Source organism: Vitis riparia, chromosome 13 (assembly GCF_004353265.1).
Source record: "Vitis riparia cultivar Riparia Gloire de Montpellier isolate 1030 chromosome 13, EGFV_Vit.rip_1.0, whole genome shotgun sequence".
NCBI lineage: Eukaryota > Viridiplantae > Streptophyta > Magnoliopsida > Vitales > Vitaceae > Vitis > Vitis riparia.
The window spans coordinates 6,514,291-6,585,214 of NC_048443.1; the positions used below are offsets into that span (position 1 = coordinate 6,514,291).

At 35.9% G+C, this 70,924-nt stretch overlaps 3 protein-coding genes and 1 pseudogene across 3 annotated transcripts; 2 read left to right on the forward strand and 2 right to left on the reverse strand.

The window, feature by feature from the left end:
• The first annotated feature begins 6,021 nt into the window (after positions 1-6,021).
• On the forward strand, positions 6,022-18,568 carry LOC117928632 (3'-5' exonuclease eri1-like). Its single transcript, XM_034848573.1, has 5 exons — positions 6,022-6,070; positions 6,182-6,266; positions 14,371-14,966; positions 17,171-17,346; positions 17,492-18,568. The coding sequence occupies exons 2-5, from the start codon at positions 6,245-6,247 to the stop codon at positions 17,943-17,945; spliced, it is 1,248 nt and encodes a 415-aa protein (XP_034704464.1). The 5' UTR covers positions 6,022-6,070; positions 6,182-6,244; the 3' UTR covers positions 17,946-18,568.
• Positions 18,569-39,141: 20,573 nt separating this feature from the next.
• Positions 39,142-40,545, reverse strand: LOC117928222. The gene has a single exon (XM_034848140.1). It carries the CDS (start codon positions 40,543-40,545, stop codon positions 39,142-39,144), a length of 1,404 nt encoding a protein of 467 aa, XP_034704031.1.
• A 7,461-nt stretch (positions 40,546-48,006) lies between these two features.
• Positions 48,007-51,611, forward strand: LOC117928223 (annotated as a pseudogene).
• Positions 51,612-52,257: 646 nt separating this feature from the next.
• Positions 52,258-53,655, reverse strand: LOC117928224 (cytosolic sulfotransferase 15-like). Its single transcript, XM_034848141.1, has 2 exons — positions 53,311-53,655; positions 52,258-52,443 (listed from the first exon to the last, which is right to left on the reverse strand). Exons 1-2 carry the CDS (start codon positions 53,653-53,655, stop codon positions 52,258-52,260), a joined length of 531 nt encoding a protein of 176 aa, XP_034704032.1.
• Between the last annotated feature and the right edge of the window lie 17,269 nt (positions 53,656-70,924).

Consider the following 70,924-nt stretch of genomic DNA (forward strand, 5'->3'; position numbering starts at 1 on the left):
TCGAGTAAGAGAAAACAAGTGAGATTTCCCTCTGAAAGCCTTGTATCGAGAAAGCTCAAAGCTCTCAAAGTTTTTTTTTCAAAGATTGTAAGTTTTAGTTATTTCAAAGTTCTTGTAATTTGATTATGTGAATGAAATTTTCAATTTCAAATTCAATTGTGCATTAGTTTTTATTGTGCATCATATTCATCTTCTATTTTGAAAGTCTGAGTACTTCATAGAAACTCTGTTAAAGTTATTTGAGTTTTAAGCGAGACCATTGTGACTCCTCCAGATTTAACTGGGAGATTTCTTCAAAGTTCTTATTGATTTTCAGATTGAAGTGTTCTTCATTCTATTCATTTTCTGTTCATCCTCGATCATGCATTTATTAGTATCAAAGCCATGTTCTAAGTTTATTTTCAAATTGAATTTGCCATTTATTTTATGAATATTTGTTTGCCCCTACAGCTGTTTGAAGAGTTTGTTCAAAATATCTAACAGGAATTAATCTTTATTGGATACAGTTAATATCAGCACCAAAATCAACTAATGCGATAAATTCTTTTGAAAAATCAGGTTTGATAAAAAGTTTTATTTTGATGTGCCATTTTTGAGTTATCATTTTTGTTATAGTGTTTACAAACAATTGAGAAGATTCTCTTTCTTCCAATTGCGTATTTTCAATGTTTTCGGGTTCTTCAATAATTTGATTTTTTCCTTTTTCTAAGACTTTTAGTCTTGTTTCTAAGTCTTCATTTTGAACTATTATTGAGTTGGTTTGAAGTTTTATTTGACTAATTTCATTTTGAAGGTCTTGTATTCCTACAGACCTAGGTTTACTGGCGAACTTATCTAATACAGTTTTTAAGCTGTATTGGTTATTGTTTTCTGGATTCATGTTATTATTTTGTTTTTGAATTTCTAAATATTTTTTAAAGTATTCCCTTTGAAGTTCTTTATCAGGAACTTTTTCTATGATTTCTATGAGAAAGTTTTACTCCCTAGATATCATATTAATCTGTTTGATTTGACAAAGATAGTTTTCTACACAATCACAAGATGACTAGGAATTGAGAAATTGAGTGATTATAAATGGTATAAAGAAGTATACTTTGCCAAAGTACACTCAAGAACAAATTGTAACCAACCCTATTGGAAAGAACGTTTTCTAAATGAGACCCAAAGTTTTTAGTCAAAGAGTATAGGTAAGGATCAAAGAGATGTACAATGGTATTATCCCTTATGATTCTTTAACATATGGACAACTAGCAAACTTTGTTAGCCGATAAGCATTAAATCTTTGCTCTTTGATCAAAGTAAATACTAACATAAAAAAGGACTTTAAATCTGCCAAGAAAGAGTTAGGATCTTTTTGTGCCCAATATGGGTATGACATTCCTCTTCCTCCATCAGTTAGACAAGAAAAGTTCTATAAGTCTAAAAGGAAAAGAACAAATAAGAAATATTCAAATTTAAAAGAAAAACCCTTTTATAGGAAACCCAAATGAAAGAAACATTCAAATAAAAAATATTAAAACTTTCTCTCTAAAAAGAATGATGAAAAAAACATTAAATGTTTCAAATGTGGCAAAAAGGGGCATATAGCTCCCAATAAATCAAAGAAATCATTGTTGATCTAGACATAGGAAAATGTCTCAAAAGACAAATGATAAACCTTATCAAAACTGAGTCTGATTCGTCTAGTCAGTTCCCGATGGAAACATCTAGTGATAACCAATTTCTTCCGATTGAAGAAAGTTCTTCAAATGAGTCAACCAGTTTTTCTTCCCAATCATCTTGTGATTGTGTAGAAAACTGTCTTTGCCAAATCAAATAGATTAATATGATATCTAATGAGTCAAACTCTCTCATAAAAATCATAGAAAACGTTTATGATAAAGAACTTCAAAGGGAATACTTTAAAAAGTATTTAGAAATTCAAAAACAAAGTAATAACAGGAATCCAGAAAACAATAACCAATACAACCTAAAAACTATATTAGATAAGTTCGCCAGTAAACCTAGGTCTGTAGGAATACAGGACATTCAAAATGAAATTAGTCAAATAAAACTTCAAATCAACATAATGATAGTTCAAAATGAAGACTTAGAAACAAGACTAAAATCTTAGAAAAAGGAAAAAAATCAAATTATTGAAGAACCCGAAAATATTGAAAAAACGCAATTGGAAGAAGGAGAATCTTCTCAATTGTTTGTAAACACTATAACAAAAATGATAACTCAAAAATGGCACATCAAAATAAATTTTTTTATCAAACCTGATTTTTCAAAAAAAATTATCGCATTAGTTGATTCTGGTGCTGATATTAACTATATCTAAGAAGGATTAATTCCTATTAGATATTTTGAACAAACTCTTCAGACAACTGTAGGGGCAAACAAACAACTATTACAGATAAATTACAAAATTTCAAATGTTCATGTTTGTAACAAAAATATTTGTTATAAAATTTCATTTTTATTGGTAAAAGACATGAACAAAAAAATAATTTTAGGAACACCTTTCCTTAGCCTCCTCTATCATTTTAGAGTTAATGCAAAATGAATCAAAACTATTTTTTAAGGACAAGAAATTTACTTTAACTTTCTTAGTCCTCCAAAGATAAAAGAATTGAATTGTCTTGATAATCAAGTTAATCTAATTCAAAAGAAAAAACAACAAATCAAATTTCTAGGAAAAGAAATACATTATAGAAGAATAGAAGAAAATATTTTACAAAAAAAAATTCAAACAAGAATTGAAAAAATAAAAGGCCAAATCGAAACAGATTTATGTTATTCTATACCCAATGTTTTTTGGAATAAAAAGAAACATAAAGTCTCCTTATCTTATGTTGAAGGATTTGATGAAAGACAAATTCCTACTAAAGCAAAACCCATTTAAATGAATGCTCAATTACTTGAGTATTGTAAGGAAGAAATAAAAGATGTAATGGATAAAAATCTAATTAGAAAAAGCCAATCCCCTAGGAGTTGTGTTGCTTTCTATGTTTAAAGACCTTCGGAAATTGAAAGAGGTGCCCCTAGACGTGTAATTAATTACAAGCCTTTGAATAAGGCTCTCAAATGGATAAGGTATCCTATACCTAACAAGAGAGACCTTATTAGACGTTTCCATAATGCTTCAATTTTCTCAAAATTTGATATAAAGTCTGGATTTTGGCAAATACAGCTTCATGAAAAAGATAAATATAAAACTACATTCACTGTTCCATTTGGGCATTATGAATGAAATGTGATGCCTTTTGGTTTGAAAAATGCTCATTCAGAATTCCAAAATATAATGAACGACATTTTCAATCCCTATGCTAATTTCTCTTTAGTATACATTAATGATATTCTTATATTTTCAAATTCTTTGGAACATCACTTCAAACACTTAGAAACTTTTCAAAAGATTGTTAGGGATAACGATTTAGTTGTCTCCGCCCCTAAGATTAAATTGTTCCAAACCAGGATTAGATTTCTAGGCTTTGAAATCTACCAAGGTACTATTAAACCCATTCAAAGGTCTATAGAATCTGGAAGTAAATTCCCTGATGAAATTAAGGACAAGACCCAACTTCAAAGATTCTTAGAAAGTCTAAACCATGTTTTAGACTTTTTCCCTAACCTTAAAACCACAATCAAACCTTTTTTTCCAGGCTTAGGAAAACCCCAAAGCCTTGGACGCAGGAACATACAAACATAGTCAAACAAGTCAAAGGACAGGTCAAGAGTCTTTCTTACTTAGGAATCCTCAACCCCGATGCCTTTCCTATTATAGAGATAGATGCCTCTAACATAGGATATGATGGCATACTCAAAAGAGATTTTCAAAATAAAATCTCCATTATCCATTTTCATTATAGAGTGGACAACAAGAAAATTATTCAACAATCAAAAAAGAGATTTTGGAAATAGTTTCATGCATTCAAAAATTTCATGAAGATGTTTTTAACAAAAAAATCCTTCTTCATGTTGATTGCAAAAGCACAAAATAAATTCTTTAAAAAGATGTTCAAAATATTGTTTCAAAACACATATTTGCAAGATGGCAAGCCATCTTGTCAGTTTTTTATTTTGAAATTGAATTTATCAAAGGAGATTCAAACTCTCGTCCTGATTTTCTTTCGTGAGAGTTTTTACAAGGAAAATGAGCTCTCAAAAATATAAATCCTCAAAGACCACAAAAGCCTCTTATGCAATGCCCTAGGCCCATCAAGAAAAACCCAAATCTCAAAGCCAAAACAGATTTCAAGTTCTTGGAAATCTGCCTTCAAACCAGCCCAAACAAACCTTCGCTCAAAAGATTTCTTCAAGTCAAAATCAACAGTATGTGGATAAGGCCCATACTTTGAAGGTATAGGTTCTTGAACCTTTTCAAATTTCAAACTCTGGGAAACCAGATCTTTCAAAAATCTTTTCCAAAGGAAAGTATTTCCTTTAAAACAATTTAGATAAAACTCGTAGATTCTATGAGTTTATTCTGGTGGATACTGAGTTTGTAGAAATCTCCCACATTCAAAATGAAGCTTCTACAGAAATTTGTTATTCAAAATGCAAAATTTTCAAAGTACTTATTCACAAATTGTGGGGTCAGTCTACTGATACTCACAAAACATTTTCAGAAAATTTTAAACCAAAATCTTATGATTATCATGATTATATAGATGCTTGGTTTTATACATTTTTCTATCACCCTTTTGATCATTCATGGTTTACTAATACTCACAAAACATTTTCAGAAAATTTTAAACCAAAGTCTTATGATTGTCATGATTATATAGACGCTTGGTTTTATACCTTTTTCTATCGCCTTTTTGATCATTCATGGTTTTTTCATTGGGGTAATGAAATTAAAAATCAAAATGATTTTCCAAATTGGTTTCTGACAATATTTCCTATTAAAATTTTAGGAAATAAAAAAAATATTAATTCTATTTAAATAGGATTTTTTTGCACAACATTTTATACATTTTTAGGAAACCAAAATAAGAATCCTACGAGGTGTTTGTTTATAGAAAAAGAAAAATATCAAATAATAAAATAAAATAAAATAATAATACTAATAATAATCATAATAAAACATTAAAAGAAAGGAAAACATTTAGATGAAGAACTGTAGTTGTTAATTGATTTGGATGATATGGTAAGTAAAAGTACATTTTTTGAAATAATTAGATGACTCATTAAAAAGTATATGTATTTAAATTATTTTTAAATAGATAAAGATAATAATAATTTAAAAAATTTAAGGTTATTTTTTTCATATATTTTCGTATTAGTAAATCAAATCTCATTTTTCTTAAATAAGAGGGTAATAAAAATTTAAAACAAAAGATAAATTAGAAAAAAATAATTAAAAAACAAAAATATGGATAAATATTAAAATAATTATATAAATATAAAAAATAAAAAATAAAAAATTATATATATAAGATATTTAAAAATATAGAAAATAAGTTTTTATTTTAGCATACATGACAACTATTTTTTAGTAACTAATTTTGGAAATTATTGTTAATAATTTTTCTTTGAAAATTATTTTGGAAACGTGGCCAAATGTGTCTTTATCTTTTCCTAATCAAAACTTTTCCCTAATGAAAAAGAATTTCGGTCATATATTAGTAAATAAAAAACAACAGAAAATAATTTAAAATACGCATATCCTAGAAATAAAACCCGGAAATTGGGTCCCACATTAAAAATCTAGGATTCCTAGATCATTGTCACGCCATGATGGGTGGATTATTGGTTTCACAAATCAAAGAAATCAGACCCATGGAGTCCACACAACCGACGGCGGAGAATCATTCAACCCTCACCCTTCTCCAAAATATCTTAGGTGACAACAACTCTGTGGCCCATATTCATTGCCTACTGACACGTGTAATCTTCCATCCAATCACCTTCGCTGTTAGAAACCCGCCCGGTGACGTTAAAATCTTCGCAAAAACACTTTCCATTTAATTAATATTATTATAATAATTATTATTTAATAGATATTATTATTATTTTTATTATATGATAGGTTTTATGTAAATTTGGGAATTTTGTTTTTCCCCGGCACTTCTTCTCAAGCCAGGTTTGTTCACTTTCTCGCTCTACACTTTCTCTCTCTATAAATAAGTTTCATTTTTTTTTCTTGTGGGTTTAATTTTTTGGTTTTCTGTTTGGTTGATGCGATCGTTTACAGGTTGGGAAAATTCATTGGGGGATCTCATGTACTCGCTTGTGGATCACAACTACATTCACCATCATGATTGCCCTAGAGCATAAAGGTAGGTTACTTTTATTAATTTGAAGCTTTGATCTTTTGATCTTCGGTTCGATTCCTTATTTGAGATTTGAATTTTTAATGAATTGTTGTTTGAGAATGAAATGATTTGATATTTGTGCCATGGATTTGAAGGGATTTGATCATAATGTGTGGTTTTTTGCTTTTAATTTTTGCCTTTGCTGGGTTCGTATGGTGTTCTCGGAGTTAATTAGGGTTTCCTGTGTGCCCTAGAGTGCAGTGGAATGTGAAAGGAATAAAAAATTTTCATATCGGTTTTGTATATTGTGAGTTATTGTTATGTAATTTGAATTGTTTTTTGTATGGGTTCTGTTATTTTGATTTATTGTTTTGTAATTTGCTCTCCTTAGGCTTCAATGTACCAGTTGGTGGATATTCTAGTAATGGGGGCATGAGTGGAGTGATGTTTATGTGGAGTGGGGTGTAAAGATATTTTATATAAAGGGAATGGTTTGATTTTGAAATGGATATGAAATGTTAATGCTAGAGTTGGAATGTAGAGTTTGGGTCTGTTGGTGTAAATACATCTTTTGTGCCCAAGTGTAGTTTTGGTTGGATTTTTTAGTTTGATGTTTTGGATATAAGTTGTGTTGGTGTCAAAGAAGATTGTCATGATTTTATTTCTGTGCAATACTGATTAGGGCTGTAAGGCAAGTTGAACTATCTGCATTCAGTTTGTGATTGCCTAGATTTGAAGGCATCATTGAGATTGTTTGTTGGATAATTGAACCACTACTAATACTATTCTTAAGGTTTGTTATCTTTTTTGAGCCAGGCTTGAGCAGTCTACTGCTCTCTGAGAAATCAAAACAAATTGAGTTGCTTGGTGTTGCTTTGAGATTGGGTTGATTTGAGGCTTACTAAAGATAGTTCTGTTCTTGAGATTAGCCAACAAAGTTCATTCTTTTGTGGTTTGTTAATTTTTTTAAGCCAAGCTTGAGCAGCCTACTGCTTGGCTCGTCTCTAGCCCTAATTATACTTGAATGTTTGAAGTCCAATTTGGAAATTTGGATATGGTTGATGCATATATGCTTCAGATTTGCTTCATTGAGGTTCTTTTGGGAGGCGATGGATATCAAGAGAGGTGACATATTACTAATGAGGGTAATTCCGTGGTTGATACGTTCAAGGCAATGATTCAAAGGTCAGTTCCATATTCCCTGCATCAAAGACTTGATATCGGCATGTCCTTCCAAAATAGCATTCTTTGCCCAGGAGGTGATTTGGAGGAAGATTCTTACTATCAACAAGCTGATGTATGAAAATAGACTCGTTTAACTGGTCCAGCATGTGCAGGAAGAGTTAGGCAGCAAGTAATCTCTTGATCCACTCAGTGGCTCAAGAGTTGTAGTTGATGTTCTTCCCACTTTCTGGGTTAGTATGATTCTCCCAAGTTTGTGAGGGATGTGCATCTTTCTGGCTCATAAGTTTATCAAGAAGAATACAAGGGAGGTGTGAGAATTACCTCCTTTGCTGTTTGACCTGGTGCTCTTGGAAGAATGAGCCATAATAAGGTAATTTTGATGGGGTTCATTACTCAGAAAGGAATATAGAGGATGTTATTGTGATGTCCTTGTAGGCATGGATGAGGATCATGCCATTGAAGGGAGGTTCTTTGTTAGACTTTAAATGTAGAATGGGTTGTACAAGGGTCTGACAGCTGTTTGATATGGCCTTTTACTTCTGTTTCCTTTTTTCTGAGGTATCTCTTGCATATTCCCTATGATCTTGGGTGGCCCCATTTGATGTTTTCTAATGAATACCTTACCGAAGAGAAAAAAAAAAAAAGAAGAGAAAAAGAAAAAAGAAAAAAGAGAAAAACAAAGGGAAAAAGGGATTGATTTCGATCTTTTTTTTTTTTTTTTATATGGAAAAGGACTAGAGATACTTATACCAGTGATAAGACATGTTGTATAAACTTGTAAAAGATTAACAAAGTTCAATAAGCGGGGATGACATCAAGATGTGGTGTAAGTTGCCATCAAGACTGACATGGTTATGTGAGTCTATTGAACTGGAACATATCCAAAGATACTTTTCTTCATTCGCCAAAATGGTCTTTGGCTTTTAGGATCAGATCAAAATGTTCTAGGTTTAAATATTTAGTTTTGTCAAGAGGTTCATATCTTTGTAAATAACAAACAAAAATTGTAGTGCGTTGCAAAACCTTATTATTCTTTAAGCTCATGTACAATATAACCTTGCCTTATCCAAGTATTTTAGGTAGTATATGTAATCTTGTTTCGCTGTTCTACTGCTCTATATAAAAAAGGGGAAAAAAAAAACTCTTGTTTTTCTGTTCTGCCATTTTGTCATTTTGCTCGATCCAAGCAGTATTTTACATCTAATGTAGATAATTAATTTCTGGCTTATTTTTGTTAGTCCACCTTTTTTTTGGCATTTCTTTTATTTTCATACCACCTTCAACTTGAGTCATATTTTGCTTGCTGCCCATGATTGGACATCTCAATCGACATCACATTTGATCACCTATTGGTGCTACCTGTTAATTTTTCATAGTGCAATTATTTCTCCATGCTTTACTGTGGAGTTTGAATGGCCTGAGCCAAGTTGGTGTGATATTCATAGGTGGATGAGGGACGCCTGTAGTTTGGGTTGGTCTGAATTTGGCCTAAGTATTTAAATCCTAAATTGAGTGTGGATCAGCTTTATCTTGGCATGTTGTTCAACTTATCCTAGAGCAGATATTTGTTCTAGTCTTAATATATTTTTTTTTTCCTTTTTGTGGTCATGTGATTAAATCAACTTAATTGGTAAAAATATCAGTTGTCATGTGGTCTTGGTAAGTAAACCTTTTAGCAATACTTTCCCTCAATTAGTTGAGATTAATTCCTGTTGAGTTTAAGTAAATCTTGACTCAGCATGCGCTGATTTGCATCCCCACTTCCTATTCATCCATATTTTTTTTTTGATAAATGAGGGCAAAATATATTAAAAAAGGCCAGAAGGCCGCACCGCATACAGGTAGTATACAAAGCAGCCACAAGGCCAAAAGCGCAAAAACAGGAGCACCTCACCAGCCCTTAGGGAGTCGCTAACCACTCCAAGAAACCTAAAAGCGAAGAGGACTCCTCTTCCCTATACACCTTAGCCCAACTCCACAAACTACATACAAAAGAATTCTTGAGAGTCTGAATAGCCAAAGATCCCCCTCTAAAAGCTAACCTATTTCTTTCCTTCCAAACCGTCTAAAAAATACACAACGGAATGGAATTCCATATCTTTTTCCTTTTTTTACCCACAAAATGGCCCCTCCAATAGAATAACGTCTCTTTGACCGTCTCTGGAAACACCCATTGAACCCCAAATAAGGCAAATACGATCTCCCACAGGGCCTTGAACGCCCCTTTTTTTAGCTGCGCTTGTTAAAAGCCATATCATTTCTTAATCATCCAACTTTTCTTTATTATACCCCTCATTTCTAGCATTGACCACAACCGTCTGTTGACACCTCTGTCAGTGCTAATACAAATTTTTCTATAAAGCTCCTCCATGAAATTCATAACATCATCCAATTCCTGAATCCTTTCAGTTTCTTATGAACTCTCATTAAGCCTTGCAAGATGTACCATCTATTCCCATTTAATGATTCTTTGGAAGGAATGGAAGAGGTTGGATTTTCTTGGAGGGAGATATATTGCGGTTTGTTTTGAACCAAGGTGTTTTTTCCTCCCTTCTTTCTTGGATTTTTTTGTCGTACAAGTTTCTAGGTATTGTTTATGAGTTGAAATTTCTCCATATCTCCATAGCGGTATTGTTTTTTTCCCCCTATGCTTGTTTATGAGTTGAAATATCTCCTTTTTTTTTTTGGAGTATCTTGGGTTTTTCGTTTTTCGGTAAAGGAAACCCTTTTAGGTTGGAGGGGCTCTTTTGTGGGTAAGAAAAGGAAGGTGGCGTGGTAAGTGGGACCGTTATGCTTGTTTTGGGTCATTTGGAAGGCTAGGAATACAATTGCTTTTGAGGATTGCGTGCTGTCCATTCAAAGGTTGAAAGCTTCTTTTGTATATTTACTTTGGTCGGAAACCAAATTGTGGATAAAAGATGGTCCTTCGACCTTAATAGATTTTATAGATTGGGTGTGTTTGCGATAAGGGAGAAGGTTTTTTGTTTTTTCCTTGTTGTTTGGGCCTTTTGTAAGGGGGTGGGTTTCTCTATATTGTAATTCTGTGGGTTGCTATTTTAGTGCCTCTTTGCAATACAATTTTCTGCTTATTGATAAAAAAAAAATATCTCCATAGCGGTGCTTATATGTGAAGAAGTAAATTATCTTCTAATTCATTACAAATTGGCTTTGGAGCAGTCTTTTCTTTTCCTTCTGGTGGCAGTGCTTTTGGCTATGGTGCAGACAGTTCTAGAGTTGTACTAAAAGGGTGGCATGGATGGTTTATGAGACAGGGGATAAATAGGTTGGAGTATAGCTCCTCTTTGTTTGATTTGGAGGTCTACTAAAAGAAAGAAGAGGAACCTATGGAGGAAGAGAGCTATGCCTTCCCGAGTTAATGTTTGACCTTCTCAGCCTTTTTGTGCTTTTGGTTCTTTCCATAGAGAGATAACTTATTGGGATATGTATATTCTTTTCCAGGCCACTTCTTCAGCGAATGCAACATGGTTATGGAAAATATAATATAATACTCACAAACTTACCATATCATTTTTTTTTTTGATAAGTAAAAAAGTAAATTTTAAAAAATATCAAACAAGGAAGCTATACATCAAGGTATACATGACATATACAAAGGATACCAATAGACACAACCCTAAAGGGAGAAGACCGCCAAAAACAACCACTCCCTCCCTCACTAAGAACCCACCCAATCTACAAAATCAATTAGAGAGATAGAGCCCTTCCTTACCTTATCAATTGTATATACCTGATTTTTATTGTATTTGAATTCCAATATAAAGATCTAAGCTTAGGAAAGTACAACTCATAGGGTCAGATCTGCTCTATTTCTTGTCCTAGGAGGAATCTACATTGAACTTCTGTAGTCATTATGCAATTTTTTTAAAGTATATATTCTTTTTTTTTTTTTTTTTTTTACTTATGTGAAATCAAAACTAAGCATAAAAAAGTAGAGGCGAAGGATCATACCTGTTAGTGAACTGAACCCAACCTGTAAGGTGTGGGTACTATTCTATATTAAATTTATAAACTAAAACAAAGATGTAGTATAAGAAAGAAATAAAAAAAGACCCCTTTAAATTATTAGAGAAACTAAGCATTTAAAATTCGCTTAGTTCACAAAGAATTTAAAATATGAAACTTATTTCTGATATGCTTTCTTTGATTATGTGTGTCTTATCAATCTAAACCTGAGAGAAATCATTTAAAAAGTTTAGGAATTTCTAGAGCATAAATAAAGTGGAAAGAAGGAAAAGAAATTCCATCTTCAAGGTCTCAACAGAGGTTATATTTGGTTGTTAAGGTGGAGAGTACTAACGTAAGGCTAGTCTCAAGGTGTAAGGAGTGTGTCTAATAAGAGCCTTAAACTTTTACTGTTAGCTTTGTGGTTGTTGTTAGGCCTCAAGATCATGCCTTGAATCATTTTCTTTGAGCCTCATGTTGAAGTAAACTTCTTAAGCCTCAAAAGCCTTTTAAAACTCTGGTTCAATGTACTTTGGCTAGTATGCCAATCTACCAAATGTCTATCTTCCGCATGCCCAAGGCCGTTGCTAAAAGAGTGGAGAAAACCCAAAGAGATTTCCTTTGGGGGGGTGGACACTTGGGAGGAAAAGTTCATCTAGTCAAATGGGATGTTGTCTGTTCAGGAAAACTCAATGGAGGGCTAGGGTTAAGGAGAATAGCCACTTTGAATAGAGCCTTGCTGGGCAAGTGGATTTGGAGGTTTGCTTGTGAAAAGGATAACCTTTGGAAACAAGTAATCTCTACGAAATATGGGCAAGAGGATCATGGTTGGAGGCCTAAGAAGGTCAATGGGGCGGCGGGAGTAGGGGTTTGGAAGGAGATTATGAAAGAATCAGATTGGTGTTGGGAGAATTTGACTTTTATAGTTGGGAAGGGTTCCAAAATTAAATTTTGGAAAGACAGATGGTGTACTGATACTCCGTTGTCCCAATGTTTCAACCATCTTTTTGTTCTAGCTGCGCATAGAGATGCCACGATTGAGGAAATGTGGGATCAAGATTCGGGCCATGGAGAGTGGAATCTTGTTTTTGAGAGGGACTTCAATGACTGGGAGTTGGACATGGTTGGTGATTTGCTCAATACTTTGAGGGGTCATAGGCCTGCATTGGGGGATGACTCTGTAAATTGGAGGCAAGGAAGGAATGGTTTTTTCAGGGTTAAAGATGCTTATAGGCTGTTGGATAAACCTAATGTCACAGTGTTCCCTGCAAAGAAAATATGGGTGGATAGGGTGCCAACTAAAGTCTGCTTTTTTGCTTGGGAGGCCACTTGGGAGAAGGTGCTCACTCTGGATAGACTTCAGATTAGAGGGGTGCAACTACCAAATTGTTGTTTTTTGTGTGGCTGTGAAGAAGAGAATGTAAATCATATTCTTTTACACTGTATAGTGACTAGAGTCCTTTGGGATATTATTTTTGGGTTGATAGATATCAAGTGGGTCCTACCAGAAACTGTAAAGGAGACTCTTATCTCCTGGAGGGGCTCATTTGTAGGAAAGAAAAGGAAAAAGATTTGGAAAGCCATTCCGTTGTGTATTTTTTGGACGGTTTGGAAGGAGAGGAATAGATTAGCTTTTAGGGGGGGTGAGTTGAATATTCAGAGATTAAAGAATTCTTTTGTTTGTAACCTGTGGAACTGGGCCAAAGTGTATTTAGATGAGGAGTCTTTCTCCCTTATAGGTTTCTTGGAGTGGATAGCTTCCACTTGAGGGGAGGTAGTTCTTTCTGGTCCTTTTCTTTTTTGGGCTGTAGCCGGTTTGTATACTTCCTGTATGCTTTGTGGCGTTTAGCCTTTTTAATGAAATCCTTGCTTACTTATCAAAAAAAACTCTGGTTCAATGTAGCTCTTCAAAACACCATTTGAAAAGGGGAAAGGGCCAAAAAACTTGGGTATTGAAAAGAGCCTTTTTCATTGATGGAACAAAATATTTAGCCCTGAATGGAGGGAATAGTGGAATAAGATTTTTGTGGTCATACCCTGATAGTGGGGGTAATGTTTTGTCAGGTTGAATATAATTGATGGATTCTGATAGTCTTTTCTGTAATCTAGGATATGTTTAATGTCAAACTCCACTCTATGGATCTCAATACACTTGAATTGAGTTCCATTATTTCTACCATGTTTATCTAGCATACTGGTCACTTTTAGGCACCATATTTCACATGCCAACCTCTTATTTATCAACATGCCCTCTTGCCATTGTTTCTTTTCCCTCCTTGTTCTTTTAGTTGGTATGAGTTTTCTCTTTATTGTTACTTGAGGTTTTTTGGATATATATTGGTCTTGTTAGGGATGGTTTCTTTTTTCTGGCTTTATCTGGAATTTAAAGCTGAAGTCAAAGTCATAATTTTAAAAGGATTGTATTAGTAGTGTAATAATTTTATTAAACATGAAAGAACTTTTTGCATAAGTCAAAATAGAGTTTCTACAAGAAGCAACAATTTTCTGGCTGCCATATTAAGGTCTTTTCCAGACCGTAAGATTAGCTAAATAGGCATATAAAACTCTTGTTGAGGTTAAAAAAGATCTTTTGGCTTCTCCGAATTCAAACCCAATAAGGCTATTTTTTTTTTTTTTTTGATAACCGTGGATGCCCGAGCCAGCTTACGCGCACCTCGACTAATTCCACGGGGCCTTGAAGTTAACAACTGGGTAAGCCTCTAGTGGCCTTGAGGGGACTCGAACTGGTGACCATTGGGGAGCAAACCCAAGGCTGGACCAACTGAGCTACCCCTCAGGGTTCAAACCCAATAAGGCTATTATATTCTCATATCCCTATCTGGGGGTGCCAGCAGGAAATACTACTATTGGAGTCCTTGGTTTGATAACTTGACTTGTGTTTTATGGTTAATCTTGGTTTGATACATATATTCTATCATAATATGGTGGTTTATTGAAGACTTTGTGCTTTTGATTGCAGAAACCATGCAAAGGAACTGTGAGGCATCTGTAAAGTGCCTCCAGAGCAAGAGATTCCCTTACAAACTACCATGTAAAGGGAATCCAATCGAAGGTTTCTCTGAGCTAAAAGATGAAACCAGTGTTCATGCAGGTGGGGATATTGTAGAACGAGAACGTTCTTTAAGCAGTGAGTCTCTCAAACCTTCAAATGAGTTTCACAACAAGCCTATTTATCAGAATGATTTTGGTTCATGGCCAACCTTCTATCCTGACTCTCAAAAGGTGCAGCAGTGCCAATTGAATGCTTTTGAGAGCCAATATTATCCTTTTCCTGTGGACAATCAATTTCTGTATGCCCCATTCCATGCTTTCTCTCAAGGTTACCCCTATGAGTTCATGCTTCAAGATTTCCAGTATTTTGTGGTCATTGACTTTGAGGCTACATGTGATAAGGGAAAGAACCCTCACCCTCAAGAGATAATTGAGTTCCCATCTGTCATAGTGAGTAGCGTGACTGGCCAACTCGAAGCGTGTTTTCAAACATATGTGCGGCCGACATGCAATCAGATCTTGAGTGATTTCTGCAAGGATCTGACTGGTATCCAGCAAATTCAGGTTTGTCAGGATCTATTCTGTTAGTAATTTTCATTTTGCAATCTAAAATTGTTATCAGAATAATTATTTTAATGAAACGAAACAGAATAATGTGTGAAGGTCACGAGGCTCACTTGCATACTGCTTCTCAGCATACAAATATTAGTACTGCATTGCATTATATGTTACTTTATTTTTGATGGGCATACAGAGTATGCGTAGTATTAGAAGTGCTAAAAGAACGAAAGGGGCTGTGATAACGGGATGTATACAAAGGAAAACCAACCAAGAGAAAATACTGTGCAACCCCGAAGCAAAGACAAAGGACACCTGCAAGTGAATAAAAAATCTGAAGAAGTGGTCCCAATCCTCAAACAATCATTCAACCAAATAAAGAGACTTGAGGAAACAACTCTTCAACCCCAGTTCTGACAATTCTGCACTGTAAAAATACTATGATTTTGTTCGTACCATAGGCTCCAATTTAAACACAGCATGACCACTCTGGATGCTTTCCTCCTGCTCCTCCATAGAACTACTGTGCAACTAGCTACTAAATTCACCTCTCAGGTAAAACTCTCAGGAAACACCAAACATGTAGGAGGTCGTTGCCACAGTGACAATGAAAACGGATATGATGGCGTGTTTGAAGCTACTATGTTTTGCATTATTGGTGGGTAAATAGTAATTGTGCTTACTAGCCATATCCTTATCTCGTCATGTACATTATGTGTTTCATCTCTGGTATGAAGGTTTGGAAACCCAAACCTTAGTTGGGCTAGCCAAAACCCTAGCCCGCCATGTATTTATATGTTTCCTCTCTGCTTTGGAAACCCCAATGTATGTGCATGCGTGCTGTGCTTATGCTTGCCAAAACCCTGGCCCAACATGTATGTCATGTGTTTGAAGCATCTGTCTCTCTCTCTCTCTCTCTCATGTATCAAATGCTTCCATGGCCTCTTCATGTATGGTACTCCATAGGCATTGAGAGGGATTTTGATGGTTATGAAAGGGTGGGATTCATTAATGAACGCGTTGACATGATTGAGGACATTTATGGAGCAACAAGATCTTATGAGGGGGATTTGGTGGCTAAACAGGATCCTAGTTATAGTTGGTTGGCTTATGCCATGGTTACCACATGGACTATCTTAGGTTTGGATTGTTTGTGTTTTGCCTAATGCTTTTCTAGGACTATGGAAGGTAGGAATGTTTTGCTTAGTATGCCAGGGGGTAGATCATGTGGGAAGTGTCTATTTTTGCTTTATTTTGTCTGGAGAAAGAGCAAGCAGGGGAAATTTTTAGGTCAAGGGTCTAGAGGCTAGTGTATAATCTGGATGTCCTATTGTTAACTTGATAGTTGTTTTTTTTTTTTTTTCTTCTTTTTGCTAATGTATAGATTATTATTTGAAAGGGGTGCAACCCCTTTTAAATTATAATTCTCTAAGGGCTGAGAACAATTTATTATTTCTAGCTAAAGAGATATGGGGATCATGTGCTCCTCTTAAAACTCTTTTTTTTTACTTGGGAAGCAATTTGGGAGAAGATATTAACCGTAGATACGTTGATGAAGAGGGGATGATCCTTGGTTAACAGATGTAATATTTATAAAGATAGTGAAGAGTTGAGAATTTGGGGCTTGCAGTTGATTCAATCTGATCTGGATTCAGTTTTCATACTAAAACAGCTGTCTTCTTTAATCTGGATTTGACCCATCTATTGCTCAACAATGGTTCAGCGAGTCAACCTGACCTACCAACGAAACTCAACCCAACTCAATGAAGCCTTAATCAGCAAAGCAAGTAAAAGAAGGGTGAAAATACAATCAGAACCTAACCCTAGATTTTCTGATTGTAGTGCTACAACTTAAAAGGAAGGGAACCTAGGGGGAAAAAAGCAGAGTTAAGCCATATCAGAATGATATAATATTAGATTAAACTAGTAGAATTCAGTTGTTTCAGAATATTACAATACAAGATTTAGGAATACAGCAGAACTTGAAGATTCTGAAAGGAAAAAGGGGGACAGCAAAGAGAACCTGGCTTGAAATAGTGATGAAAATATCATGATGTTAGTAGAGAGTGAAAACTCTAAATAGAGTAGATACAACTGTTGGTGAAGTAAAGCAAAATTGGAATGGCTAGCTATATATCATTTTCATTTTCCACTTATAACATTTCTCGGTCAATTTTCAACTTTATTCTTACTGTATTATTATATTCCAGGTGGACAGAGGTGTAACCCTAAGTGAAGCTCTACTTCGGCATGATAAGTGGCTTGAGAAGAAGGGGATAAAGAACACCAACTTTGCTGTTGTGACATGGTCTAACTGGGATTGTCGGGTAATGTTGGAATCTGAGTGCCGATTCAAGAAGATTCGAAAGCCTCCTTATTTTAACCGGTAAGTTATTCAAAATAAAGGAAACTTTTTAAATCGAACTATCTGCATCATCTGGTTGCAGGTATTTTTAGATGTATACAGAATAATACATAAAATTAGATAACATAGCAAATTAAAATTGTCTTTGTTGGACTTCTTTGGCCAGATGGATCAATTTGAAAGTTCCTTTCCGTGAGGTGTTTGGTGGTGTGTGGTGCAATCTAAAAGAGGCAGTTGAGATGGCTGGCCTGGCCTGGCAGGGTCGTGCCCACTGTGGTCTGGATGATGCCAAAAACACTGCCCGCCTCCTTGCTTTTCTCATGCACAGAGGCTTCAAATTCTCCATTACAAACTCACTGATGTGGCAAGCTACTGACCACCCAGAGTCCTGGAAACAATCCCCGGAGCTCTCGTCATTTCCTGAATATCACCCTCAGAAACTAAGGGAACCAACCATTCCCCTATTCCAGTATCACCCATATTGCTACTGTGGGGTGAAAAGCAGCAAAGGGATGGTGAGGAAGCCTGGGCCAAAGCAAGGGAGCTTCTTCTTTGGGTGTGGGAACTGGACTGCAGCTAGAGGTGCCCGCTGCCATTACTTTGAATGGGCTTCTCCTTGACATATGTATGGGAGAGAAGATTTCTCTGTCCTTAAGATCGCAAACTAAGCTTTTTTACCTTCTATAAGAAAAGAAGAAAAAAGAAAAAAAATGTGGGTTTTCACCTAGTGGAAGCAAATATACCTGAGAAAGCTGCTTGGTGGTATTTCTGGTACATATAAATAGTAGTGTGTCTGCCAAAATGCATCTACTAGTCATTTTAGAGAGAAGGGGAGGTCCAGCCAACTCTGAAACTGACTTGATTGACAGGAGAGGAAACAAATTGGGAATGTGAGGAATGGGTAGTAACTTACATGCTGCTCTCAGACATGCTTAATTATCTTAAATAATATGTTGATAGTGAGACCCTTTGTTTTCCCTATGCATTTCGACTAGTAGAGTTGCTTGCATTGAACCTGGGATGCTAGTCTTACATTTCCTTTGTGTGTGTGTGTGTGTTATTTGTTTTGACTTCTTATACCAATTGCTGTTTCAGTTTCTGCCTTTGTATATAGGTATTTCAGGCCTATTTTGTAAGCCTCTTCTGGTTAGGCTTCTGGCTTTGGTTTCTAAAATTGGGATTGGGCTTTCAAGCCAGGCCCATGTTAACTGAGTTATCATCCTGTTTAAAGGTGAAGTTATCACAAATTACAGGGATTTTTTCCATTTTTGACTAGCATGTGTGGTCCCAGTTTAAGGACTGAAAGCTATGGATTGGCATCATTCAATATAATGATATCAGCATAATACCAAGTGAAACTTGAGAGATTTGCAAGTCATATCTTGCTGTTATTTTTATTTTTGACTCGTTCAGTTTTTTCCTTGGTATTCAGGTATTTCAGGCCTGTTCTGTAAGCCTCCCCTGGTTAGGTTTCTGGCTTTGGGTACTAAAATTCGGATTGTTTAGCCCATATTAACTGAGTTATGACTGGTTTTCAAAGTATAGTCATATCCAATTCATATCTTGCTGTTACTTATGACGCGAAGATGATGAAGTTGAAAATATGATTTGTCTTGAAGAAAGAGGAAAAACCTGGGAGAAGTTGGCCAACCTCTTCGTACTTGAAAAACATCACCTTCTAAGTCTAATTCTATGGCAGCTCCTATTCCCTCCAAAGAAGCTGTTGGCTCTCTCGCCTGAAATATTTATGTGGATTATTATACTTTAGGAGCAGATGGGATTGATAATTAGTGTAAAGGGGCTGTATTTTACATAATTAATGGTAAGGAACAAAAATACCCTTTTAAAGTGGTGCATGAATGAGGAAAGAGAGTGATCAGTCTAAACACTGACATGTGTATTGTGTAATTATTCTTGAAATTGGTTTATGCATGAACAATTGTAATTCTAATTGTTCACACGTGTTCTTCTTCATTGGAAAAAAATATATATATTTATATTTTTTATGGTTAAATAAACTTTTTATTCATTTTTTCTTCTTTACTATAAAAAATAAAATAAAATAATTAAATAAATTTATGGTAATTTCTATTTCTAACATATCTTATGTTTATATTTTTTTAGGTTAAATAATTTTTTTTTTCGTAGCAAAAAATAAAATAAATAAATAAATAAATAAATAATTTGGGGTAAATTTTATTTTCTAACTATCTTATATTTATATTTTTTATGCTTAAGTAATTTTTTTTCCTTCACAACAAAAAATAAAATGAAATAAATTAATAAATTTGGGCTAAATTCTATTTTTAACATGTTTTTATTTTTATTTATTTATATATATATATATTGTATGGTTAAATAAACTCCTCCATCTCAATTTTTAGGCCATCTTGCAATTGCTTTCTACATAATTAGAATTGAATAATTTACCTTTTAAAGTTATTTAATAGTATGACTTAAGTTTTTTTTTTTTTTTAAATTACACAAATAAAATAAAAGAACGTTTTATTTGTTTTAATTCTTTTAAATGTCAAACAATTGGAAACATGTTCACACACTCATGTGGACATAATTTATAAATGTGTATGGAATTTGCACAATTGTATAAGAGTGTTATACTAACTGTATAAGATAAATACATTAACTGTACAAAAGGTGTACAAGACTGCCTTTTGTAAAGGATTTCAATGGATTTTGAACAATTTTTTTTTTTTCTTGTCATCCAAGGATTGTGTACTCTCATGTCACACGTGCCTTCATCATACACCCATCTCATACACTTTATTTAACTCGTATATGACAATTTGAATACTTACCCCACTAATGATGTTTGAGGAAAAATTTTGTTTTTACATCTTCCATCATTTTCTTAACTAAACCATTGGAAACATGATTCATACATCTTATGTGGACACATAATGCATGCATATGGATGAAATTTGCATCACTGTATAAGGGTATTACTCTAATTTTACAAGACAAATATACTAATTGTACAAGATCTATACAAGGCTACCATTTGTGAAGGATTTCAATTGATTTTGGATATTTGTTTTTCTTGTCATCCAAACACTACGCACTCTCAAGTTACACATTCCTCCCTCACATATCCATCTCATGCACTTTATTTAACTCATACATGATAATTTAAATACTTATCTTACTAATAATGTTTGAGAGAATTTTATTTTCACGTCTTCCTCCCTTTTGTGAACCAAATCAATGGAAATATGATTAACCCATATATGAGCACACATTAAGTAGGAGGTGCATGAAATTTGCATAACTGTACAGGGTATCTACCCTAAGTGTACAAGGAAAATATACTAATTGTACAAAAGGCGTATAAAGCTTCTATTTGTGAAAAGATTTCAAGTGGTTTTGAAAAACTAGATTGCTCATTTCCTTTGCCTAAGGATGAGGGACATTCCTCACACATATTGGTTGATACACACTCATCTAATGCACTTTATCTAACTCGTACATGACCGTTCAAATACCTACCTCACTCATAATGATCGTGGAACAAAATTATACAATAGCTTTTCCCTTTCTTTTAAACCAAACCGATGCAAACATGGTTAACCAATCTATGGGCAGACATTCACAAGGTGTATCAAATTTGAGCTATCATATAAAGATGTTATACTAATTGTATAAGACAAATATACTAACGGTACAAATGGTACATGACAAAGAAATATTTAATATTAATGAAAGGTGTTTTTTATATTTGGTATATTGATTAGAGGTATTTTTTTAATACATAAAACACTTTATATACAATATTTTATAAATGATTTAATATTTTATTAATAGGTTGATTTATTCAAACTTAGATTTCATTTTCCATTTTATTATAACTTATTTTTAAGTTTTCTAATTTGTTAGATATATGGCCCCAAAATCAGGACCAATGTAAATAGAGTTTGCCATGTGTGACTAGGTGGCTTGCTAGCCTAAAATAAAAGGGGAAGATTTTTTTATTTCAAAAAGGCTCTTAAGGGCATTTTAGGCATTTATGGGTCATAAACTTTCTAAATATCCTCCATAACAAATTTATAAGTTTTTCTAACTTTTCACATTAATTATACAAAGTTTAACCTCTGTTTTGCAATTTTCAGTCCCATGAGCCTTGAAGCATAATGCTCCCTATCATATATAGAAAACCAACTTTCATTTATTATAAATTATAAATGTAACTTCTTATTTTTTTTTAATAAATATTAATGAATGGTATTTTTTAAAAAAAGATAGAAACTCTTCATAGCCAGATGAGTATTTTGTACTTTTTAGGTTATGTTTGATTGTTAAGGAAAGTAATTTTCTCACCTATGCAAAATATTAAACAAAATAAAATATAATTAAAAATTATATATATTTAAATTATTTAATTTTTATATTGAAGAGTTAAAATAAATGCAATGAGTTTAAAGTAACATATATATATATATATATATATATATATATATATATATATATATATATATATATTAATTTTTTTTTCTTTTTTTTTTCTTTTTTCACTTTTTTTCTCTATTTTTTTTCTCTTACATTTAAAATTTTTTTTTCAAACCAAACATAGCCTTAATGAAATGTTAGAGAGATGAACTTGTCCAAGGGATTACCATACATTTGTATGAAGATTTGAGAGCAGATGTTCAAACTCACTACTCCTATTCTATATCTTTTCCACGTGAAAATTTTATTGGGTTTCTCTTCTCTCCATGATAATGGAGACGATGATCATAAATAATGAGATGATATAATAATGTAAACAAATTTTTGTTCATAGTATAACATGACTTAGTTGTACTCGTTTCATTTTATGAACACAATGCTCACTAAAGAAATGAAAATATCAACTGATTGAAAGAAATGTCCATTTTTATTTCAAGGAATTCATAATAAAGCCAAGGTAAAATATCAACATATATCAAATTTGAAGTTTGGATTATTGAAAAATATATGACAAAATTTAGACGTTGATTAAGAGTAAGTATAAGATCCTAGGATAAATAAAAGAAATCATAAAAGTTTTACATCTTATCATAGAACTACCTAGAGGGGCAAATAGGTAGTGCACTTTAATTTAACCTAATTTTTATTTTTATATTTATCTTGAGAAATTTATTAATTAAAATAGAAAATCAATCCCACACAAGGACACATGATATACGTGCAAAACCACTCAAAGTGTGGATGTAGAAACCACAGGGCCTAGAGACCATAGATCTTAAAATCCATTATATGAAAGGAAAAAACACAAAATTATCTCACAAAAGCCCTCACTAAGACTTTAACCCATACTAATTTTCAAATCTATTATGCAATATCATACATATTCCCAGTGGATAACTCAAAGCATGGAGGTGGTCCAAAAGGTATATTAGGGAAAATCTAGTGGACGAGGAATTAATTTTAAAATCATATTTTACTAAAAAAAATAATTTAGGAAACTTAGAAAATCTTAGAAAGATTTGGGAAGGTTTTTTTTTTCACAAAGATTTCATTTGAAAAGATTTTCCTTTTTAAATTAAAAAAGATTTGGAAAGATTTTCTTTTTTAAATTGTAAATTTATTTTTTTTCTAAATTAATTAAAGTATTTGAAAAGATTTTCCTCTTTTAAGTTTTTAATTTATATTTTTTTTTTCAAATTAATTTATTTCTAATTTCCATAAGTACACCATACTTAATTATTCATATTACAATTTTGTACAAAATTAAATATATTTTTTATGTTCATATCAATGATTTTTTTTTTTATTTTTAATTATTTTATTTCTTTTAACTCATAAGAGTCTTTTGGAGGTTGAGTGCTATTTTTCCTTGAATTTAATTTAAAATACTAGCTGTTAGTCATGGAACACATTTCAAAGTAAAAAGGTCCACTTACATGCATTTTTTCCAATTAAAAAGGCTCACTTACATGCATTTCTATACCCTATTAGTCATGGAACACATTTCCAAGTAAAAAAGTCCACTTATATGCATTTTTTCCAAGTAAAAATGCCCACTTACATGCATTTATATACCCCATTAGTCATGGAACATATTTCCAAGTAAAAATGTCCACTTACAAGCATTTTTTTCAAGTCAAAAGACCCACTTGCATGTATTTCTATACCCCATTAGTCATGGAACACATTTCCAAGTAAAAAGGCCCACTTATATGCATTTTTTCCAAGTAAAAAGGTTCACTTACATGCATTTCTATACCCCATTAGTCATGGAATACATTTCCAATTTCTATACCCCATTAGTCATGGAACACATTTTCAAGTAAAAAGGTCCACTTACATGCATTTTTTCCAAGTCAAAAGACCCACTTACATGCATTTCTATACCCCATTAGTTATAGAACACATTTTCAAGTAAAAAAACTCACTTACATGCATTTTTTCCAAATAAAAAGGTCCATTACATGTATTTTTTCCAAGTAAAAAGGTCCACTTACATGCATTTTTTTCAATAAAAAAGACCCACTTGCATGCATTTCTATACCCCATTAGTCATGGAATACATTTCCAAGTAAAAAGGCCCACTTATATGCATTTTTTCCAAGTAAAAAGGCTCACTTTTATGCATTTATATACCCCATTAGTCATGGAACACATTTCCAAGTAAAAAGGACCACTTACATGCATTTTTTCCAAGTCAGAAGACTCACTTGCATGCATTTCTATACCTCGTTAGTCATGAAACACATTTTCAAGTAAAAAGGCGGCCTACTTATATGCATTTTTTCCAAGTAAAAAGGCTCACTTATATGCATTTTTATACCCCATTAGTCATGGAACACATTTCCAATTTCTATACCCCATTAGTCTTGAAACACATTTCCAAGTAAAAACGTCCACTTACATGCATTTTTTCCATGTCAAAAGACCCACTTACATGCATTTCTATACCCCATTAGTCATGAAACACATTTCCAAGTAAAAAAGCTCACTTACATGCATTTTTTCCAAGTAAAAAGGCCCATTACATGTATTTTTTTCAAGTAAAAATGTACACTTACACATTAGTCATAGAACACATTTCCAATTACCATACCCCATTAGTCATGGAACACATTTCTAAGTAAAAAGATCCACTTACATGCAATTTTTTCTAAGTAAAAAGGTCCACTTAAATGCATTTCTATACCCCATTAGTCATGAAACACATTTCCAAGTAAAAAGGTCCACTTACATGCATTTTTTCCAAAATAAAAAGGCCCATTTACATGCATTTCTATACCTCATTAGTCATGGAACACATTTCAAAGTAAAAAGACCCATTTATATGCATTTTCTCTGAGTAAAAATGTCCACTTACATGCATTTCTATACCCCATTAGTTATGGAACACATTTCCAAGTAAAAAGGTCCACTTACATGCAATTTTTTCTAAGTAAAAAGGCCCACTTAAATGCATTTCTATACCCCATTAGTCATGGAACACATTTCCAAGTAAAAAGGTCCACTTACATGCATTTTTTCCAAGTAAAAAGGCCAATTTACATGCATTTCTATACCTCATTAGTCATGGAACACATTTCCAAGTAAAAAGGCCCACATATATGCATTTTTTCAAGTAAAAATGTCCACTTACATGCATTTCTATACCCCATTAGTCATATAACACATTTCCAATTTCTATACCCCATTAGTCATGGAACACATTTCCAAGTAAAAAGGTCCACTTACATGCATTTTTTCTATGTCAAAAGACCCATTTACATGCATTTCTATACCCCATTAGTCATGGAACACATTTTCAAGTGAAAATGCCCACTTACATGCATTTCTATAACTCATTAGTCATGGAACACATTTTCAAGTAAAAAGGTTCACTTACATGCATTTTTTTCCAAGTAAAAAGGCCCATTACATGCATTTCTATACCCCATTAGTTATGAAACACATTTCCAATTTCTATACCCCCATTAGTCATGGAACACATTTCCAAGTAAAAGGTCCACTTAATGCATTTTTTCCAAGTAAAAAGGTCCACTTACATACATTTCTATACCCCATTATACACGACAAATAGATAGTTGAATGAACTTTGTCTTATAGGAAAAGAGAAAGATACTTGAATTTATTCTATAACTATATATTCCACAAAAATAAGTCATTCTTATAATAAGGGCGGAAGTTCCATATTCCATCCAATTAATTCATAGACACATAATTTGAAGAATTTTGTACCCTTAAATAAAACTTAAAAATAGATGCCACTAGTCATGGAACAAATTGCCATATAAAAGGGTCTACTTATGCATTTCTATACCCCATTATAGACGACAAAGAGAAAGTTGAATGAACTTTGTCTTATAAAAAAAGAGAAAGATACTTAAATTTATTTTATAACCATATATTCCACATAACAAGTCATTTTTATGATAAGGATGAAAGCTCCATATTTCCATCCGATTAATTTGTAGCCACATAGTTTTAGGAATTTTCTACATTTTAATGAAACTTAAAAATATAAATTAAATAATATTTTATATCTCATTAGAAACTCAAGTAGATAAAAAATAAGAGTACGGTTTAAAAGTGTCTAATACAAGTACTTTTTAAGTTGTAGAGCTTTTACTAATAGCTAAAAGGGCTTTTATAGAGAAGTGATGTGTTAGTAACTATACAATCAAAGAAATACTGACAATGGTTTGCTATTAAAAAAAATTATCTTCTTTTCATACTAGTTTAAGTTACCAAAAAACAAAAATTAATCATCGTGACAAAAATGGAAAAAAATTGTAAGTTTAAATTTAAAATAAATGAGCCATAAGAAAACATATAATTTTTTGAATTGGATAATTTATTCCACCATTGAATTTTTTTTTTATTTCTTGTATTTATGTGTATTTGGGCAGAAGCCAACTCTTTAATTGTTAAATCAACTAGAAAAAATTTATTATCATTGCATGGAAACCATGGACCAAGTTTTCTTCTTTTGTTGAATTAAAACAAATTAAAATAATGTAATATTATTTGGAAAAAAAATACAAAATTTACATTTTGACGATGTCCTTTTTCATAATATTTAGTGTAAAATTTGAATGCATCTTAATAACTATGCATAACTTCAAATAATATGTTTGTTTTTAGTGCTTTTTAATTGTTCATAAATGTTGGGTCTACTAAATAGTAATTAAATGTCTTTGTCTGTCCAAATATAATTACTATATTTATTTTTGTTTTATATATAGTTATGATAGAATATTTGAAGAATAATAGTTCAATGAAAAATAGTAATTAACATATTTGAAAATATCAATATTTGTTACAATAATAGAAATTTTAGAAATTAGTAGTTAACATTATTGTCCTTCAACAGTATTTTGTATTTTTTTTATTCTATATAATTAAAATGGGATATAATTTGAGAAAACCTAACCCAAATTAAAGGAAAAATACAATTATTTTATTAGACGTTTCTAAACATTTAAAAATATAAATTTCTTATAATGGTAAAAGTGTTAAAAACAATAAAATTACTTAAATAGGTGAAAGATCTTATTTATGATTTGGTCTTCAAGCTTTCAAAAATATTTCAAAAAGTTTTAAGTTTCAAAAAGTAACCCTTTTAATTGATTTAAAATAGAAGAAAAAGCATTCAACTTTCACTCAAACAATTTGTCTAGAAAAGGTGATGAATTAAAAAACAAACACTTGTGAAAAAGAAATTGAGTCTAAGATATTTAGTACTAAAATTAAATAATTGTTTTGTTTCTTTTAACTCCAAAAAGTTATTTGGAGGTTGAGTGCTATCTTTCCTTGAATTTAATTTAAAATGCATGCTGCTAGTCATGGAACACATTTTCAAGTATAGAGGTTCACTTATATGCATTTCTATACTCCATTACTCATGGAACACATTTTCAAGTAAAAAAACCCACTTACATGCATTTCTATACCCCATTAGTCATGGAACACATTTTCAAGTAAAAAAAGCCGACTTACATGCATTTCTATATCCCATTAGTCATGAAACACATTTCCAAGTAAAAAGACACACATGCATTTTTTCCAAATAAAAAGACCCACTTACATGCATTTCTGTACCCCATTAGTCATGAAACACATTTCCAATTTCTATACCCCATTAGTCATGGAACACATTTTCAAGTAAAAAAGCCCACTTACATGCATTTTTTCCAAGTAAAAAGGTCCACTTACATGCATTTCTATATTCCATTATACATGACAAATAGATGGTTGAATAAGCTGTCTTATAGGAAAAGAGAAAGATACTTGAATTTATTCTATAACTATATATTCCACAAAAATAGGTCATTCTTATGATAAGGACGGAAGTTCCATATTCCATCCAATTAATTCATAGACACATAATTTGAAGAATTTTCTACCCTTTAATAAAACTTAAAAATAGATGCCACTAGTCATGGAACACATTACCATATAAAAGGGCTACTTAAGTGCATTTCTATACCCCATTATACATGGCAAAGAGACGATTGAATGAGCTTTGTTTCATAGGAAAAGAGAAAGATACTTGAATTTATTTTATAACCATATATTCCACAAAAACAAGTCATTCTTATGATAAGGACGAAAGCTCCATATTTCCATCTAATTAATTTATAGACACATAATTTCAGGAATGTTCTACTCTTTAATAAAACTTAAAAATATAAATTAAATAAAGCTTCCTATCTCATTAGAAACTTAAGTAGATAAAAAATAAGAGTACGGTTTGAAAGTATGTCGAATACAACTACTTTTTAATTTGTACAGCTTTTATCAATAGCAGTTTCACTAAAAAGGCTTTTATAGAGAATTGACGTGTAAGCTATATCATCAAAGAAATAATGACAATGGTTTGCTATTAAAAAAATTATCTTCTTTTCATACTAGTTTAAGTTATCAAAAAAAACAAAAATTAATCACCATGACAAAAATGGAAAAAAATTGTAACTTTAAATTTAAAATAAATGAGGCATAAGAAAACATATATTTCTTGAATTGGATAATTTATTCCATCATTGAATTTTATTTTTTTATTTCTTATATTTATGTGTATTTGGGGCAGAAGCCAACTCATTAATTGTTAAATCAACTAGAAAAAATTTATTATCATTGCATGGGAACCATGGACCGAGTTTTCTCATTTTGTTGAATTAAAAAAATGTAATATGTGGACCCCGCATTTCGGCTCAATGCGTTTCCCACTCAAAGGCGAGCTCGATTTTGATTTCGAAAAATGGATTTTTATTGATTAGGAAAAATGACTAGGAGTCGCCACTTATTTTTGTTTTATTTTTTAAAAGGGTAAACAAAATAAGAAAGAAAAACCCTAAGTGTGACTCCCTATTTTGGAAAAGGCGGTCTACGAAAAACCGGATCGGGTTCGGGGGTCAGGTTACTTATCGGGAAGGTACGGTAAAGACCGTAGCACCCCTTTAAGTCCCTAAAGTCGGGTCTCTACTAATAAAATGAAGTGACGTGGCAATCAATAGGAAAATCAATGGGTACTCAAATTGATTAAGCGCATATGGAAATCAAAACACGTAATAGAGAATGACCAGAATAGGAGCAGATGCGTACCTGGGCCATGAACGAGCAATGCGCTATCATAAAAATGGGGTTAGTGCACAATTAAAGAATAATCTCATGCATATCATAAAGCAGAATGGATCAATCAAGTGTGATACTCAAGCCGACCAATCAATCATCAAAAACATGTATGTAGGGCCCCCACCAAAGCCCATTTATTTTAGCATGAATTAATTTCGTAAATTCCATTAATTGGAATTACAAAAATTCATTATTCTTGCTTATGTAAAACCAAGAAAAGCATAAGGTTTGAGAATCGGAGTAGAATTAAAATTGTTCAGGTGAAAATTGGGTTTTTGGAATTTATTTGAAAATTGGAGTTTTGGGAATCAAATTTGAAAATTGGAATTTTGGGAATTAAATTTAAGAATTGGAATTTTAGGAATTAAATTTGAAAGAAATTAGAATTTTGGAAATTAGAAATTAAGTTCGAAAATTGGAATTTTGAAGGATTGTTTAAAAATGAAAATTTAAAAATAAACAAATAAATAAATGAATAAAGTGATAATGATTAAACAAATTGATATAAAAATTGGAATTTCGAAAATTGGAATTAAATTTAAAAATCGGAATTTTAAAGAATTGTTTAAAGATGAAAATTTTAAGAATAAATAAATGAACAAATAAAAAGAATAATAATAAAAACGGAAATAATAATTAAATAATGAATGCGAATATTGGGAATTTTTTTAAAATTGAAACTTCAAGTATGAAAATTGTTTAAAAGGTGGAATTTAAAAATAAATAAATTAATAAAATTTGAGAATGGAATTTAAAAAAATAAATAAATGGATAAAATAATGATAATAATAGTAACAATAGTAATAATTACAATAATAATGGTAATTAAACAAATAAATGTGGAAGTTGAATTTTGGGAATTAAATGAAAATTGAGATTTTGAAAATTAGATTTAGAATTGAGATTTTCGGTTGGATATTAAAATATGGAGACATAAGTAATAATATTAAAATATGAGTTGTGTGGCTTTTGTTATTAAGAGTGGTTAGATGGCAAGGAAAAGAAAATCACCCGGGACCACCATATATTTAAGAGATTTGAGAGCAAAACATGTGGTCCCCACATATTAAATAGGTTTGGGAGCAAAACATGTGGCTGCATGCATAAGAGAGAGGATGGAAGGATATTTGAGTGGGGAAAAGTCAAGGAAAAATATGGGTATTACGCATGAGAGAGAATAAGAAGACGTTTGAGTGGTAAAAGAAAAAGACGCCCTGGTGACAAAGCTTGCATCCTTCCCTGGAGTGTTGTTGCTATTCATCACGTGAAAACATTCATCTCCGCGCCTCGGCATGCTTTAGACCAAGCCACGAAGTGGGAAACCACCTCGGGTATTATGAGATTGTGTGCACGGGATTAAGAAAATGAATATGAATGGAAGAGAGATTGAAAAGATAAATGGGAATATTGGCATGTGGTGAGTATGGAAAGATGATATAGAGAGAGAAACAGGTTTACGGGTATGGTTAAATTTAGAGAGGGAAGAGTGGTGAGGAAAAGAGCGGGTAAGCTGGATATTGGAAGGAGAACGGTGCTTAGTGAGGTGTTTACATTGGGGTGATGGGTGTGATGGTACATGAAATATGAGCAGTGGGTTTGATGGGTATGGAAACGGTAGAGAGAGAAAAGGTGGCAGCATGTAGGGGCATTGTGAAAGATGGATGTGTACGCGGGTGGATAGCAGTGGGTATGGTTGCATGAAGCATGAGCAATGGGTTTGAGAATGTAGAGAGAGAGTGGGTATGAATCAGCTAGCAAGTGGTATAAGCAAGATGCTCAAGTCACTGTGACGCTTCTGGAAGCGTGGAAGACCAAGGATGATGCTGAATGGGTGGCACTTGGACGAAATATGGACACAAACAGCCTCTGTTGCACTGTTTTTGCGTATGAACCAACCCTGGCGATGATGTCTCCACCTAGACGAGAGAATGAAGGGATGGGACAAAGTCTACATGATGAATGAATCCCCTCTAGACACAGACCGCCGCTTTGTTCTATTTTAGTGTTTGCCTTAGCAAGGGCATATACCTTCTTTCAAGAGCTGCCACTCATACCATGTTTCATCAATCCCATATTTCATAACCACATCTTCATGACTTTATTTATTGGACAGTCAAATCCGCTTCTTCAATGCACAATCGACAGCACGAGGAGGGCAAACTTCAGTCTCTCCCCCACTGTTCTTACATCTGTCACTCTTGTTTAACCTCAGACCCAACACGCTACCTGTTTTGGATGATGAGCTCTTTGCATTGCAAGCTTCTCTGTTTACAGATATTAAAAGAAGAACACAAATCCTAAAAACAGAGCATACATCTCGTTAACATCCCTGCCTCATCTGAAACAAAGGATGACTCAATCGGTTCTATCGAATGCAAGAAACAACCTTCGTGTCTAGGTCTTCATTCACAGAAAGGATCACAAATATAGGAGCCAACACAACATAAAAAAAAAAAAAAAAAACGAGGGAAGGATAAACAAAGAATAAAGTAGGAAAAAACGTGAGTGTTTCAAGCCTCATGTCGGGTGATATCCATGGGTTGATACAGGTGAGAAGATCCCAAGCCAGATCCATAAAAAAAACGTGAGAAACAGATCTCATTAACTCCAAACTAAACCATAAGGATAATCAGCAAGATCAACAACAACAACAAACAAGTGATCCAGAAAAAAAAAAAAAAAAACAATGAAATTCAACATGAAATCCAACCCGGACTGATGAGCAATGCAAAGCAAACCAAAATGAGAAAGATGTTGAGAAAAATATGAATCAAAGCAAGCAAGAAAATTGCTTCAAACTCACCTGCAGTTGCTCCTTTCCGGATCCCGCCTTCTTCAAGCTTCACTCCCAGACCCCTGAACTAGCAAGTCCCCCCCTCGTATATCCTTTCCTCTCCTGTTTCTCTCTTCTCCAAGAAGCCACTACCAACTCCACTATGCCCCCATCAGCCAGCATGGCGTCTCTGACTACTAGCATCGCCCACCATGCTGCAGCAGGTCCCTCATTCTTTTAGAAAAGGGGTCCCCCTCCTACTAAAAAACTTCCTCTCCCCCCGGGTCTTCAGGTGCCTTTTTTTTTTTTTTTTTTTTTTTTTTTTTTTTTAAGTTATGAAAACCAATATTAATGGAATAATCCCAGCATAGCTTGAAAAGAGGGGTCTACAAATATGCCCCTCTTCGGTAGAGTTCATGAGTGCAAGGAATATGAATACTGGAGTGAAAAGCAAGTGTGAATAATGAGTGGAATGAAGTGAACTCTACCGAAGAACCAAGGAGACCCCCATAGGGACACTAGCGAAGCATGAACTCACTCAGGCCAAGGGACGAACACAGAAGCTCTAATCCTAAGGGAAAAAAGAAGCCTCAAAATGTCTCTGAAGCCACACTGAGGACCCAGGCTCCCTCCGAGAATGTCTCCAGAAGTGACCCGAAGATCGATGTCAAAGATGAGTAACGGTCGAACCATCTTGGAGTGCAGACAAGAATGCGTCTAAAGGAAACTGCCCTACGTGGACCACGAGACAAATATGTGATAAGCACAGGGTAACGAAGCGAGGAAAACCGAGGACGAATGCAAAACCATGAAGGTGAGACATGCAATGCCAATGAATATGAATGCTAAGAGCTGTGACTCTGAATGACGAGACTGACTCTAAACACCAAACTGAGAAAATAATAGCTCTGGAAGCCAAACCAAAAAACTAACTCTAAACGCTAAACTAGAAGGCCCATAAGTGAAGACCTACGGTGGTGATACAATAAAAGTGCCCATAAATGTCAGTCTATGGTGGTGATAACTGAAACAAATGCTCATAGATGAAAATCTATGATGGTGAATCTGATCAAAGCCCATAGATGAAAATCTATGGTGGTGATAATCTCAAAGGCCCAAGGATGAAAATCCATGGTGGTGAAATAACTGAAATGCCCATAGATGCCCGATCTATGGTGGTGATAATCTGAAACAAATGCTCATAGATGAAAATCTATGATGGTGAAAAACTGATCAAAGCCCATAGATGAAAATCTATGGTGGTGATAATCTCAAAGGCCCAAGGATGAAAATCCATGGTGGTGAAATAACTGAAATGCCCATAGATGCCCGATCTATGGTGGTGATAATCTGAAACAAATGCTCATAGATGAAAATCTATGATGGTGAAAAACTGATCAAAGCCCATAGATGAAAATCTATGGTGGTGATAATCTCAAAGGCCCAAGGATGAAAATCCATGGTGGTGAAATAACTGAAATGCCCATAGATGCCCGATCTATGGTGGTGATAATCTGAAATGCCCATAGATGTCTAATCTATGGTGGTGAATATGAAACAAAAGGGATGCCCTAAACAAACTGATAGATAGGGGGATGCCCTAAACAAACTGAAAATAGGGGGATCCCCTAAACAAGCTGACAATAGGGGGATGCCATAAGGGATAACTCGTAAAGATCGACAAATGGGTCTGACAACCATGAAATCAAAACGAGACACGGTAAACCCAAAGAGAGGGGGTATGCCCCAGTAGAAAAGCACTAAAGGGGGTATGCCCCAGTGTGACGACTCGCAAAGATCAAGAAATAGATCGAGTAGTGAGAAAATCCGCAAAATATCTAATGAACTGAAGGATGGGGGTATGCCCCAGTGTAAGATAGTAACCAACATAAGACAGAATGTCACCAAACAAGACACCCTGGGATATGCTCAATGATGATGCAATGAACAGGATATACATAGCCTCAATGAACAAACGCTAAAACAAGACCAAACATCACCAAAACTATGCTGACAAAGCAAAACCAAAATAAGGGATCAAACAAATGCTGACCAAAACCCTAAGTCTGAAATGTAAACAAATCAAGACACAACATGGCAACTATCAATATGAGTACATCATCACAAATATATCAATAATCTAACAGGTCCTACCATCACGGAATATGTTGAACCTAATGCCCAAAGGCATGTGAAAACTCAACCAGAAAGCCCGAGACTAGTCTGCATCTTCCTCTGATCAAGAGAAGAGGATAAAGTCAGGTAAGATGATGAAATATGTAAGCTCAAAAGGTGTAAGGCTCTGATAAGATGGGTGTAGGTATAACGGTGTCCAATGTAGGATGTATGGGTGCATAACAAAGATAAGTGAATATCCAAATCAAACTAGGTACGCTGAGAAGACTGAGCCCAGGGTGTCGATGACTCCCTGATCCATCGAAAACAGCAATCATAAACACGAAATGGAGCCTTAATGTCAAAATCAGCAAGGTGGCCATGCCCTAGTGTGAATGCATCATCTCAGAATGGGTAAACTCTCAGTGCAGAATGATCTCCGGAAAGTAAGTGTCCGGCATAAACTGTCATCTCACAAAATCATCATCGATGAGTGGGCCATGCCTCAGTGTAAGCATCCCCAAATCAAACATCGATGAGAGGGCTATGCCCCAGTGTAAGCATCTCCAAATCAAACATCCATGAGAAAAATATAACCAATCATGCATCATCTGATCCAAAACGAATCTTCGCTCCTCGAAGTCATCGTGGTAATGTGAAGAGAGTATCTGACCTCCTCTAAAGAAAGAGCATGTCCCAATGTGAACTGGTATCTCTAAGATCAACCGCCAATGAAAGGGTTATGCCCCAGTATAGGGCAAACCCTAAAATGACTAAACTCCACTACATGCTCTCATAAGTGTCTGTGTCCTGATCCAATCATCTGGAAAATCTGTCAACAATGATGAGTGGGCTATGCTCCCGTGATCACATCAAAGAAAACATCCGGTCATATCTCGTACTCCAGTGTGAAATGAATCTAATCGCCTCCAAGGAACAACTATGCCTAAAAACCATCATCGACCGAAAGGGGTATGCCCCTGTGTAAAATACACCAAATGAAATGCGCCAATCCTGTCTCATGCTCCAATGTGAAAAAGGACATCTGATATCCCCCGAGGAATGGACATGGCTCAAAAATCCGTCATCGACTGAGAAGAGTATGCCTCGACATAATGGTCATCCGATAATAAAACTCTCTGAGACGGTATGCCCCAATGTAAGGCCATACCATAACTCCTGGTCCATCACAATCAGAATGCTCCCGAATCAATCCCAGATATCGCTCACATAAGAGCTATCAAACACAATGCATGATGAGTCAAAAGAACCAGATGAGCTCAGATCACCCGTCATCGAATGCGCGATCCCAGTCATCCACATGTACAACTGAATCAGACCTATAGATCAAAGGGGTGTCTCTCGGAAAAAAAAGCATGATGACATCGAAGCGTCGCGAGGTGCAGGCCTAACTGGGTAACTCCCGAGAGGCTCCACGGAGGAAACATCGTGTCAATGTGTATCTCGTAAGTGGGGATGAGTGTGCAACTCCATGAAGATCCATAAATCTCAATCGAAAAGGAAATATGCCCCAGTATGGGCATCGAACGCGACAGGCCCGAAGAACAACATGACATGAAGTCGTCTATCGTCGAACATGTAATACTGGTCATCCGAATCCATAACTAAATCATGCACATATATCCAAGATGACCTCCCAGATGGAGAGGCATGATGGCATCCAAGCGTCGAGAAGTGCGGAACTAGCTGGATGGATCTCGGGGACTCCGTAAGGTAACGGTCATGTCCACGTCTCAGTGAGCATCCAGTAAGTGATGATGATCGTGCAAGTCTGTGAGGATCCATGAACCTCCAAATGAAATGGGATATGCCCCAGTGTGGCACCAGAGGTATGATAGGTCAAAAATCAGGTGACACCAAATCAATCATCGTCAAACTCACGATCCCGGTGATCCGAACACAACTGAATCAGTCCTACACATCAAAGAGGTGACTCCCAGAAGAAGAAGCATGACAATATCTAAATATCAACCAGATCTCAATCACCTGTCCAAGTAGAGGCTGCCGAAGACGACATCTGATTCCATGGCCTCAGGGTGGTCTTAAGACACGGGACGTAACGTAGGCCAAGGTGATAGGGTGATAGAAACGAAGGAAAACTAGGCTCAAATACCCAACGATCAAAACTCATGCCCTCATATATGAAATGCAACATGTGTAGTAAATCTCATGTGCCATGGACCTGAGGATGCCTAACGTGAATATGATGTCGATAAGGAGACCAATGAAGCAAAATGAACTGATAGTGATATGTGTAATGAAGATGCGAAGTGAGTATCGAACCCGAGATGGGTTGCTGTAAGGAGAGAATAAGATGTGAAGGAAATGAGATGAATCACAAGCAACGATAAAAACGACAGTGAAACAATGAATATGTGAAGAAAGGTGGTGATCGACTCAGATCAAACATGAAGTGAAGTCACATCAATAATGAATGTAATGATGGAAAAGGACAATGACTCGGAGTCCTTAGGAGAAGGTCACTCATCTCTCTCACAAATAGATATGACAAAGCAATACAAATAACATGAGATCTCAGAGAGCTCACATACGAACTCCCAATAACGAACATACTCGATAAAAATGACCCCCGAACATCAATACATACTCAATGATAAAAAATAATACACACCTGCGTTGTTTTTTTTTTTTTTTTTTTTTTTACATATATACAAACACGCATACCCTGAACATGAACAAATGGACCCCAAAGATGATATCAATAACGAATGGACACACTCCCAAGTGATAAGGTAACAAACAAACTCTCTCTGACAAGATGACCTTCTCAAACTAAGGATCTCTAAACCAGTGTCCGCGAGATAGATGGTGGAAATGATGTGACTATCCTCCATGTGATGAACTGAGGAGGCTCACCACTCAGGGTGGAGAGAATATGAGACAAACAAATAGTAGATAGGATAGGAAAGAAGAGATGAATAACACAACCAATAAGATGAGATGAAAATGCAAAGGTGCAATGATAGGAAAAGATGATGAGAAAAACATGCCCCTAGGTCCAAGGCTCATGAAACTCCCAAACAATGCATGCATACATTAAAGGGCCCCTGTCCCGGTGTGAGAATGTGAGCAAGGCGATAAGAAAGAAAGGCTATAATACGCATGTGAGGCTCAATGGGCTAGCAACAGACTATGTATCACAAAGGAATAACAAGGTAATGGCTAACCGAAATGGTGGCCACCCATCCTGCGACCATGGTCTCAAACATAGTACCTCTTTAGCTGATCCACATTGGTTGGCTCTGAGAATCGGTTTCCGTCTAAACCCATCAGCCATGCAGCACCCTCTGGGGTCAACTCCCTGATGAAATAAGGTCCGCTCCAGTTGGGTCTGAACTTTCCTCTAGGATCATGTATCAACCGTACTCCGAATGCTCCATAATAATCTCAAAGATGATCCTCTCAAGGCAAAGTAAACAGTGATCTCATCAGGCACGACTGCCCGTCACAAGCTAACTCTCATCGTACAAGATCAATCTCTATACTCACGGCAAAATAAGTGATAGTCTCATCAAGCACTCGACCAATCCTCATATCGTAAGCCACCTAAAGATCATAAGCTATCCCTCGCCATGAAAGAACAACCATGGGCTCAAACTCCTCACACTCTACCTGGTCGAATCAGAGAGGGGATGTGCAAAGCTAGAAAGGTCGAGGATAGCAATGTCATATAATGGTCTCAAAGGTGATGCTATGCAAAGCTCATAATGGATGGAACGCAGGTCAAAACAAAGTCAAGGTGTGGGAAGTGAGCAAGGTACTGCTTTGATCATTAGAAGATGTGTCACAGTCTCGAACTCCCTAGGTCAAATCTCTGATCCTAGGCTAATAGGCTCAATATCCTCCATGATAGGTCAAGCCTCAATACCACAACGTGCAAGTGAAGAGATGCCTAAAGTCAAAAGTACAAATCATAATATCACAAAACACAAACACATGTCCATAAAAGAAAATGCATCCAATGGGATAATCTGATGAGTACATCATGCAAAAAGAAAGATAACAAAGACAATACTCAAGAAATCGAGTTATAGTCTCTAGAAGTCACAAGTAAGACAAGACTAAACAAACAAAAACAAAAACAGTGACTGGTCCTGTCATCACATCTCTGGCCACAGAAGGAACAAAATCTGAGCGCCACTGTACCAAGGCAAGCCAATCATGAGTCAATCGCCCAAATCAATAAGATCAGGGACTACTGGTGGAGGGGAGTCTACATGCATGGCCTGAGCTAAGGTAGGAATAGGAAACATATCGGACTGAGGATGCCCAAACGTCCCAGAATCAATAATGTCCTGTATGGCATGTCGTAGAGCAGTGCAACGATCAGTGTGATGTCCTGCTGATTGATGGTACGCACAATACAAGTCAAGCCGAAACTGCGAAGGCACGGGATCTGGAAGTGCCCTGGGAGCCAGAGGAGCCAAGAATCCCATGGCCTGGAACGTCTCAAGAACTCTGCTCAGGGGTGTGCTCAAATCTGAAAAGCGTCTCTGACATCGTCGATGAGGGTGAAGTCGCTCCTGAGGGACTGTAATAACTGGAGGGCCCTGAAGCCGGGATGAAGGTCGTGTCGGCATAGCCAATGAAATGGATGAGGAGCGCTGTTGGAACACTAAATGTGGGCGAGGCCGTGGATGTGAGGCACCCAAAGCAGCAAACATCGATGGAGTCAAATGTGGCAATGAAGGCATCGCTACTCCTGGAGCTTCTCTCGATGACGATGGATGCTCTGACAAAATAAGCTCAATCCTCTCAACCTTCTGCGTCAAATCCACCATCATCTCATAAAGAACAGTAAGAGTAATGGGTGCGGTCTCGTCCGACATGGTGAACCTCAGCTGAAGAAGTCTAGTATCAAGGTGCTCTGTATCATAATCATCATACCATCAATCTCTGCTCGGGGACCAGTCACGACACTAAAACTGTCCAAGACTCTAAAACAAAAACATACAAGAGACAAAAACAAAGCAACACACGATGCTACCCAAAATAACAACACATAAAATGCATGATAAGAAATAATGATAATAATAAAAAGAAGATGGAAATGCATACCCAAGAAAACAACAATACCACTAAGCGAAATGAGAGTACATCATGCAAAATAAGACACTAAGGTCTACTCTCGAAACACAAGGTACGAACACGAATCACTAACCATAAAACAAGACTCAAATAAAAAGAAAAGAGAACAAAAACTCAAAACGACCAACTAATAACGTAGTCCCAAAAGTACACCAACAAGGTCTGCCATATCATAACGTCTGGTGAATATCAGTGCCCTGGGTGTCTCAAACATGATGGTATAAGCCCGAAGGAGGAGGAACTGCATGTGTGGAATATGCTGGAAGGGAATCAGCAGTCATATCTGGACCAAGTTCAATAGCTGTGGTCGATAAGGGGAAGCTAACCGCACCACTGTCAATAAGATCCTGTATGGCATGACGTAGAGAAGCACAATAGTCAGTACGATGGCCTGCCATCTGGTGAAATGCACAGAACTCATGAGCATGAAAACGCGGAGGTAAAGTACTCAGGGGTGGCCTAGGGGCCAACGGTGCTAAGAAGCCAGTAGCTATGAGTCGCTCAAAAGCTCTATCTAAAGGCATCCCCAAATCCGAATAAGTCCTCTGATGTCGCCGATGGGAACGAGACTGCTCATGTCGTGGGATACTAGTATGTGGACGCTGAAACTGAGATGAAGGTCGCACCGTGACAACATGAGGATGCACAGAAGGGTACTGCTGAACTGAATGAGGATGACGATGCTGTAAAGGCGGGAAATCACTCCTGGGTATCGGCAATGATCTCGCATAGGGATGATAACCAGGTCGTCGATGCTGAAAGTCCGCAGAACATACGCATCCATAGCTCTCAGATGATCCACCAACTCCTTTCCCCTCAGTATCTAGGGAATGAGTAATATCTGACCATAATCCTCTAGAGATGCCATCATCTACATCGAATAAAGCCTGAACCAATGATCTGAAATCCTGGAATGGGACTCCCGTAAGATGTCGAGCAAACCTAGGATGCAAACTCCTCAAAAACATGCTCATCTGATCTCTCTCGGTAGGTCGCTCAATCATCTCCGCGGCCCTCTCCCTCCAGCGGGAGATAAAAGGAGAAATAGGCTCATCTGATCCCTGTCGAAGAAACTCAAGCTCTCTACGTGTAACGCTCGTATCACCACTGAAGGAATACTGTCTCAGAAACTCCTGTGCTAAGTCCTCCCAAGTTCTCCGACGAGATGTCTCTAATGAAGCGTACCATCTCTGTGTCATGCCGCTCAATGACAATGGGAACAAAGTGAGCAACTGTGCCTCATCTAGACCCAGAGCCCTCATAACTGTGCTATAGAGTCTGAGATGAATACGAGGACATCCAACACCTGTATATCTCTCTATATCAGGCATCCTGAAACCGACTGGCAAAGTGGCCACTGGCACATCGTCAGGGTCATCCCATGAAATCATCTCATCAAGATCTCTCATCTGTCTAATCCTCTGCTCGAGTTTGTCCATACGAGAATGAGGATCCTCAATAACGGTAACTGGTGTGACAATGGGTGGAATGACAGCAGCCTGATCATGCAAAGCCTGTGTAGCTGGCATCTGAACAGGTATAACAGGTGGTGTCACTGTATCAGATAGCGTGTCCTCGAGCACTACACGCCTACTCTGCTGAGTATCCATCCTCTAACTCAAACCGGTCAATGCTCCCTGAATCGAAACCACAGAAGCGATAAGCTAACCAATCGAAACTGACTGTGAATCTGTCTATAGCAGCTCAGAGATACGAATCAATCTCTATCCCACTCAACCCAGGGCACTGAACCAAGACTGGGACTACAAATAGACCCCTACAAAAGAACCTGAGCAAAATGACTCAAACACGACTCATGCAATGACACAGGATGTAACGAACAATGACCAATGCATGATACAATACAACCCAATACATGACAGGGTATGATACACAATCATATGGTGACAATCAAAATTTGGATATACGATAGAATCTCTAGAGCCACATGAGTGTCTAGTGTGAGACAACTACAAATATGACTAAAGAATTTCTATCGATGATCCAGAAAATGATCGAGGTGTGAAGAACACTATCACGAGATCGATACTCAATATAGACCAAAATATCCTTGATTCAACCTTCAACTCAAGCTCCACAAGAGAAAAAATGATAAGGTGATCAAGACGAATCTCTCGAAAAATGTGTGAATATGAAAATGTGTCTTTCACCTTTTTGTAATGAAAATATGAGCATCGAGTCAAAAATCGAATCATGGATCAAACAAATGATGAGGTACTGAGCCCGTGATAGGTGTACAGTGTAAAAAGATGATCAATGAACATATCCCAAAGTATCGAGTAAGTGACGACAAAGTGAATAGGTGCGTCGAGCCAAGAAATGATAACGAAAACCCTAGGGAGAAAACATGCCAAACTCATCGAGTGAAAAGCATAATCCAAGATGACACGACGAAAGGTGATCCAACCGTACTCAAACTCATACCGATCTCCGAGCACTCTCAACTGGAGACTAAAAAGAGGGAGTGTCAAATCTGAAGTGTAACCACAGAGGCTCTGAAAGCCCTCAGATGCACCCACGTGTAGGGAGGGAGTCCTAATCGAAGGATCTATGGCTCATCCTACGAGGTCAAGGTTGCTCTAAATGGATATGGGTGGACTTTAAAGGTCCCTAGCAGAAGCGATCGTACCCTCCGGCGGTACGCAACCCTCTGCACGCCTCCGAAGAGACGAGGCGTTTCCATGCAAGGTGGTCATCACCTCCACACATGCACTACCTCGACATCCCAGGGGGTTTCCTATGGTGAAACCTTTCACACTCTCAACACTCAATAGTCAACTAAAGTGCACAGTGAGCGGTGTGGGTGCATCCGAAAACCCTATGAATCTAGAGCAGGAGAGGAAGCACACTGGTCGCACAACTATCCATGAAACCTAGCTCGGGGCTATACAGGTCTTCAATGATCGGACTCCAATCAGCATCGATATGTAGGTCTCCTCCAGAATGCTCCCGTACATCGATATAGCCCGTCGCTAGACCCTACTCCTAAACTCTGGCTCGGTCAGAGAATCAAGCACACACAAGGCCTCACACTTGCAAAAGTGAGAGCCGAAATGAAGAAAATGACCGAAAACCAGAGGGTTGGAGGTAAGGGGATAGATGTGCGGCCCACACGGACAAGCAACATGCAATCACACAAGGGAAGGGTAGTCATGCACCATACAGTCAAGCAGAGTACAGGTATATCACTCAAGCATGCATATAAGTTATGAGAATCAGGATGAATAGTGATAAGAACACCATGCTCAAAGACGATCAAGATGATATATAAGCCAGAGAATCAACATGTCAAATCAAACCAACAATGAATCCATATACGCAAGGCGATCAGAATAATCATGGCAAATATCAGAATCACTATACTAAGCGAAATAAGATAGGCAATCAATACAATCAGCATGTCAATATCTCAAACAAATATGGCAATGAAGCATAGAGAAAATAGCTATCTCGGGATCCTCAATCAAGAAGAATCAATCATCATAACCAGCACGTCAAATATCTCAAACAAATAAATCAATGAAGCATGAAGAAACTGACTATATCAGAATCCCTAATCAAAATAATCGACCAATACGATCAACATGTCAAAGTCCCAAGTGAAAACTCGGGAACTCTCAATGTGCAATCAAGAGAAGAGTACCCACTGATCGACTCACCAAACACCACATTTGCTTCACTTTAAGTTCAAGTTTGACCCTCTAAACAAATCCCCAGCGGAGTCGCCATTTTGTGGACCCCGCATTTCGGCTCAATGCGTTTCCCACTCAAAGGCGAGCTCGATTTTGATTTCGAAAAATGGATTTTTATTGATTAGGAAAAATGACTAGGAGTCGCCACTTATTTTTGTTTTATTTTTTAAAAGGGTAAACAAAATAAGAAAGAAAAACCCTAAGTGTGACTCCCTATTTTGGAAAAGGCGGTCTACGAAAAACCGGATCGGGTTCGGGGGTCAGGTTACTTATCGGGAAGGTACGGTAAAGACCGTAGCACCCCTTTAAGTCCCTAAAGTCGGGTCTCTACTAATAAAATGAAGCGACGTGGCAATCAATAGGAAAATCAATGGGTACTCAAATTGATTAAGCGCATATGGAAATCAAAACACGTAATAGAGAATGACCAGAATAGGAGCAGATGCGTACCTGGGCCATGAACGAGCAATGCGCTATCATAAAAATGGGGTTAGTGCACAATTAAAGAATAATCTCATGCATATCATAAAGCAGAATGGATCAATCAAGTGTGATACTCAAGCCGACCAATCAATCATCAAAAACATGTATGTAGGGCCCCCACCAAAGCCCATTTATTTTAGCATGAATTAATTTCGTAAATTCCATTAATTGGAATTACAAAAATTCATTATTCTTGCTTATGTAAAACCAAGAAAAGCATAAGGTTTGAGAATCGGAGTAAAATTAAAATTGTTCAGGTGAAAATTGGGTTTTTGGAATTTATTTGAAAATTGGAGTTTTGGGAATCAAATTTGAAAATTGGAATTTTGGGAATTAAATTTAAGAATTGGAATTTTAGGAATTAAATTTGAAAGAAATTAGAATTTTGGAAATTAGAAATTAAGTTCGAAAATTGGAATTTTGAAGGATTGTTTAAAAATGAAAATTTAAAAATAAACAAATAAATAAATGAATAAAGTGATAATGATTAAACAAATTGATATAAAAATTGGAATTTCGAAAATTGGAATTAAATTTAAAAATCGGAATTTTAAAGAATTGTTTAAAGATGAAAATTTTAAGAATAAATAAATGAACAAATAAAAAGAATAATAATAAAAACGGAAATAATAATTAAATAATGAATGCGAATATTGGGAATTTTTTTAAAATTGAAACTTCAAGTATGAAAATTGTTTAAAAGGTGGAATTTAAAAATAAATAAATTAATAAAATTTGAGAATGGAATTTAAAAAAATAAATAAATGGATAAAATAATGATAATAATAGTAACAATAGTAATAATTACAATAATAATGGTAATTAAACAAATAAATGTGGAAGTTGAATTTTGGGAATTAAATGAAAATTGAGATTTTGAAAATTAGATTTAGAATTGAGATTTTCGGTTGGATATTAAAATATGGAGACATAAGTAATAATATTAAAATATGAGTTGTGTGGCTTTTGTTATTAAGAGTGGTTAGATGGCAAGGAAAAGAAAATCACCCGGGACCACCATATATTTAAGAGATTTGAGAGCAAAACATGTGGTCCCCACATATTAAATAGGTTTGGGAGCAAAACATGTGGCTGCATGCATAAGAGAGAGGATGGAAGGATATTTGAGTGGGGAAAAGTCAAGGAAAAATATGGGTATTACGCATGAGAGAGAATAAGAAGACGTTTGAGTGGTAAAAGAAAAAGACGCCCTGGTGACAAAGCTTGCATCCTTCCCTGGAGTGTTGTTGCTATTCATCACGTGAAAACATTCATCTCCGCGCCTCGGCATGCTTTAGACCAAGCCACGAAGTGGGAAACCACCTCGGGTATTATGAGATTGTGTGCACGGGATTAAGAAAATGAATATGAATGGAAGAGAGATTGAAAAGATAAATGGGAATATTGGCATGTGGTGAGTATGGAAAGATGATATAGAGAGAGAAACAGGTTTACGGGTATGGTTAAATTTAGAGAGGGAAGAGTGGTGAGGAAAAGAGCGGGTAAGCTGGATATTGGAAGGAGAACGGTGCTTAGTGAGGTGTTTACATTGGGGTGATGGGTGTGATGGTACATGAAATATGAGCAGTGGGTTTGATGGGTATGGAAACGGTAGAGAGAGAAAAGGTGGCAGCATGTAGGGGCATTGTGAAAGATGGATGTGTACGCGGGTGGATAGCAGTGGGTATGGTTGCATGAAGCATGAGCAATGGGTTTGAGAATGTAGAGAGAGAGTGGGTATGAATCAGCTAGCAAGTGGTATAAGCAAGATGCTCAAGTCACTGTGACGCTTCTGGAAGCGTGGAAGACCAAGGATGATGCTGAATGGGTGGCACTTGGACGAAATATGGACACAAACAGCCTCTGTTGCACTGTTTTTGCGTATGAACCAACCCTGGCGATGATGTCTCCACCTAGACGAGAGAATGAAGGGATGGGACAAAGTCTACATGATGAATGAATCCCCTCTAGACACAGACCGCCGCTTTGTTCTATTTTAGTGTTTGCCTTAGCAAGGGCATATACCTTCTTTCAAGAGCTGCCACTCATACCATGTTTCATCAATCCCATATTTCATAACCACATCTTCATGACTTTATTTATTGGACAGTCAAATCCGCTTCTTCAATGCACAATCGACAGCACGAGGAGGGCAAACTTCAGTCTCTCCCCCACTGTTCTTACATCTGTCACTCTTGTTTAACCTCAGACCCAACACGCTACCTGTTTTGGATGATGAGCTCTTTGCATTGCAAGCTTCTCTGTTTACAGATATTAAAAGAAGAACACAAATCCTAAAAACAGAGCATACATCTCGTTAACATCCCTGCCTCATCTGAAACAAAGGATGACTCAATCGGTTCTATCGAATGCAAGAAACAACCTTCGTGTCTAGGTCTTCATTCACAGAAAGGATCACAAATATAGGAGCCAACACAACATAAAAAAAAAAAAAAAAAAAAACGAGGGAAGGATAAACAAAGAATAAAGTAGGAAAAAACATGAGTGTTTCAAGCCTCATGTCGGGTGATATCCATGGGTTGATACAGGTGAGAAGATCCCAAGCCAGATCCATAAAAAAAACGTGAGAAACAGATCTCATTAACTCCAAACTAAACCATAAGGATAATCAGCAAGATCAACAACAACAATAAACAAGTGATCCAGAAAAAAAAAAAAAAACAATGAAATTCAACATGAAATCCAACCCGGACTGATGAGCAATGCAAAGCAAACCAAAATGAGAAAGATGTTGAGAAAAATATGAATCAAAGCAAGCAAGAAAATTGCTTCAAACTCACCTGCAGCTGCTCCTTTCCGGATCCCGCCTTCTTCAAGCTTCACTCCCAGACCCCTGAACTAGCAAGTCCCCCCTCGTATATCCTTTCCTCTCCTGTTTCTCTCTTCTCCAAGAAGCCACTACCAACTCCACTATGCCCCCATCAGCCAGCATGGCGTCTCTGACTACTAGCATCGCCCACCATGCTGCAGCAGGTCCCTCATTCTTTTAGAAAAGGGGTCCCCCTCCTACTAAAAAACTTCCTCTCCCCCCGGGTCTTCAGGTGCCTTTTTTTTTTTTTTTTTTTTTTTTTTTTTTTTTTTTTAAGTTATGAAAACCAATATTAATGGAATAATCCCAGCATAGCTTGAAAAGAGGGGTCTACAAATATTATTTGGAAAAAAAATACAAAATTTACATTTTGAACATGTTTTTTTTTTTTCATAATATTTAGTGTAAAATTGGAATACATCTTAATAGGTGTGCATAACTTCAAATAATATGTTTGTTTTTAGTGATTTTTAACTGTTCTTAAATGTTGGGTCTACTAAATAGTAATTAAATGCCTTTGTTTGTCCAAATATAATTACTATATTTATTTTTATTTTATATATAGTTATGATAGAATATTTGAAGAATAATAGTTCAATGAAAAATAGTAATTAACATATTTGAAAATATCAATATTTGTCTCAATAATAGAAATTTTAAAAATTAGTACTTAACATTATTGTCAAAAAAGTATTTTGTATTTTTTTAATTCTATATAATTGAAATGGGATATAATTTGAGAAAACCTAAACATTTAGAAATATCAATTTATTATAATGGTAAAAGTGTTAAAAACAACAAAATTACTTAAATAGGTGAAAGATCTTATTTATGATTTGGTCTCTAAGCTTTCAAAAGTACTTCAAAAAGTTTTAAGTTTGAAAAAGTAACCCTTTCAATTCATCAAAGATAGAAGAAAAAAAATTCACTTTTGACTCAAACAATTTCTCTAGAAAAGGTGATGGATTAATATATAGTTCAACCATTGCATCAAACAAGGTCATTGACAAGACCATTATGATGTAATATCTAATCCAAATTTATGGATCACAATTGTTGATGGAAATTAGCAATGCAACCACTTTTTGACTCCATTCAAGGCCACAAAAGTCTTTGTCAAAAGGCCGTGTAGTTGATTAGAAAGATATTTTTATATTGATATATAAATGTATATATACATTTTAATTCACAACTAAGATATATTTTAATTGACAATCAAGAAATTGTTTCGAATAATAATAAAAAACATAAATAAATTATTTTAAGTTGATAATTAATTAAGTTTACACTATTATTGGAACATATATATAAAAAATCAAGATTATTAAAGGCAACTTAAAAAAAATTTGAAAACAAAAACTTATTGAGTTAAGGCATTCTTTTGGATGATGAAAAATATAAGTATGATCACGTTGTGTCTATTTCCATTTTTTTATTTTTCAAGTACATGAATAGGAATTTTTTTTTTCTATATTTTGTTTTTCAAAAATAATTTTATTAAATTTTAAAATCTATAAATATTTAAAAATAAAATAACAAACCATATTTTTAAAAGAAATGTTAAAAATTATAATTTTTTTAAAAAGAAAAAATAGAAACAAAAATTTTATTTTATACATAAGCCAATTCTTCATTAACAAAGAATTGATGAGATACAATTCCATGCATATTCAATTCTTTTATTTGTGGTTGTCTATTGTTAATCTACAATTTTAGAATTTTTCCCACTTTATTCATGTAAAATTAAAGAAAAATGAAAATAAAAAGGAAAAAGCTATTAAAAACTTCAATGTTTCAATTACAAGCCATGTGGCCTATTCTTTTTGCCCCATTGATGTTCATATTCATAGATGCAAGTAGAATATTGGTAAGTGAATCATGTTAATGGAAATATTGCAGGTAGAGTGTCAAAACTAACTAGCTTTATGTTGAAAAGTTTGTTATAGGAAATGACTATGTAGTTAAAAAAATTATTAGATGCATGTAGATTTGAGTTCGAGTGTATAAATAAGTAATGAATATCCTTCATTTCCACCCATCCAACAATGGCCCTTCAATATCTTTCATCCTATTCCTCACTCTCCCAACTCATCACCATTCTTTGCTTCTATATCATTCTTCATTTCCCTTTTTATTCATCGTCGTCATCAATTCATGTCTCTTCTACATCTACTTCTACTCCTACTACTTCTCCTTTGATTATTGAGCAAGGAAAAGAAGCACTCACTCTTTTAACATGGAAATCTAGCCTTGATACTCAATCACAATCTTTCCTTTCTTCTTGGTTTGGAGTTTCCCCATGCAATCATTGGTTTGGAGTTACTTGCCACAAGTCAGGAAGTGTCTCCAGTTTAAACCTTTACAGTTGTGGTCTAAGAGGTACGCTCCACAATCTCGATTTCTTTTCACTCCCTAATCTCCTCACTCTTAATCTTTATAACAACTCCTTCTATGGAACCATTCCCACCCACATTGGTAATATTTCCAAATTGATCACCATCCTTGATTTGGGTTTGAATAATTTCAATGGCATCATACCTCACCAAGTTGGATTGTTAACATCTCTTAGTTTTCTTGCTTTGGATACCAACCATCTAAGAGGTCCAATCCCTCATTCAATAGGAAACTTGAGGAACTTAACCACATTGTATCTTTATGAGAATGAGCTTTCTGGTTCGATCCCTCAAGAAATTGGATTGTTGAGATCTCTTAATGATCTTGTGTTGTCAACTAGCAATCTCAGTGGTCCCATCCCGCCTTCCATAGGAAACTTGAGGAATTTAACCACTTTGTACCTTCATACTAACAAACTTTCTTGTTCGATCCCTCAAGAAATTGGATTGTTGAGATCTCTTAATGATCTTGAGTTGTCAGCTAACAATCTCAGTGGTCCCATCCCGCTTTCCATAGGAAACTTGAGGAATTTAACCACTTTGTACCTTCATACTAACAAACTTTCTGGTTCGATCCCTCAAGAAATTGGATTGTTGAGATCTCTTAATGATCTTGATTTGTCAATTAACAATCTCAGTGGTCCCATCCCGCCTTCCATAGGAAACTTGAGGAATTTAACCAAATTATATCTTTCTGATAACAAAATCAATGGCTCAATTCCTCCCGAAATGAGACACCTTACACATTTGAGATCTTTAGAGTTATCTGAGAATAATTTGACTGGCCAACTACCGCATGAGATATGTCTTGGTGGAGTACTTGAATATTTTACAGCTCAAGGAAACCATCTCACTGGATCCATCCCAAAGAGCGTGAGAAACTGCACTAGCTTGTTAAGAGTTAGGCTAGAAAGAAACCAACTCGCAGGAAATATAACAGAAGATTTCGGTATGTACCCGTATTTAATTTATATTGATCTGAGCTACAACAACTTGTATGGTGAGCTTTCGCATAAATGGGGGCAGTGCAATAGCCTGACAAGCTTGAAAATTTCCAATAACAATATTTCTGGTATGATACCACATCAACTTGGGGAGGCAACCAAACTAGAACAACTTGATCTCTCTTCAAATCGTCTTGTTGGGGAGATACCAAAAGAATTGGGTATGTTGAAGTCATTGTTCAATTTGATGATAGACAACAACAAACTTTCAGGCAACATTCCTTTGGAATTAGGAAATTTGTCCAATCTCGCACTTCTTAATTTGGCATCAAACCATTTAAGTGGCCGAATTCCCCAACAAGTCCGAAACTTTCGGAAATTGTTGTCCTTGAATTTGAGCAATAATAAGTTTAGGGAGAGCATTCCCGCTGAGATTGGGAATGTGATCACCCTTGAGAGTCTTGACCTTTGCCAAAATATGCTGACAGGAGAGATACCACAACAGCTCGGAGAATTACAAAGCTTGGAAACATTGAATCTCTCCCATAACAACCTCTCGGGTACCATCCCACCCACTTTTGATGATTTGCGAGGCTTGACATCCATAGATATATCCTACAATCAGTTGGAAGGTCCGCTACCCAACCTCAAAGCCTTTCGAGATGCTCCATTTGAGGCATTAAGAATAACAAAGGTTTGTGCGGTAACATCACTGGTCTCGAGGCATGCAACACAGGCAGAAAGAAGGGGAACAAATTGTTTATTTTGATTATACTCCTTATTTTGAGCATTCTATTGCTTTCATTTATTTCTTATGGAATTTATTTTCTTCGTCGAAGGGTAAGGAGTAGAAAAATCAATTCTAGAGAAGTAGCAACTCAACAAGATCTATTCGCAATATGGGGCCATGATGGGGAAATGTTATATGAACACATCATTGAGGGGACTGAAGATTTCAACTCAAAAAATTGTATTGGCACTGGAGGATATGGAAATGTTTACAAGGCCGAGTTGCCTACAGGTCGAGTTGTTGCTGTGAAAAAACTTCACTCAATACAAGATGGAGAGATGGCTGATCTAAAAGCTTTCAAAAGTGAGATTCATGCTTTAGCAGACATACGACATCGCAACATTGTCAAGCTTTATGGCTTTTGTTCATGTTCAGAAAACTCATTTTTGGTTTATGAGTTCATGGAAAAAGGAAGTTTGAGAAACATTCTAAGCAACAAGGAAGAAGCAACGGAGTTTGATTGGGTTTTGAGGCTAAATGTTGTCAAAGGCATGGCTGAAGCTTTATCTTATATGCACCATGATTGCTCCCCTCCTTTAATTCACCGAGACATATCGAGCAACAATGTTCTGTTAGATTCAGAATATGTAGCTCATGTATCCGACTTCGGCACAGCTCGGCTTTTGAAGTCAGACTCATCTAATTGGACTTCATTTGCAGGAACTTTTGGTTATATTGCTCCAGGTGATTTTTGTTGGCGACTTGCTTATCTCTGAACTGCATCCATACATGTTTATTAATGTGTTATTTATTGCATCGGGATGGAACGGTATACTCAATCTTTAATTCCTCAAATTTTTTGTGAAACCATACGAGTTGTCCTTTTGTTCTTTTGCTAAGAAATTAGGATGAACATGATAATTTTATTTTTTTTGAAATTTCCATGTTTAATAGTTAGCTCTTTAATATTACATTTCTCTCAGTACAATTTTCTTAAGTGTTTTCTACATTACTTATTTGTTTGGAATATAATGTTAAATATTACCTATTTTTGTTGGGCTATAAGCTTATGGTGATGCGTAATTCCGATTGATGCATGGTAGAGTTAATAACACAACATAAGATAAAAAAAAAATTAAAATTAAAACTTTTTTAATAATTTAGCAAACAAAAGCATGATCAAATATTCCTTAATTGCAGAACTTGCTTATGGCTCAAAGGTAGACAGTAAAACAGATGTTTATAGCTTTGGAGTGGTAACATTGGAAACAATTTTGGAAAAGCATCCTGGGGAACTCATCTCATCGCTCTTTTCATCAGCGTCCTCGTCATCCTCATCACCATCAACTGTTTATCATTTACTGTTGAGTGAAGAGATAGACCAACGTCTCTCACCTCCTATGAATCAAGTGGCTGAGGAAGTAGTGGTTGCAGTGAAGTTAGCACTTGCATGCTTGCTTGCTAATCCCCAATCTCGACCAACCATGCGACAAGTTTGTCAAGCACTCTCAACATGGTGGCCGCCATTGTCAAAACCATTCTCCATGATTACTTTGGGCGAACTGCTTGGTCATGGAGGTTAAACTACTTGAGGGTCTTCACTTCTCCTTATATATATATTTGTTGTCATGCATTGTGTGCGCCTTGGATTTTACTTTTCGTTGTCTTTGTATTATGTTTTCTTATTTCAATCAAGTACGGTTTGCACAAAAAGGTTTTGCAACTTGCTTTATAAATAAAGTGTTATTATGCAAGTAACTTTGAGCGAAGCTTTGATTCATTATGAATTGCTTCATGGTTAAGTCTACAAATAAGTTAATAATGAAAATTTAGTCGAAATAAAACCCTCAGTACCATCCATCCCATGTGGTCATTCATTATTAATATTGCATCCCTATCATCCCCACCAACTCGTGCTACAAGATATATAACCATGTTTGGAACACTGTAAAACCATTTCTCATTTATTCTTATATTTGGAAATCTTTATTGGGAAAAAAAAATGTACAAATGGGAATTCATCTGTTTAAATTCATATTATTTTCATAAATTTTAAAATATTTAAAAAGTATACATTTTGTAAAAAGGAATTGTTATGGTTGAAGTTCTAAAAAAAAATTACCATATTTTCTTCTACATAAATGAATTGACTAATTTTTTTAATAATAATTTAGTAGTATAAACATTTAACATTTTTCACGAAGGTTATGTTTAGAGAAGGGATTAGTATTAAGCCCTCCTTTTGTACTCTATCTTAACTGCAGAATCATAATTATAGGGCACATGGGTTGCAAAAATTCTTGGGCTTGCAAGGACGTCAAGATTAATAGAATTCAGGTCATTTTCGAAAAGGTCAAACTTGATGGGATAAACGCAAACAATACACAACCAGATTTTATCCCCTCTTGTGAGAACCTAATAGGAATCAATTTAATAGAGTAACAACAATTCACCCAATGCAACAAGAATATGAACACCAACAATTTTTAGTGTGGAAAACCTTCCCAAATGTGAGAAGTAAAAACCACGGGACCTTTAGGCCACTTAAACCCTCCACTAATATAATCAATGAGTTACACAATTCTCTCTAGATGAAACTAGAGGTTTACATCAGCCATATCTCAAGACAATTAGTCTTGGCAAATACAAAACAACTTGCATAAAACAATGGAGAGATCTCACCAAAACAGAGTCAATGTTCCCGGACACAAATCACCACTGTTCCAAACTCCAAATCCAATCTCCACCGTTCAAAATGAAGATCAATGAGTTAAGAACGTGCTAACCAAAAATCATCTCGATCAGACCACGGATTAATCTCGATCAAAGCTGAAGATCAGAACTGCCCGGGTGAGAAGAAATTCAACAACAAAGATGCACTGTTCACGGACTGAAACAACAACCTTCCGGAACTTCAAATCCGATCTCCACCGTTCAGATTAGAGATCAATGAGTTAAAAATCTCTCCTTCAAATTTCAGGTCGATCGGACCACACACGAAGCGGGATCGGCCGTTTGATGAAATCTGGACAGTAGAGAGAAGAAAAGAAATCAACGTTTTTCTTCTCTCTAACTTCAAAAATTCAGTGGCTCTTTTTCTTTTTCTCTCTAACTTTCTCTTCCTTTTTCTTCTTACTCTCCTCTAGGGCTGCAAAGATGAAGAAGAAGAAGAGAAAACGGTTTCTTCTTCCCTTTTATACATTAAGGCCTAAGAAGCCTTAAATGTTTGGGCTTTGGGCTTTCCTCCACAAGAAGGAAATAACCCAACCCAACAAAACTCACAGCGAGGCACAAGCGCATGAGGGCTGGAAGTGAGCAGGTGGCCTGTGCCGGAGCATAGTGGTCTCGGTTTACAATGGAGAAAGCGAGGGCCCTCAACCATGTGGTGCCTGATTTTGGGAGAGTGCACAGTAGCAAATCTGTGGCTTTCGCGTGGAAGTTTCGATGAAAGGAGATGATACCTTGAATGGCTGATGATGGAATCCAACAGCCTTGGTATTGATAGAAAGAGAACCCATTCCAGGCCATCTTCCTGGGAAGGGTCTTGATGAGACCTTTCAACTCGCTGCCCTGCATTTCATCGTCTCCAAATGAATTGCTTTTGGAGATTTCAGCTGTTTTCTCCATGAGAATGGACAGAGGAAATGGATACGGGAGGGTAATGGTAAAGGAATTGGACAAATGACAAGTGGAAAGGATAAGCTCCATATTTGTTCTAATCACAATGTGTTATCATGCACAACATTTCAAAGTATATTGTCCACCCGAAAACCCAAGTTCGACGCGAAATCTAGCCTGAAGGCCCTGAACCAGGTCAGCAAGCCTAACATGCAAATCAAAATTTTAAAATCTCTACATGTGACAGCTGTCATCACCTCTCTTATTTATTTATTTATTTTTAAATGTTTTTAATCTCTATATATACAATATTTAAGCCTGACACCAGAGTTCGAATATCAAGCCCAAACATTGAACTTGAGTCCTAAGCTTGAGGCCCGCAGGGCATGGCTTCGGGCCTTGGATTTGGGAGAATAGACTTGATCCAACCCAAAAGGCCCATCCAAAGCTTGAATATTCAAACTTTAGCCCACTTCCTGGCTGATTATCCGAGGAATGAGAATGAATATCTTATTCTTTTTTTTCCTTTATTCTCATATTTAAATAATTTAATTGACACTAAAATGAAAGAAAAAATGACTCCTTTATAAATAAAATCCCACTTATAATTGGGTTTATGAGGTATTTTGATTCTCTAGTACAAGTTATTTTCGAAAACATTTTTCAATTGTTTTTAAAATTAATTTTTTATTTTGATTTTGTAAAAAAAAAATTATGAATTCAATTTATATAATATAAACTAAGTTTAATTCATGTCTTATTAAAAATTAAAACAATTTTTAAATTAAAAATAAATTTAAAATAAATATTTTTTAATAAAATATGAATATTAATAATATAATAAAATCATAAATTATATTTTTTTATAAATATTATAAAAATATGGATATTAACATCTTATAAAAGCATAATTGATTTATTTTGTTAAAAATAAATAATGACAATAATTCAAAATTAATAATCGCTAATAGTGTTTTATATGATTTTATAAATATTATAAAAATATGAATATTAACATTTTTATAAAAAAAAAAATTATTTTATTAAAAATAAAGAATAATAATTCAAAATTAATGATGGCTAATACTATTCTATTTTAAATGAATTTGAAAACAAATAAGGTTTAATATTTTAAGATATAAATAAGCCAAATTTTCATACATTTATTACTTAATTAAAGATATGGTATTTAAAATTTTTTATTTAATTTATAATCAATTAATTAGTTTTTTTGAATTTTAAATTAGTCTTAAAATATTAGAAAACTTATTAAAGAAATTAAAACATTAATTATGTCTATTAGTTTTATAGTCATTGTATATATTTTTTGAATTTCAAATTATTTTTTAAAATTATTAAAATTATTAATAAATTCAATATAAATTTTCATTTGATTTAAAATTCATTTTCTCTAATGAAAACAAAATAGGAAAAAATATTTTTTCTATTTTACTTTGTTTTAAAAATTGTTTATAAAACAATGACGAAGTAGTGGTATAAATCTTTTAAAAACAATTTTATTTTTAAATTATACGCCCAAGTAGGTTTTCATTATTTAGGAAAAAAACTCTCAAGAATGTCTTCTTAAATGAAAATAAAAAAATTATATATTCATATATATATATATATATATATGAATATTGCTATTAATGTATTTCTTTTTTCATTCTCATTCACTTGTTACTTAACATTGACTTGGAAACACATTATCATTCTAATTTTACATTCCTATATGCATCGAAATACAAGAACTAAAATCATTGAATTCATTCCTATTCAAGTGAAAATATGAATAAAAACGGGAAACTTATTCTCATTCCTCATTTCATTTACTAAACATGGTTTGCAGGTTAGATGAAATCTTTAAACTCACTACTCAACATTTCATTTCTTTAGAGATTTCAACTGTTTTCTCCATTAGAGTGGACAGAGGAAATGGATACAGGAGGGTGGTCTACATGAGATGTAATGGGTAGTCGAAAATTATAATATTAGTGGTACATATAACATATTTCAAACTGAAAGTATATACAATTAGTACATATGATGTGTCAATTTTAAAAACATATTACAATGACTGTCAAAATACATTTATGACATTAAATATTTGGTCATATAAATACATAATCCATTAAAGTATTATCTTTGTGACATAATTATAAATATGAATGAATCCCGATCATTCATTGATATATATATAATCATAAATATGAAGGAATCATGATCGATCATTTATATATATATATATGACTAAAACTAAGTTGATATGATTGTGATGAAGAGATCCAATATAAAACCAAAAGACTTCGAATGTAGTGATGGGGCTAGAAAGGAAGCCTAGGGTGGACATGATATGAAATTTATTTTAAGGAGGGTAGAACCAGGGATGAAAATATTGGTAATCACGGATATATTGGTACTTGGATTTTACAAATATATTGGATATATCAAAGATATATTGATGGATATTTTGATACAAAATATCAATAGATCAAAAATTGATCAAAACTTATGAAAATGTAAGAAAAAACTCTTAAAAATGAAATTACGAGTATAATAGACATTTTAAAGTTGCTTTGTTGAAGAAATTGATATATGTATGATATGATTTGAGATATTAAATTTAATTATATAATGTCGTTTGATAAGAAATGTGAATTTTGTAAGTGTAGACTCATTATGAAGTTAAATTATTACAAATATACTAATTATGTGATTCAAATATATTACTATGTTAAGTTAATTTACTTACCTCTATTGAAAATATATTAATTAATTATAAAAATGTACTAATTTAAATTCAATGTTATACTAATTTTAAAATGTATCAAGTTAATTTATTCTCAATATACTATTATTATACTTGAATATCAAAATAAAATAAAATAATTAATTTAAAACTAAATTATTGCAAATATACTAATTATGTGATTTAAATATATTTATGATTTTTATTTAAAAATATTGGTACATTTTGATACAAAATATTTTTATTTAAAAATATTAATAATTTTATTTATGATTTTATATTTAATTAGTATACAAAATAAATTATAAGATAATTAAAATTAACTTATTTATAATAATTTAATTTTTTTTTTATCGATTTTTCATCGATATATCTTTGATATATCCAATATTTCTCTGAAATTTCAACGATTTTTTTCTCATTTAGGACCGATATTTTGCTTGTATCACCGATATATCCGTGATTATTAGAGAATTCATTACAATAGATTTTCTTTATATTTTAAAATTCTTGTAATTAGTTGTAATTTCCTATTTTTGTTGCAATTCCCTAATTTAGGATTGTTTCCTATTTTTGTGTTTTGGGCTAATTCTAGGATTGTTTCTTATTTTTGTTGTAATCCCTTAATTCTAGGATTGTTTTCTATTTTTGTGTTTTGGGTAACTCATGGCAATGCCCGTTTTTGTATATATATTCATTTTTAATCAATGGAAAAGTCAAGCCATTGTTTCTCGATAATTCTCTCTCTAATTCAACATGGTATCAAGAGCTTAATCTTCTTGGGCATATTTTCTTCCTTTTTTTTTTTCCCCAGAAACACCAGAAGAAATCTACAACCAATCTCCTCAATGGCTTCCGATGTATCCCTCTCTTCCACCAATGATCCTATCACCATCCAAAACTCCCAAGATCCTCAATATCCCCTCCTTACAATCAATCTCTCCAATATCACCAAATTGTCATCCACCAATTATCTCACATGGAACCTTCAAACCCAATATCTTCTTGAAGGTTATGATCTTTATCACTTCATTGATGACACTCATACTCCACCACCACCCACCGTCACCATCATTGGTGTTGCATCCCCAAATCCCACATACACAACCTGGAAGCGTCAGGATCATCTCATCTTTAGCACTCTCCTTGGTGCTATCTCCGTTTCATTACAATTGCTTATTGCCCGCACCACCACTTTCCTTGATGCATGGCAAACCTTAGCCAATACCTATGCCAAACCATCTTGTGGTCATATTAAACATTTGAAGAAATAATTAAAGCAGTGTACCAAGGGCTCAAAATCAATTAGTGAATATATGCAGACGATAAAGACTCGTGCCATTGAATTTGCCCTTTTGGGGAAGCCAGTTGATGATGAGGATCTTATTGATCGGGTTCTTGAAGGACTCAGTGATGAGTACAAATCTGTCATTGATGCAATTAATGCCCGTGACACTTCAATTTCTTTTGCTAAGCTCTATGAGAAACTTCTCAACAAAGAAGCATATTTTCAGATCGAACCATCTCCTCTATCACTACCAGCAATAGCAAATCCCATAGCCTTCCAGAATTGTCCAAATTAGCGTTCACCAGTGACCACTCCACAACAACCAGGCCCTACCACTACATTTTCTCCTCATGATCAACTCCAACCCAAACCTTATTTGGGTCATTGTTAAGCATGCAATATTCAAGGACACACTACCAAACGATGCCCGGTGTTTCGGCTTGTCACTAATCAACAATCCCCGACACCTCGTCTTCAAGACACTCAGGGATATTGCCCCTCCACACCCTGAAAACCACGAGCCAATCATGTTGTTCTCGGCAACAACACTACTCCTACTTGGCTGTTGGATAGTGGAACATCTCACCACGTTACGTCTGACTTGAGCAATCTCTCTCTTCATAACCAGTATCAAGGATCTGATGATGTCATGATCGGCGAGATGGATCGGCTCTTTCCATCACACATATCGATTCTACCATCATACCTACTTCCTCTCGCACCTTTACTTTACAAAACGTCCTTTGTGTCCCTTCCATGAAAAAAAACTTAATTTCAATTTATCAATTTTGCACTAATAACCATGTTTCTATTGAATTCTCACCATTTGCTTTTTAGGTAAAAGATCTAAACACGGGAGCAATCCTTTTGATGGGTGAACCTAAGAATGATGTATATGAGTGGCTGACTACATTCCCTTATGTTACCTCTTCACCGTTGCTTGCATTTTCTAGTGTCAAGACCACTTCGTCCGAGTGGCACTTTAGACTAGGTCATCCATCATTTACTATTATGAAAAATATTGTCTCCAAGTTTTCTTTACCATTGTCTAGTCTGTTATCCTCTTCCACACATTGTAATGCCTGTTCATGTAATAAAAATCATAAAATTCCATTTTCTTCTTCTACCTTAACCTCATCCCATCCACTTAAACTTCTCTTTTTTGACGTATGGACCTTTCCTATTTCTTCTGTTGATGGTTTTGAGTACTATGTTATTTTTTTTGATCATTATACACGGTATATTAGGTATAATCCACTTAAAATGAAATCCCATGTGTATGATGTCTTTGTGCGCTTTAAGGCATTAATCGAAACCAAATTTAGACACCGGATTGTTACCCTTTATTTAGATAATGGTGGCGAATATCAAGCCCTTGATAATTTTCTCTCCACCAATGGTATAGCCCATCTTACTACACTACCACATATACCTGAACACAATGGTCTTTTCGAATGATGTCATCGCCATATTGTTGAAACCAGTCTATTTCTTCTCATTCATGCATCGATGCTTCTAACTTATTGGACTTACGTCTTTGTCACTGTTGTATATCTCATGAACCGTATGCCCACACCCATACTACATTTCTCATCTCCTTTTGACAAACTCTTTAAGTCTCCACCCAACTACACTAAACTTCGGGTGTTCGGTTGCTTATGTTATCTGTGGCTTCATCCTTATTTTCAACATAAACTTGTCTTTTGTTCCACTCCTTGTGTTTTTCTTGGTTACTCTTCAACACAAAGTGTCTATATCTATTTTGATCTGTCCACTTCTAAAACATATATTTCTCGTCATGTCAAATTTCTTGAAAACTCTTTTCCCTTTACCACTAACCAATCCCATCTAGCTCATCCCACCCTAGAGATCATTTCCAACTAGCTTCCCCCGGTCCAAACTCTACCCATTTCAAATGGCTCACTCAATACGCCTTCACAAAGGGATTCCTCGTGTCAACATCCGTCCCAAAAATGCCTAACTAGTCGACCGCCCTTCCTCACCAATTGACTGTTTACCACCAGAACCACACAATTTTGATACCTCTTCTACTTCAACCATAGCTCCACCCACCCATCAAAATACCCATCCCATGACCACTAGAGCAAAAAAAAAAACATCCACAAACCCCTAACCAAGATGAATTTCACTGCTATCTTTTCTCAACCATCAGACATTGAGCCTCATACTGTTAACTAAGCCCCAACCAATCCCAAATGGAGACAAGTTATGAATGATGAATTTGATGCTCCTGTTCGGAATGGAACTTGGGAGCTTGTTCCATTTACTTCTATGCAGAATCTTGTTGGATGTAAGTGGGTTTTTCATTTTAAATGGCATTCTGATGGTTCTATTGACAGGTACAAAGCCAAATTAGTTTCCAAAGGTTTTCATCAGCGACCTGGAGTGGATTATCATGAAACCTTTAGTCCGGTTGTCAAGCTAACAACAATACTACTTGTTCTAAGCCTGGCAGTCAGTAAAGGTTGGCAGTTGCAACAGTTGGATGTTAATAATGCCTTTCTTCAAGGCCATCTTTCTGAAAATGTCTACATAGCCTAGCTTCTGGGATTTGTTAATAGAGACAATCCAACACATATATGCAAATTAAAGAAGGTTATCCATGGACTCAAGCAAACCCCATAGGCTTAGTATCTTGAACTTCACCAGTTCCTCATTGAGTTTGGGTTCACAAACTCTCATGCAGACACTTTTCTATTCATTCTCCACTCAGGTGACATTAATATATATCTATTAATTTGTTTATGTGGATGACATTATTATCACGGGTACCAACACCAATATTATTCAACTCTGGCACAAAGATTTTCAATCAAGGATCTTGGCGCCTTATCCTACTTTCTCGACATTGAGGTTCTTACCACTCCATCTCGTGTGTTGCTTACTCAAAAGCTCTACATCTCTAATCTTCTTGCCCGGACAAAAAATGTTTGGCCCAAAACCTGTTGCTACACCACTTGTTACAGATGGAAATCCCATACGTCATTCAGGTACAAATTTGACTAACTGCACAAAATATAGAACCATTGTTGGCAATCTACATTATCTTTGCCTCACTCACCTAGACCTATCATATGTAGTTAATAAGCTATCCCAATTCATGCATCGCCCGACGTTTGAACATTGGAATGCTACAAAACGACTGCTTCGATATCTATGTGGCACATTGACTCATGGATTATTTCTTCATAAGGCAAATCCACTTTCTCTTCATGCCTTTTCAGATGTAGATTGGGTTGGCAAACGACTATACCTTTACGAATGCCTATATTGTCTATCTTGGTTGTCATCTAATTTCTTGGTCATCCAAGAAATAGCGTACAATCGCTCGGTCATCCATAGAGACTGAGTATCTATTAGTTGCCGCTACTACTTCAGAAATCAATTGGATTTGTTCCCTTCTCATAGAGCTTAGCGTCACTCTTCCTACACTGCCTGTTATCTATTGTGACAATGTTGGTGCCACCTATCTCTGTTCTAATCCAGTCTTTCATTCGTGCATGAAACATGTGGCAATTGACTATCACTTTATTCGGGATCAAGTTCAATCAGGTGCTCTTCGTGTTACTCATGTTTACTCAGCAGATCAACTTGCCGACACTCTTACTAAACCACTTCCACGAAACCGCTTTCACAAATTACGAGTCAAGATTGGCGTCTCTTCCGGAGCTCCATCTTGAGGGGGCATATTAGAGAATTCATTACAATAGATTTTCTTTATATTTTTAAATTCTTGTCATTAGTTGTAATTTTCTATTTTTGTTGTAATTCCCTAATTCTAGGATTGTTTCCTATTTTTGTGTTTTGGGCTAATTCTAGGATTATTTCCTATTTTTTGTGTTTTGGGTAACTCACGGTAATGCCCATTTTTGTGTATATATATTCATTCTTAATCAATAGAAAAGTCAAGCTATTGTTTCTCAATAATTCTCTCTCTAATTCAACAGTGATTACCGATATATCGTTGATATTTATCGATATTTCCATCAAACGATATATCTTACTCATATATTGTATCTACCTTCTCTAATAGACAATATATCCCCGATATATCTAGATATTTTCATCATTGGGTAGAACAACATGCAAATGTTTTTATAGTCTAATGGTAGTAGTCCATTTTTAGTTAATATCTTAAGTCAAAAAATCAAATCCCTTCTACACATTTTTTTTTTCCAAAATATCTTACCCATATATCGTATTCACATTTCCTACTAAAAGTTGTATATAGCAACACGTTTCCTTTTCTTGCAACTATAAGGTTCTATGGGACAAAAAGTGTTATATGTAGACCGTTTAGTGGTGGTTAAATTTTGACCGCCACAACAAGTTTTCTTTTCATATATTTAAAATAATGCATTAAATTGAGAAATTTTATGAGATGAAATTACTATCCCACTATATAATAATAAAACATTCACATATCCCATTAAAGCTCTATTGATATTTCTAATATGTTTCAACATCCCATTAAAACTCTACTGATATTTAAAATGTGTTTCAATTGTAACTACATGAGCTTATTGGAGAAAAAAAGAAAAAGATGAAGAAACAAAAAAAAAAAAAAACACCCACCTTAAGAGTTTCAAATTGCTGCCTGTAAAAAAAGACTTGAGTATATGATACCTTGGGTTGACAGTAGGGCTTGATATGTGCCTTTAACGCAAAACAGCTCCCAGATGAGTATCAAATTAAAGGCAAAATCTCTGCTTCATTAATGTGGGGGCCCATTTTTAAAAAGAACTCCATTTTCAAGCTGTAATGTTCTAGGATCAAGTGGAATGGTCCCAGAGGTGAACAAACAAGAGACTCAGCAAAACCACTGACAACATCAACTGATTCAGTGTCCATCGTTGGTTTTGATTCCGCTTGCTTTAGATTGATGGTGAGCAAACCAATTTTTAAGGTAGATACGGTATCATCCTTTGTTTCAGCTGCAACGCACTTTTCATTCATACTACTTCGATTTATGTCGTCGGACTTTAGGGATACCTAATCAATGGCAGTGGAAGTAGGCACGGGCTTCTCTAAACTTTTCACATCAGTCCTGCTTGTTTATCTTCTCTTCACTTGGGCGCTTCTCTAAACTTTTCACATCAATCTGCTTGGTTATCTTCTCTTCACTTTGGGGCAGGTCAATCACAAAATCTAGCTTGAATGCAGGTACAAAGAATGGGCTTTCATAGCTTTTAATAAGCAGCTGGTTTTCTCATCTTGCATGATCCTCTATTGGTTTTCATTATGCATAAAGTCAGCAAGTAAAGATGTCTTTGTTGTGTGATTTTTGAATATTTTCAACATTTCCAAGCCTTGCTTAAATCTTGTCTGGAGAAAAATTAGGATTTAAGAAACAAAAAGCCATATGTAAGGTCATATTTCAAGAAAGCTGGTATAACTGCAACATACAAACCAAAACCAATGTCCCTAAAACAATTTTTTACCACCTAGGCAAGACTAACCTCATCCAAATTTACATTCTTGTTCGCAAATGTGAAGCAATAGAAGTTGTAGATGTGATGAAGAAAGCTAAATGGCAGTAGGCATGCCATAAAGTTGATATGAAATAGGATGCTGTAGGTGTAAGATATACTACAAAATTCAACTTTTGAAAAGAAATGCAAGCAACAATTTAAGTAGAAAGACTAAATGTACCTCCTGAGTGTCTCTACAATTAGTCATTGGCTTATTCTCATGGTTCTCTAGTATGATGTGCCTAAAGTTGGTATTTGGTACGTCCTTTATGATGTGCCACTTGACAAGGAAGCTTCCACTCCACTTATTTTGCTTCTAGAAGTCCATATCCTCATGAAAATCAACAGGGCCAATCATCTCTGCAACACCACAGAATTGGCCGCTTGCATTAACCTGTATGACAAAATTGTCCCATAAGCAGGGCCGGTGTTGAAATCATATCATCGAAAAGCAGAGAATATAGAGATGCAAAATCAAAGAAGTGTTATGGTCCATAGCCAATTAGGAGAGGAGAGAGGGTAAAACCCAATAGTCTTGCACAAACCCAATAGATTATCACTGCTTATATGTGTATTTATCCTTCAATGCTTAAAGCAAAAAACAGTTGAACCTAGTGTTATGCATACCTAAATAAAAACAATTATTAGGTTTCCTTCCCTTTTTATATTTCCTTCATTTTTCCATTCCCTTGGTAATCCATTTCCTTGCCATTTGGAGATTACAGTCATATAGAAAAATCCTTCCAATCACTAATCATGTGTCAACTTCTATATTTATCATTGCTAATTTAATTCATTTAGGAATAACCACTAACCAATTAAGTACTCATTTTGGTGTAAAAGAAGACTTGAGCAACCCTAGTGAAGCGATTTTTTATATTCAAAAGATGAAAACAATCAATAAAATAATAACCTAAGGAAGCCATAATAGGTGACATGAGCACCATTGTAGATTAGTGACTGAGAAGCAGTGAAGAAAGCCACATAGTCCTTAGTGAACATGTCGTTTATGCACGATACCTTGGCGTACACAGAGTCTCCAGTCCTCTGTTCCATCTAGAGTCACAAAGTGATTGTTCTCATTTAATCATGTTTTGAGGTCAGATAAGGTGGCAATACACAGTAATGCAGTTATGTAAAAATGAGATTAAGATAGAAATAAGTAGCTCTAAATTCTAGTGCAGCTAGGATGAACTCAAACCCCTTAGTTGACATGTAGTAGGGGAAGCTAATTCTCGTCCATCCGAGATTGATTCTGAAATAAACCTGGAAATATAGATGACTAGCATCAAACTACACATTCTAAGTGCACCACAGTTTTGAGTACCATAGGGGGAAATGGGATATTTACCTTTTGGATGGCAGATATGAATGCAAGGATCGAGTCTCATGCCCCTTGAGCAAGCTGTGATTGTAGGATCCATCATAAGCACCCCCACCTCGAGCTTGGATGCCAAACAGGTTGTTCAGGAGCTTTGCTACAAAAGATCCATGAAGAGATTTACCTCTTTTATTCCCATCTCGCTCCGCATGTAAATTTTCCCTTTATCTCATTTCTACTACTATTAGTTCTATATTCATTTTTCCATGCCATCTGAGTTAGAATTGGCGACAGAGTAAATAATGAACTGGCACATGACTACAAAAAAATTTATTTTATGAAAAATTCTACTTCACACTTTATCCTATGACAATATCACAGAAAAATTTTGGTATTCTATCAACAATAAATTGTTTACTTCATGTTTCATTAACAAAACCTAAAAAGTTATTAACTATTCAATGTATGGCCCTTCAAAATTTTCAAATGAAAGAGTTATCCTGAAGAAAACCTTCATAATTTGAAATAATATCCATCCAACATAATAACAAAACTATCATGAATTTTAGATAGTTGGTAATATGAGTTCCCAAAACTACAGAAACTCAAAGAATGATACAAAGCAAAATCAAATTCCATAAGAAACAAAGAAAAAGCAACATGTACAAATGGACAAAAAGATGAATGAAGCTAACTTTGTTGAAAACCAGTCAAATTGGGATTGGAAACCTAACAATTGAAGAGAATGATAGAAATAAATGCAACACACACAAAAAGAAAATAGAATGAGATACTCTGTCACGCAAAGAAAAATCAAACGAAAATCCTCAGGAAAGAAATCCTGCTTTCTAGAGAAAAATTCTTTCATTACGCAGTAGGAACTTAGAGGGAAATTGTGGTTTTCTGTAGTGAGAAATAAGAGAGAAATCTGGTGTGCACTTGCAATGGAAATCCGAATTAAATCATAAAAAAATTAGAGAGAAACTAGAGAGAAATTGTACCTTGGGAAGCTATTAGGTGTGGTTTTTGTAGTGAGAAATCAAAGAGAAATTTTCTTGGGACATCACACTATAGTTGCCTTCTCCCATGTGGACCCACCCACAAATACTCCACACAACTGTCCACATGGCATCGTTTCAGCTAGGCCACGTGTCACATCTCTCATCATTGTTCGGACGACCTTCAAAACATTCGAGAACATCTTGTCTAGATCATTTGCGCCACTGAGCGGCCTGCACCCTCCTGATAGCCTCAAGTCCTTTCTGATATGCGAGACCATGGCTAACTGATACCAAATCGACTGATGGGACTTTCCTTATTCTCACATCTGCTTCAGTCAATAGGCATGCTCAGTCTAGGCCATCAACAAGGTGGAAGGGACAACAAGCTATGTCATGGCGTGCTTCCTGACACAACCCCCAACTGTCCTGCAGATGTGATGATTACTCTGTCACTACTAGGCAATCATCATTGCAAGGGCCAACTCAGCACCGCTGAGCTTCCCTTCACCTTTGAATATTATAAAAACCCTATTGTAGTGAAACAAGAGGGGGACATAGTGAGTTTTCTCACCAACTATCTATCTCTCTCTCTCTAAGGGTCTCCAATCTGACTTAAGCTTCAGAGGGTGTGTTCAGACAACCTATTTGGACATCTGTGTGCAGGAAAGCAAAAAGTCCAGGTTCTAGCGTCTGGATGAGAGCCTTCACTACTACCTTAAAGGAGGAATTCATTCTTGGTTGAGTAGGTATTAACATTGGCACTATTTGTGGGAACGAAACAAAAATGTCAACACCCTCAAGAAGTCAATCGTCAGCCATGGGAGACGAGGGCTACTTTGGATGGCACGAAAGTATGGAAAGACGCCAGCGTAAGAACGAGAGACAAGTATAGGCCCTGATCCAAGAGACGAGGAGACTCAAGGAAGAAAATGACATATTGCGTATTCAAGTGTCCTCATCAGGCCTTCCTCGTAGCCGACAACCTAGAAGTCAACGAACGAACTCCATGCAAAACGAGGAAGCTACATACCCTGGGAGCACAGGGTTTCCCTCTAATGAACCAGAAAGACAACTTGGGGAAAGATTCCCACCCGTCTGCCAAGCGCCACAAGATGAAAGCTCCGACTTTACTCACATCTCCATAAAAAAGAGACGCGATAGGATGTCCCAGCTATCATATGCAAGGCTAAGGCCGCAGATGCCTAACATGGGGGGGGGGGGGGGGGGGGAAACCACATGAAGCAACGACCCATGAGGCATATCTTGGATCCTTGGCTGCACCTGCCATTACAGACTGGCTCCCCTATTCGCCAGCATGACAACTAGTAGGGGAGCTGGCCAATAGAGTTCCCCCATGCTCTATCAATAGGTGACTAGATGACATGCTCTCCACGCCTTTCATCCCTGACATAATCAACTACGAGCCCCCAAGAGGGTTCATAGTTTCAAAATTCTTTGCGTATGATGAATCCAGTGATCCATTTGACCATATCATGCACTATAAGCAGCTCATGACCCTTGACATAGGGAATGACGCGCTACTGTGCAAAGTCTTTCCAGTCAGCCTCCAAGACCAGGCTTGCTCATGGTTCCACCGTTTCCTAATGAATTCCGTTGATAACTTTCGGGATCTGTCGAAGGCCTTCGTGGGACAATATCTGTGCTCAACATGACATAAACAAAACATTAGCACCCTGCAAAACATAAAAATACAGGAGAATGAATCGTTGAGGGGAGTCTGTGAAGCTGTTTGGGCAGGCTGTACTCCAGGTGGAAACTTACAGCTGTCCTACAAATCTTTAAAAGGAGTATCTGCCAAGGTACACCCTTCTTTGAATCACTCGCCCAAAAGTCTCCTATGACTATGGACGATATGTTTAGACGAGTAAACAAGTACTCCATGATCAAGGACAATGTTCGTGTAGCTACCCAGCAGGTTCTGGTCACCGGCCAACCAGTTAGGAATGACTTAGTCAGGAGTTCTAAGACTACAAGCCGCGAGGTAGGCAGAAAGGGGGCAAGACGGACAACATCTGTCAAGCCAAGCCAGTCTCACCCCCCTCAACATTTCATATGACAAGCTCCTCTCCCTAATCCGAGATCTGATTGATTTCAGATGGCCAGAGCCAATCAAGACGGATCCGGCTAAGCGGGACTAGAGCAGAAAATGTGCCTATCACAGAGAGCATGACCACACTACGGAATAATGTAGAAGCCTCCACTACTTGGTGGAGAAGTTAATAAGAGTCGGGCATCTAAAACAGTATATTTGCTCGGAAGAAAAAATGGGGAGACATCTCAGAATCCAACCACCACGATCCCCACAACTTCAGCGGCTCTTAGAGCCATAATCAAATGCATTCATGGTGGACCCATTGATGAGGAATACAACTTTAAGTAGAATAGACAAAGGTTACTTCGAGCCGCCTCTGTACAAGAATGGGTTAGCTCCATCCGACTCGGATTAGCCAGTAGGAGCATGCGCCTAATAGACGGGATAATCACATTTCCCCGGTAGACTCTAACCGAGTGTTAAAACCACACCAAGACTCCCTCATCCTAACATTAGGGATCAACGATTTCGATGTAAGACAAATTTTAGTTGATCTGGGCAGTTCAGTCGATCTCTTGTAGATGCCCACGCTTAAACAGATGGGGTTTTCATCTTCAACTCTGGAAAATCTCGGGCAGATACTGTTAGGATTCAACGAAGCTTCTACGACTTATCTAGGTGATATTGTGCTGCCCGTCCAAGCCAGGCCTGTTATCCTGAATGTACAATTTTCAGTGGTAGAAGACTTGTCTCCGTTCAATGCCATTATGGGGCGCACATGGTTGCATGGCATGAAAGCCATTCCCTCTACATATCACCAAATGGTGAGTTACTTCACCAAAGGCGAACAGATCAACCTCTATGAGAGCCAACTGGTAGTACATTAGTGTTACTAGATGGCACGAGAAGCCGGATCCAACAGTGATAATAAGCCTCCCATAGAACCAACGGACAAGGCCGAGCAATAGCAATTACAGTACCTAGCAGAGAAGGATCCACCGGTGGTTGACCCCTTATAGTCCATACAAATCTCAGGGGAAAGTGGTCACTTTACCTATGCCAGCTCCTTCCTAGAACCGGACGAGGTACGAGCCCTCGAATGAGTACTTTAGCATAACAAAGACGTCTTCGCGTGGACTCATTCTAACATGCCCGGAATCCATCCATCAATAGCCTCACATCGGCTTAGTGTGATACTTTCCTCACCACCTATCCACTAGAAGATTCGGCGCTTCCACCCGGATAGGCAAAAAGTGATCCAAGTCGAAGTGGAGAAGCTGTTGGCAATAGGGTTTATAAGGGAAGTAGAATACCTGGAGTGGTTGGCAAATGTGGTGGTTGTCCTAAAAAAAGGAGGTAAATGGCGAGTCTGTGTTGACTACACCAACCTGAACGATGCTTGCCTAAAGGATAGCTTCCCATTGCCCCTGATAGACCAGATAGTTGACTCCACTGTTGGACACGACATGCTCTCATTCATAGATGCTTTCTCTGGTTACCATCAAATTCCTATGTTCCAACCGGATGAGGAGAAAACTTCCTTTGTGATACCATGCGGGTTATATTGTTACAAGGTCATGCCCTTTGGGCTCAAAAACGTTGGAGCCACTTACCAAAGGCTGATGACAAAGATCTTCAAACCTCTAATTGGACGCACAATAGAGGTATATATCGACGATATTGTAGTGAAAAGCAAAGCAAGGAGCGAGCATGCTCAGCATTTAGAAGAGATATTTCGTTTGATGAGAGGATATAAGATGAAGCTTAATTCGGCTAAATGCGTCTTTGAAGTTAGCACAGACAAGTTCTTGGGATTCATGGTTACACAAAGGAGAATAAAAGTCAACCTGGATCAAATCAAGGTTGTCATGGAGACATCCGCCCTAAGTTGTAAGAAGGAGCTGCAACGCCTCACAAGCTGCCTAGCTGCACTAGGGCGTTTCATAACCCGATTTACAGACAAATTAAGACCCTTTTTCCTCACGTTGAAAGGAGCTAACGCTACAAGGTGGACGAATGACTATGAGCTCGCGTTCGAAGAAATTAAACGCTACCTCGCCCAACCACCCATTTGGAGCAGTCCTTAACCCGGTGAGCAACTGTACATTTACTTAGCAGTATCTAATTCTGCTGTCAGTGCCATTCTGTTTCCCTGCGTAAATGATAAGGTGCAAAGACTCATCTACTACGTAAGCAAAGCAATGGTTAACGTAGAAACCCAGTACTCGAAGATGGAATAAATAGCCTTGGCCTTGAGAAGCGCCACACAAAAGCTCCACCCTTATTTTCAAGCTCATCAAGTGACTGTACTCACGAACCAACCACTCATAAATATTCTACACAAACCAAACCTATTCGGGAGACTGGTGAGGTGGGCCATTAAACTAAGTGAGTATAGAATTAAGTATCAACCCAGACTGGCAATGAAGGGGCAGGTCATGGCTAACTTCATAGCCGAAACACCCTAAAAACCTCATCAGGGTGTAAGCTCTCTAAAAAAGGAATGATGGATACTGCACGTCGACGAAGCATCCCGGGCCTCAAGGTCTGGAATGAGCCTCTTCTTGTAATCTCTGATTGAAGAATAGATAGAATAGGCTATCTAGCTAGGATTTCCAACCTCTAATAATGAAGTCGAGTATAAGGCAATCCTTTTCAGACTAAGCCTTGCTCTAACTTTGTCAGTGTCCAAGCTTGAAGTATGCAGTGACTCCCAACTAGTCGTTGGGCAAATTCAAAGAGAATATGAAGCTAAGGACGAACGCATGGTTCGGTATCTTTCAAAGGTATGAACTAGCTTGGACAAATTAAGCAAATGGGCCATCAAGAGAATCACTCGCTCATAAAACACCCAGGTTGACGCCTTAGCTGGAATAACAGCTACTCTCCCTGTGAAAGAAGTAGTGTTGTTGCTTGTCTATCACCAGCATACGTCATCCATAGCCCTCACACTTGTGGGCACTACCAATGAAGTAGACATTGACTGGAAGAACGAAATCGAGACATACCTTCGGATAGGAGAGCTTCTTGAAGGAAGCAAACAAACTCATATGATCCGGGTGCAAGCTGCCCACTTCACTCTGATTGGGGACAACCTCTACAAGCGATTGTTTGGGGGTCCATACCTCAGGTGCCTAAACAATATAGAAGCACAGTACGTGTTGGTGGAGCTACATGAAGGAGTATGCGACAATCACATAGGGGGACGAACCTTAGCACATCGTGCTCGTTCACAAGGGTACTATTGGCCCACCATGAAACAAGATGTTGCGAACTACGTTAAGAGGTGTGACTGATGCCAAAGACACGCACCCATCTCTCGTATGCCATCTGAAGTCCTCAATTCAGTCATGGGCCCTTGTCCATTCGCGCAA

Coding starts and splice junctions, on each gene's coding strand:
- LOC117928632 (XM_034848573.1), top strand. CDS start 6,245: ATGATTGCCCTAGAGCATAAAG. Junction 14,967..17,170: donor CTGGTATCCAGCAAATTCAG/GTTTGTCAGGAT, acceptor ATTATATTCCAG/GTGGACAGAGGTGTAACCCT. Junction 17,347..17,491: donor AAGCCTCCTTATTTTAACCG/GTAAGTTATTCA, acceptor TTCTTTGGCCAG/ATGGATCAATTTGAAAGTTC.
- LOC117928222 (XM_034848140.1), bottom strand. CDS start 40,545: ATGGATACTCAGCAGAGTAGGCGTGTAGTGCTCGAGGACACGCTATCT.
- LOC117928224 (XM_034848141.1), bottom strand. CDS start 53,655: ATGGAGAAAACAGCTGAAATCTCCAAAAGCAATTCATTTGGAGACGAT. Junction 52,444..53,310: donor TCATGCGCTTGTGCCTCGCT/GTGAGTTTTGTT, acceptor GATTCCTATTAG/GTTCTCACAAGAGGGGATAA.